At 38.3% G+C, this 69,256-nt stretch overlaps 7 protein-coding genes and 1 non-coding gene across 11 annotated transcripts in view; 3 read left to right on the plus strand and 5 right to left on the minus strand.

Moving 5' to 3' along the window:
• Positions 1-5,875: 5,875 nt before the first annotated feature.
• Positions 5,876-13,957, plus strand: pstpip1b (proline-serine-threonine phosphatase interacting protein 1b). 2 transcript variants are annotated; one of them, XM_017418819.3, is made up of 15 exons: positions 5,876-6,071; positions 6,532-6,632; positions 7,236-7,310; positions 7,978-8,012; positions 8,113-8,219; positions 8,524-8,586; positions 8,826-8,918; positions 9,363-9,408; positions 10,364-10,443; positions 10,739-10,837; positions 11,700-11,796; positions 11,890-12,061; positions 12,253-12,344; positions 12,754-12,869; positions 13,008-13,957. In XM_017418819.3, the coding sequence occupies exons 1-15, from the start codon at positions 6,039-6,041 to the stop codon at positions 13,137-13,139; spliced, it is 1,341 nt and encodes a 446-aa protein (XP_017274308.1). In that variant the 5' UTR covers positions 5,876-6,038; the 3' UTR covers positions 13,140-13,957. The 2 variants fall into 2 exon arrangements, with proteins under 2 accessions (XP_017274308.1, XP_017274309.1); XM_017418820.3 differs by having other exon boundaries at positions 11,950-12,061.
• Positions 13,958-14,254: 297 nt separating this feature from the next.
• On the minus strand, positions 14,255-20,721 carry LOC108237418 (tetraspanin-3). The gene is made up of 7 exons (XM_017418821.3): positions 20,554-20,721; positions 19,723-19,914; positions 17,383-17,457; positions 17,060-17,161; positions 16,781-16,933; positions 16,594-16,677; positions 14,255-15,728 (listed from the first exon to the last, which is right to left on the minus strand). The coding sequence occupies exons 1-7, from the start codon at positions 20,614-20,616 to the stop codon at positions 15,636-15,638; spliced, it is 762 nt and encodes a 253-aa protein (XP_017274310.1). The 5' UTR covers positions 20,617-20,721; the 3' UTR covers positions 14,255-15,635.
• A 4,834-nt stretch (positions 20,722-25,555) lies between these two features.
• On the minus strand, positions 25,556-26,754 carry nmbb (neuromedin Bb). The gene is made up of 3 exons (XM_017418686.3): positions 26,536-26,754; positions 26,170-26,357; positions 25,556-26,047 (listed from the first exon to the last, which is right to left on the minus strand). Exons 1-3 carry the CDS (start codon positions 26,699-26,701, stop codon positions 25,994-25,996), a joined length of 408 nt encoding a protein of 135 aa, XP_017274175.1. The 5' UTR covers positions 26,702-26,754; the 3' UTR covers positions 25,556-25,993.
• A 1,901-nt stretch (positions 26,755-28,655) lies between these two features.
• On the minus strand, positions 28,656-32,266 carry sec11a (SEC11 homolog A, signal peptidase complex subunit). Its single transcript, XM_017418666.3, has 6 exons — positions 32,086-32,266; positions 31,571-31,680; positions 30,791-30,940; positions 30,468-30,587; positions 29,423-29,480; positions 28,656-29,326 (listed from the first exon to the last, which is right to left on the minus strand). Exons 1-6 carry the CDS (start codon positions 32,134-32,136, stop codon positions 29,276-29,278), a joined length of 540 nt encoding a protein of 179 aa, XP_017274155.1. The 5' UTR covers positions 32,137-32,266; the 3' UTR covers positions 28,656-29,275.
• Positions 32,267-38,387: 6,121 nt separating this feature from the next.
• On the minus strand, positions 38,388-49,934 carry alpk3b (alpha-kinase 3b). Of its 2 annotated transcripts, none has more exons than XM_017418811.3 (14): positions 49,834-49,934; positions 49,389-49,611; positions 48,162-48,283; positions 47,917-48,034; positions 46,294-47,548; positions 42,444-44,415; positions 41,071-41,218; positions 40,837-40,964; positions 40,718-40,753; positions 40,363-40,637; positions 40,072-40,160; positions 39,737-39,954; positions 39,317-39,365; positions 38,388-39,204 (listed from the first exon to the last, which is right to left on the minus strand). In XM_017418811.3, the coding sequence occupies exons 2-14, from the start codon at positions 49,493-49,495 to the stop codon at positions 38,889-38,891; spliced, it is 4,833 nt and encodes a 1,610-aa protein (XP_017274300.1). In that variant the 5' UTR covers positions 49,496-49,611; positions 49,834-49,934; the 3' UTR covers positions 38,388-38,888. The 2 variants fall into 2 exon arrangements, with proteins under 2 accessions (XP_017274300.1, XP_017274299.1); XM_017418810.3 differs by having other exon boundaries at positions 49,389-49,497; positions 49,834-49,919.
• Positions 49,935-54,301: 4,367 nt separating this feature from the next.
• Positions 54,302-58,340, minus strand: cry5 (cryptochrome circadian regulator 5). 2 transcript variants are annotated; one of them, XM_017418624.3, is made up of 11 exons: positions 58,197-58,340; positions 57,317-57,538; positions 56,995-57,189; positions 56,788-56,906; positions 56,554-56,708; positions 56,230-56,370; positions 55,950-56,117; positions 55,718-55,858; positions 55,461-55,612; positions 55,167-55,381; positions 54,302-55,049 (listed from the first exon to the last, which is right to left on the minus strand). In XM_017418624.3, exons 2-11 carry the CDS (start codon positions 57,526-57,528, stop codon positions 54,988-54,990), a joined length of 1,560 nt encoding a protein of 519 aa, XP_017274113.1. In that variant the 5' UTR covers positions 57,529-57,538; positions 58,197-58,340; the 3' UTR covers positions 54,302-54,987. The 2 variants fall into 2 exon arrangements, with proteins under 2 accessions (XP_017274113.1, NP_001316276.1); NM_001329347.1 differs by lacking the exon at positions 58,197-58,340 and having other exon boundaries at positions 54,988-55,049; positions 57,317-57,528.
• Positions 58,341-58,609: 269 nt separating this feature from the next.
• trnah-gug lies at positions 58,610-58,681 on the plus strand. Its single transcript has one exon. It is a non-coding gene; the product is annotated as a tRNA-His (tRNA).
• Positions 58,682-59,641: 960 nt separating this feature from the next.
• Positions 59,642-69,256, plus strand: part of LOC108237407 (FERM domain-containing protein 5) — a 59,652-nt gene continuing 50,037 nt past the window's right edge. Inside the window, exon 1 of the mRNA XM_017418801.3 lies at positions 59,642-60,924. Within this exon, the coding sequence (XP_017274290.1) occupies positions 60,823-60,924 (102 nt within the window). The 5' untranslated portion in view covers positions 59,642-60,822. The remainder of the gene's footprint in view (positions 60,925-69,256) is intronic.

Here is a 69,256-nt window from a genome sequence, read left to right on the forward strand (position 1 = left end):
CACAGGGCCCAGACCTTGCACACATTTCACTTCTGTAAGTGTGTTAGATGGCATGAGAGGAAAGGGGGGAGGAGAGAAAATGGGCTAAACAAATATTCAAACAACGCAGATGAAGAAGAAAGCTTGAAGGCTGAAGTAATTTTAACATGTTTAAAACCAAAAGGACTTGCAAGTTTTCACTGTGTGAGTAAATATGGTGGTATAGAAGTAAATATTAGCAGAAGAATGATGAATAAATTTAATCTATATCCAAATTAGAAAAAGGAAGTCATGCTAGATTAAAGATAGAAAGCATGAAAACTAAATAAATAAATAAAAACTGAAAACATGGCAGAAGAAGACACACACACTCGTACAAACACACACAGATGATCTTCTTACACAGCCTTGGCTGTCTGTAGGCTAACCACAATCCTGCTCCCTGCAGTGTTGACCGCAAAGCAGTCAACAGAGGCACACTGGGCTTTATCCTGCATGACACGCTGGTCGATAATCATGCACACCACCGCATAGCACAACACCACTGTAACTGCGATACCTGGGCCTGCCCAGCCGCCTGCATAAACAAACACGCCTGGATGGAGCCACGCTCATGCTAACAGTTCTTCTATGTGAGGAGAAAAAATATTTATTGAAAATGTTGGGTTTTTTTTCTCTCTCTCACTGATTTCAGAATATGGACTGTATATGAAAAATTACACAGCACCTTTACAGTTTAATTTGTCAGAAAACAAACTTCAAGGCAGACGGAGAACCTCTAATTTACCACATACTGTACAACAGATTATTCTTTATTTAAAGTGCAAGTGTTTTCAACAGCACAAAATCTACAGTGTAGATCTCAGTTTATTTGGTAAATCTGGACATATTTGCTTCAGTCTTCTCCTTTTATTTTGACTTTCAAGGTACATTTTTTAAAATTAAATTTCTGTTTTATCATTTCCACAAGACCTGTAAAATGTCTATAATGGACAACCAAGAATGTTGGGCTAAAATATAACAAACATGAAGACCTAACAATTTACAACAACCTCTGCAGTGGCATTTACCAGTCAAAGATGTGAATTATGTCTGCAGTGTTTGCTGTAACAGGACCACTACAGGCATGCTGCAATTAATGCTCCCACTAAGTTTTATTCTATTCAGATTTGAAATAAATGTAAAAATATACAACATAATGATGATCACAATCACATGACATAGTCAATATTATTTTATAGTTTTATCCTGAAGCAGACTTTTTACATATTTGTACAAAATGCACAAAAAAATAGAGCAAATACAAATTTAGGTAAAAAAAAAAAGACAGTGTAAAATATTAATTTGCTGTTTAGTCATATATTTTGATTGTTTACCAAACTAGATAAAGACTAAACTTAAGACATAGACTGAGGTAAAGCAGAGTGAGACTGAACAAGTGAAGACCTTCCTCCCTCTCTTTCCTGCTGACATTCTGTAAAATCCAACCTGTTCTGTCCTCAGTTTTATCACCGTTATAAAAATGTCTGACATCTCACCAACAACCATCCTCTTACTGCAGAACAACTTTAAGGACAAACAAGCTGCTGACACAACACTACAGAAGACCTTCGTCTACGTACACATATGATTGGACATATTATTTAACTTTGTTCAGCATGATAACAAAAAAAAAACATGTATGCACTTAATAAATCAAACTGCTTTGCACTGATTTTACTAAGTTAGCTTCAGGACATCCAGTGATACACATGAAGAGGTGAAAAAGTATTTCTACTTCTGAGGTGAGCATTGAAAATGTTGACACTTTGAATGTGAAACATGATTCCTGCTAATGTTCATATTTTCTGTAAAAGTGAAGTTGACAGCAATGGAAAGAAACTGTGGTTCTGATAAGAAAAAGAGCTTTAACTGTTAAACTATTGCTCCTGATTTCTTAAAGACATGAATAAATAAATGAAGTATGTGCATCATTTTGTATGTGCATCTTTTTTTAAAAGACTTCTCTGTTAACTGAAGACTGTCATTCCTCCCTGTCTACGAGGCCTCAACGTTCGCTGGGAGACGTGTGAAGCTCCAAACTCCACCAGTAAAATTTGGAAATCAACAGCCCCACCTGCTGTGAGAAAGATTAACTGTACAAAAGAAAAAGTATCAAACGGAACAACAGAAACTGGTAAGCACAAAAAAATGACACATTTACTAATTACGGAATAATCTAAATTCATTTAGTGGGCAAAGTAAGTCCTGTTTAAGTAAAGTCTCTTAGGTGTTAACAGTAAAATTTAAATAAAATAGTAAAGCATAACTCTTTGACCATGAGTTGTGTTTCAAGAGACTGTTTAACTATTTAGTTGAAGGTTTATCTTACAGTTAACCTACAAATAAACCAAAGAAAATGTAATAAAGATTTGTAAAATGTGGCTGAGTGGAAGTGTAAAGTAGCATAAAATGAAAAACCCTAAAGTGCAAGAATGTGAAACATAAGCAAAATCTCAGTTAAAGTATTTTGTCTTTTCTGGTCTGTTATGATGTCATAAATGATGTTGGCGGTTTTGATGAACCTGCAACTTAATTTAGCCTCTTTTGAGAGATCCTAAATCATCTTGTGTAGCAAGTTAAACAGGTGAGCTAGTGGTCGACACTTTAAGGTGGAGCAAACACACACACAAAGGCAAAGACAACAAACATGATACCTTTTATCAGTTTGTCAAATAGCGGGCTACTTTTCTCTTTATAGCTCTTTAAACCCTCCGAACACAAACAAAGTAGAGTAGGGACAGACGGACACACAATCCATTATCTTCAGATGAGCAGACCCAGTCCTCCGTGCACTGCCACACACACAGCCACGTTTTTAAAAAAATCCATTTGTACTCTTTGAAGTCGCAGAATAGCTGAGCAGAAATGGGAGCCGGTCCGCACAGAGTGGCCGCATGCGCTGGACCCCATCTGGGCAGGCTCGGACTCCCCTTGTGGCCCGGATCAAAGGAGTGAAGCCCAGCAGAATCTTTACTCCCTGTCAAACGGAGAAAACCATTTAGCAAATCAGCAGTTTCCCCTTTCAGTGCGTGAGTGGCAAATGCAGACACACGCTGCAGAAGCACACATACAGGTGTTCCTAAATGCAGATATTTGCACACAAAAACCAAGCACTGTGCCGCGGTACAATGTGTGGAGACACCACCAGGAACAGAAACAGGATGAAGAAAGGGAAATGGGAAGTGAGAAGGGCAGAGAGAGAAGAGAGGAAGTAGGAAAATAAAGTAGGAGCAGAATATAAAGAGCGATAGAAAAGCATTTGATGGCCATCAGTTATATTAGTTTAATGTTATCCCTTAATAAGGGTCAGCACCAACACAGGTCACCCTAAATGTTTGGACACCTTGCTGCCTTCAGGGGCCTCACCCACTGTTTCCCCCCAACGTCAGCATACTTGGTCTCCATTCTTACAAATGCACATTTTGATGTCATCAATGAAACAGAAGTATGGTAACGATCACGTTATGTGACATCAGTGCTAATCAAATATTTATGCAAAAGAAAAAGAAAAAAAATCCATACAAACATGGATACTAGCCATGTGTGTGCACATATGTTTCTTTGCTGTCTTTATCCCAGAGTTCGGAGAAACACATCAGGGAATAACAGACACACGAGGATCAAATTGATTAAAGCTGGAGCTCTTAGACGTAGTACCGAGGATTAAGGTGGCTAATAAATGTTTCATTCAAAGCAAATCTTTGATCACACGTGAGAAAGCCGCCCCCCAGCTTACTGTGTGGGGTTGGAGTGATGCTCCTCCTTCTCCTTTACCTCCTTAAGCTGCTGGTTTTCAGCTGTATTATGACAAGTTGTACAGATTCACTCACTAACAACTACAGGCCCCGCTCTTGTGCCTACACGTCATTAGCTCTCCGTCTGTCAGCTTCCTAAAAGGTTTTCACTAATGTAGCCAAGGACTCACTTCTTTACATTCCTAACAAGAAGATTCCACCAAACTTTATGTTCTGTCCCGGTCAATTTAAGAACTTGTTTTTCTTGTATTTTCGCCCGTCAGTCTTTTTTATTTACCCAAATCCTTTTAGCCTTGCCGCCTTTTCCCATCTTTACCTCATCCCTTTCCTTTTGCATCATCGTTGCCCTCCCCATGCAATCTCTCTCTCTCTCTTCATTCCCCTTCCTTTTTTAACCTTTCCACTCCAGTCCTCTCACCCCCACCTCTTCATCTCCTCAGACTTGTTCCCTAAAGTATCTGGTGAGATTTGGGGCTGGTGCCTTTGGTCAACAGGGGATTAGCAGGAATGAAGGATGGGGAATGTGTGAAAACCAGTTAAGGCACACACTGAAGGCCGGACGGAGACTCACACGCACAAAGAGAAGTACAGATATGTCACACATGTGCAGAAACCCAAACAACCAGCAGCCCGCAAAATGGTCCCAGGGTTCACATGTCCACACTCGAACACTGGGCCAAATATGGACACAAAACTGGAATTCTGTACATGTTCCAGCTGAAGTGACGCTTCATCTTAAAATAAAAAAAAAATAAAAAAATCAAATGTAAAGATGTTTGCATCTCAATGCAAGGTAGGATGTAGCTGCAAACAGTAGCAACAGTGACACTGGTCTTAGCAAATGTGCTGGGTGGCTGTGTGGGTAACTCTATCTGTGGAGGGGGAATACAGCAGTGGTTGGGTAATGGAAAGGTCATTTAGCCAATCCCCCAGGTAGGGGGGCTGGTCTGACACGGCTCGTTTGTCACAGTTCAATAAGTGCCACTCCGGTGTGAGGGAGAGACAAAAAAAAAATGAGTGAGAGAAGGGTAGGAAGTGTGTGTGTGTGTGTGTGTGTGATCAGCCCCTGGAAGCACAGCTGATTCCCAGGGCTTGTTCTTCCATTTGAGACCTCAAACAGGGTCACAGCGAAGGCCAGGCACCCTGGACTCTAGATGTGAAAACTTGTAAGCTCTGGCCTGGAAGGATTATTTTTACTCTAAGTGGTAGATGTTCGGTTTTCCAAGAGGGAGTTGTTACTCTTTCTCTGAACCCAAAGATCACCACTCCAGGAGACAAGTCTAGGGAGACAGCAAAATGAAAAAGAATTATACCCAATTTAACTGAATACAGAAGACTACACATGGCCTCAAATAGATAGACTTAATGTGGGAGTTAGAACATTTTGTAGTTGTAAAGTTTGACAAAGGAAAACATTTTCAGAGAGACAAACGTCAAAGAGAAACACTCTTGGAGGAGTTAAGCTAACAGCTAATCAGACTGGCGCCCATCTCAGAGAGGAATTTAGGGACCCAAAATATTAATTTCATTCTCGGACCACGCTCTGACTAGCTATTAGCTCGATAAGAATTTCTATCTGATTCTTAAAACTAAAACCATTCTGAACACTGCAGGTAAGACACTAACTACTGTAATAACTCCTCAGAAAAACACTTAAAAAAAATTAGAACTATTTCTTTAATAAAATAAAATAACTGTGTGTGGTTTACCACACTAACAATTTATTTGAAAATACTGTATATGTAAAATGTTCTTTTTATATAATAGATATTCTTTATCAGTTCAATCAAAATCTAACAGAAAAAAAGTCATTTGAGCATATAGTGATAAAGATTTTAGACCATCAATCCCTGAAACCTCTCTGTACACCTAAGTTTCTTACTGTAAATGAGTACATCACTGCAACACTTAAAAGACTGATGAGGCCTGTTTACTCAGATATGTATGTAGACATTATTATATATAGAGAGACCTGACTAACGTAGAGCACAAAACTATGACAACCTTTTCCTTTCACAGAATGACAGAGACTGAGTCTGGGTTGGGGGCTGAACCACTGATCTGTGGTCAGTGACATCATGGGACAGAAGCTCTTCCTCATTCAGAGCACTGAGAATGATTCACTCATGTTCGAGCTGGTTTTGAACACAGTTTATCTGATCAAGTGCCACACAGCCTTCAAACACTTGCTTTAGTTTTCTGGTAAACATTTTATTCCAAAATCCTGTAAGTTAAGGCCAAACTGAGGAAGTACCAGCTGGGATGACGCCGTTGTTGTTCAAAGACGCCTTCTGGGTAAATTGATTCTGTTGTCTTGTGTCTTGTTGAAGCTGTCGGTGCTGAACACTGAGAAAGCCGTTTTAAATGTTATTTCTCTAAAGTTGTATGTGTTAAAATCATAATGTAAATAAACTATGCCTGAATTCAGTTATTGCACTGTCTAAGATATTCTGAGAACTAAAAAGTCATGAACTTTGACTTTTCTCTTATGCTGATGTTGAAGCTTGTAAAAGTAGAAAAAAAAAGTATAAAGCAGCAGATAACTGTGTGCTTGAAATGACCTTGAATGTCCAAAACTAAAGACAGCTCGAATGACTACTCTATCTTGTCAAAGCTCAGCTGTTAGTTCTGCATTTCTAACACGCAGCAACTTCGACATAGACTAAAGGACATTTTGTAATAACTGGTAAGCTTTGCAGTCCCTTGCAACATTTCTCCTTGTGTTTGTTATTTGTTTCATGTCTTCTCACTGCAGGGGTCTGATTTCACCTGCCATGCTGGATACGATGCTGTGATCCAGAGGTTACGTGACGGCAAGCAAATGTGCAAAGATGTGGAGGAGCTTTTAAAGATGAGGTTGTACTTGAGCGGCTAATTTTTACCATTAAATAATAATAAAACAGCTTGTACCTAAGCACATTGTCCAGTAACAGGCAATCTGCCACATACCGGCTTGCTTTTCAGACACTTTGGGGTCTTTCTTAACAGAGAAGATTTTCAAACTGCATCGTCCAACAAATGAAGCCTGTATTTTCCCATCAATTCAAATTACTTTCCAAACAATAAAGAATCTGTGGTGATTATTTTATTAAAAGCACATCAGCTGAAGTGAACCCTTTACTCTGTCTGTGTTTTACAAGTTTATAAAGCAATGTTTTGCATATGGTAGTTGAATTTTCAGATATTCTCTCTCTCTCTGAGGTATAAATACGCTTCATCCCTTGTCTCGCACAATTGAGTTTATGGAGTTCATGTCTAGATTTAATCAAACTTCAGAGCTGAACTTCTGCAGTCCCGATACAAACAAGGCAAAAGGTGATAAAGTTGCTAAAATACATGTATGACCTACAAAACAGTATTATCTCTCTGTTATCTCATTTGTAAAGATCATGCAGTTTGAGTATCAAAACGTAAATGATGTGATTCATAGTGATGTGACCATCTGTTATCCCTGCACAGGGCTCTGGCGGAGGAGAAGTATGGAAAGGAATTGGTGGCTATTGTTCGAAAAGCTGGAGGACACACAGAGATCAGGTAAAAAAGAAAAAAATATGCATATTCATCATACAACTATGAAGATGTAAAGATAACATTATGTGCTCTATGTGTATGGCAAACACATTTTATTTTGTGCTGTTTAATGTAGTTTTGGACACTATCAGAAATGATTAAAACAGACCAGTAAGCTAAAATTCACAACACGCCAGCCACTTTGTCTCACACTCTTTTTATAGAAGGAGGCATAAGAACGAAAGAAGAAAAAAATAAATAAAAGACCATGTTTGTACGTGCGGTGTGTGTATATGTACACACTGCAGTGCACAGCTTTCCTCACGGTCTGTAGGTCATTGGTTGTTGCCAGTTTCCTGTTCTTTGTGAACAGCAGCAGCAACAAAAGAAGCACGAAACTAAAAAAAGCAAGGAAAGTTTTTGGGTCAATCTATTTCAAACCATCAAAAAGTTTGCATCTTTTTTTTTCTTTTTACAAATCATACAACTGCAAAGTCAGCTTGCCAGAGTCAGAATCTCCGTGCTATATGTGTTTGACTTTAGTGCATCAAAACACACACGTTAATCTTTTTTTTTTTTTACCACACTGCTCAAATACAGCTGCACATGTAAGAGGACCGTTGAATGCAGTTTTCCCAACTTGAGAAAAAAATTCACATCCAATAATAGCAATTGTGGTTTGTTTTTCTAGCACTTTGAGAGCATCCTTTGAACAACTGAAAACTCGTGAGTCCATTTTCTCAGCACAAGTATCCCACTATATTATTTCATTTTTATGACATGTCAAATGATAAATGCTGCTTTTTGGAATTTTTTTGGATTGCAGAAATTGAGAACATTGGGAACTTTCACATCCAATTATCTGATATACTGAAAGAGGAGGTGAAAAAGATCGAGACATTCAGAGAGCGCCAGAAAGAGCAGAGGAAGAAGGTACTGGGTGATTTCTGTTGCTTAGCAGCTCGCAGCTTGGAGGAGTGCTTGAAATGTTTTTTATTAGTTTAGTAGTTATTCTAATTATTTGTTGTCAAGGTGTTGAATTTATTACTATTAAAATCACTTCTCACAGTAGGCTGCTTGAACTACAAATGATTCAGGTACAACTTCAGGTTGTGACAGTATTTCAGTGATTACAGGAGGTTTAGTTTGTCATTATGAAACCAAAATCAGAGTTTCAGAATTCATAATTTTTTAAGGTTACAGATGGTAATTCTTTATCATTTCACTGTGTTTGTAGTTTGAAAGCATCATGGAGAAGGTACAAAAGAAAAAAGTGACTTGTTTCAAGAAGACTATGGAGGTAAGACACTGGGAGGATCTGTTCAATCAAACAAAACTCGCTTTCTGGTAAAGAAATATACATTTGTGAGCTCATGTGGTGCTCAAGCCACAAATTAATGAAACATAAAGGATAAGGGCTTTTGCTGTTTGTGGATCAATCACAAACTAGATAACTAGTTTTGTGATTAGGCAAATTAGCTCTATCTTTGGTTTCCTCTGCAATGTGTGGCCTGAACTTTCTGTTTCCCTTTCCGCCAGTCGAAGAAGAACTACGAGATGAGATGCAAGGAGGCTGAGGAGGTAGAACAGGGGGCTGAGAAAACAAACGTCCCCCCAAAGTACTCTGAAAAGGTAGGATTCAGAATTATCCAGCTGCATTTCTCAGGTATTGTTTCAAACTTTAGTCAACAGGGAAGGTCCTCCGACGTGTTTCAGCTGTGTTTTACCAAAGATGCAAAACAAGATCACATACAAAATCACTTTTTAATGCAACTGCTTTCCTGCTTTAATAAATAAAAGTTTCAAAGTATGTCATTTATGTAACTGATGAATCAGCAAAGGCTTGGTTCTGTTGGGCCATTGTACAACATTGTTTTTGTGAGTTTTTTCTGCAGTCATGCAACAGCTAGCTAAGTGAGAAATATTTGCAGCTGTTGCATGACACGCTTATCTTGTATCCTTTAAAGTCCATTTAAGTAAAAGTTTCAGTTACCCGACGATTCTGTTTTTAGCTTGTGTTAACCTTTGTCACAAGGCAAACCTATAATGTTTCCTGTAACTGAATTTGGTTTACAGATTCGTCACAGGATCAAACAATGCAGACAAGCAGTCAATGAAGCGGGTATGCACCAAAAAACACATTTCAACATTTGTCATTTCTGGTTTCCAGCCACAAACGTTTGTACTATTTGTCATTCTTGAATGCAAACTGCACACAGAATGTTTTACTACTTTGCCTTCAAGAAGCCACAAACCTTGGAATTTTAATTTTTCTGAAGATTCTTCTAAAGTTTTGCTTTGATTCCAGTTTCAGTCCAGCATAACTGCCTATAAACCTTTGATACTTTGACAGTGTCTCTTTAGACAGGAAGAGAAGTAAATAAGTGGAAGGTGAAAGAAGTGGTAAACTTAAATGGCAGATAATCAGAATGTGACAACCAGCTCCTTTAAAACTAGGGCAAAAAGCATCAGAGAGCTGACACAGGACCTGAGAGATGCATTCACCCTTCAGTTTAACATCTATTACTCCTACAGTTTGGGGGTTTTGGGATGTTTTTTGGTACAAAGCTACAGTTTTATACCTGTCAAACCAAGTTCTTTTTAGCATTTTTGTTGATTTAATGAAAAACTGGCAATGCAAACTGCGTTTAAGTCAACAAAATATGACAAGGCATCATGCTGCTGGTAAAAATGCATCTAAAGATACCGACTAAAAGTGGTTTTTGTTAAGTTGACCCATGTATGCAGCCATACCAGTGGTAAATCTTTTGAGTAAGGTTCCTTTTTTATGCATCAATGATTCATTGGTGTTAAGTGTCTTACAAAAAAAAATTCCTTTTGAATAGTCAGACACAAGAGCTGACATAAAAAAACCTTCAAAACACTTAAAACTATTGAAATTGACCACTTTAAGTATTATAAGGAGGGTTCGCTCCAATCTTTCACAAAGTTCCACATTTCATTGAACCTCTGCACTTTATTTTTAGATAGTAAGCTTAAAAAGACATGACTTTTTTTTTTCATTACATTGTTTTACCTTTACCATTTGTTGACAACAGTATTCTGATTTCTCACAGAGATGCTGTACATGAACAACATTGATCAACTAGAAACGGTTCGCCAAGACTGGGAGGAGACCCACAAAAGCACATGTGAGGTACAGCAGACAATAAATTCCTGTCAGCAAGCAAGTCAAAATTTCATATAAGAGAATAAACCTCAAACCACAGGACCTAACGGAAGAACTGCTGACCAGTGAGGAAGTTGACTACATGCTGCATAGAGTACAAAAATGGGAAAACACAGAGAAGCATTACGCATTAGTTCTTTTAATAGTTTTTACACGGCGCTCTGATCATGCTGTCAGTGTGGGTGTTTGCAGACACTCAGGCTAAATTAGTTAACTCTATCTTTTCTGATTTTATCAAAGAAACTTTTTTCATGCTTTCCAGGTGCTCCAGCAGTTGGAGGGCGATCGCATCAGCATGCTTAGATGTGCTCTCTGGGACAACTGCAACCATTTCTCCAGTCAGTGTGTCAAAGATGATGAGGTGACGTCTTTTCTTCTTGATCAGAACACTTTACCAAAAACAATCTTGTTGCAATTTTATTTTTTTTTAAAAAGGCAAAATAATTTGGACACTATTAGGAGAATAAAAACAATCCTACTGTTCTGTATCATTATTACCAAATGACCTTTCCAAGGTTTTTATTTTGAGTATACACAACCTCAACAACCTGAACATGTAGCTTTGTACATTTTATAATTTAAGCGCATTTGCACACGCAGTGACTGAAAAACTAAGCAGACCCAGTTCAGAAAGTTTCTTCTGTTTTATTTTATCAATCTCTCACATCATTGTGGTGTTTTTTTTGGTTCCCTGGTTTTATGGCATACGTTCATTAAAGTTTGCTGACATTTGTTTCTAAAAGCTACATTTATTTTCACAAATATTCTGATAAATAGTTAATTAGGTGCATTTAATTAGCAGTATCTGTTTGCTAGTTATCCTGGTAATCACTATGGTAGCATGCAGAGGCTGAAAACCTTCACACACATTGCTTCTGCATTTTGATTTAATTGTAATTAAAGCAATCGTTGCATGGTAAATGTGTCATATGGTGTTCATCTGAGGTTGTATTTATCTCATTATTGGATTTAGTATGAAACATTATGTTCTCAGGTAAAAAGTTGAATACATTTTATATGTTTTAAGTGGAACTGAAAGTAAATGTACTTTCTTTTTGACATGACCACTATTTGACAACAGACAAGAGCACAAAACCACTGTTCACACTTTCTTTTCATTTGTTACGCATTTGAATTAAAAGACCTATCAAAAGAGTTTTCTATAGCTGAGACACTTAGGCCGAAAACTGCGCAACTCTGACTTCGTCCTCTTTCAAAATCAGCTTTACGAGGAGGTGAGGAAGGTCCTGGAGACGTGTGACATCACCACAGACAACAACTTTTTTATAGAGACCAAAGGCACAGGATCAAAACCGCCAGGTGAGCTTTTCAAAAGGACAGAAAAGCTGCACAAAGAAACACAAGGAGGTTTAGATTTGCTGCTGAGCTTCTGACCTGTTTTCTTTTTTTCAGCTCACACTAAGACAGAAAGTCCCACTTCTCAAACCAGCAGCTTCTCTTTTCTTCTCACAGATCCTATTGTGTTTGAAAACTGCTACCAGACCAGGACAGTGGGAAACGTCAACGGTCAGGCTCACTTTGCGCCACAGGAGGATGAATCGAGATGGGACAGTTCCATGAATGTGTAACCTATCATTGATGTGTAAACCTGCTAAACCTAAAACAAAGAAAAGACGGCCTCCTGGTCCACCTAAGAATCAAACCGATGTTTTAATGTTACAAAAAAAAGCATCACATGCAGTAATTGTTCGGAGCAGCTTGTTGAACCAGTGTAAGTATCCTAATCATGTATTTTTCTTTCTAATCTGAATCAAGCATTTGCTCGGAGCCGCTGCTCAGAGAATCTGTGGGCAGCAGCACTGATAGCCTTAAGATCTCACAGTCAGTACTGGCGTCTGCAGGAGCGAGTAAGTACTGCATTCTCTTACTGCTTTCTTTCTTAAAACTGAATTTAAATCAGAAAATTACACTAAAAGTTAGGAAAAAGAAAAGATCAGCTAGTTCTTAGTATTTAATTGCGATTTTGAATGTGTCTGTGTGTACAGTATGTACTTGAATATAGTAATTGTATATTTGAAGCTTTAGAAGTTGCAGTAAGAAACTTAAAAATGTAAAATAAAAGCATTCTGATGGAGATGACAGTGAATCGTTTTATGCTAATAAAATAAAATTTTAATTCCAATGTTTGCTGTGGCAAACATAAATCATAACTTATATTTAAAGTGGATGAAATATACATTATACGTGCTATAAATGTTGTCTGAAGTAAAGCTTGCATTTCTATTTGTAACTTCCTGTTTGGCCACTTGTCCCCAGATGACGCATCAGATGGAGGGTATGCAGCCATGTCAAGCGTCCATCAAGACCCTTTATTGGCTGCAGCTTCAGCTAATGAACAGTTCTATGTTGCGCATTATGATTACAATGCACAGGTGATTACTGCATTTTCTGGCCGAACTAATAACACATGATGAAGCTGGTTAAACAACGTAGATTAAAAGAAATATAATAGAGGCCTTTACATTAAATTTAATGACTAACATTTGTTTGTGTTTACAATAACTGAACAGGAACAAGATGAGCTGACTATCAAGAGAGGGGACATAGTTAAAGTGCTGGTACAAGGAGAAGACGGCTGGTGGACGGTGGAGAGGAATGGGTACAATGGACTGGTGCCAGGAAACTATCTAGGCAAAGTTTGAACCAAAGACTGTAAATAAAGATGGATAAAATGTCTCCACCTACGTCCACTGTGCAAACATGAAGCCACACATTCATTTTCTTTTACCTGCTTTTTCCTGGAAGGGAAGCTGGTGCCTAAGTCCAGTGGTCTCAAACTCGCCTCTCGCACACCATAGACAGGTCGCAAGTCCATCACAGGACCACATAGAGACAAATGAGACAAACAAGCATCCACACTCTTACCTTGGGACAATTTAGAGTTGCCATTTAACCTAACATGCATGCATTTCGTCAGAAGGAGGAAACCCGAGTACCCGAAGAAAACATTTACATAAACAGGAGTAAGTAAGTACGTCAAGCCTGTGTTTGAAAACACAGGAAAACTTATTGGTTATAACCGCAATATTAAACTAAGCATACTCAGAAAGTTTGAGTCATTTTACTTAGATTTGCTTTATATCTTATAAAAAAGTGTACAGCACGTGTGAAGTCATGCACAGCATAAAGACATAAGACATGTACTAAAAACTAGACAGAGGAATGTAACGAGGAAGTTGAAGTTAAAACAGCTCAAGCGCCCCCTATAGGCTGGCTGCAGTATAAGTTTAAGTTTACATAAATAAATGGGACACATCTCTGGTTACAAACTAAAAATGCACACCAGACAAATTTATTTTTATAGTTTACTTCTAACTCTTTATAGCTCTTACTCTGCTGATGTATGTTCAAATGTTCATCTTTAATATTGAGTGGTTTGATGCCTAAAAAAAAAAAAAAGAACATGATTGTGTGAACGTGATTTTCAAAAACTTAAAAAATTGCCGGCTTCGATTTTAAACAAAAGGAGGCAGAGACGCTTTGCCCATCATTTTTATGTCACACACAAAAGGGCAAGGTGAGCACAAACATATTGCTACTTACACTGCAGTCTGTAGGTTTAAAGCTACAGATACATTTTTGTAAAAATAAAAAAATGTTCTGAGCAATAGGCATTTTAAACAAACTGCAAAAATGTCTACATCACTTCTTATCAGCTGCAGGACCCCTGTGTGGATTACTGAAGCTCACTCACAATATATGAAAAGAAAAATGTTAAAGGAGTGAAGAATACTGAAGTTTTTACTTTTAACATTAGTTACATGATTAAAACAATAAGATCATTTATTTTTATTTACGCTATCTCTCTTGGTCTGCCTTCACTATTGCTGTTATTTGTTTTTTTGTATATGTGACTCAGATAACATTGCAGCTGAGTATTAATCCAGTAGTATTTGACATTATATAAGGCTATAGTTCACACAGCATTTTGTGCAAGCTCTGAGTATCAGTAACCATTGTAGCTAATGATAGAAATTCTTAAAATACAAAAAAAAAGTTAGTATTAAAATTCCAACCGTTTGTTTTAAACGCATTACTTATTTATTTTGCCTTTGAACATATTTTCATTGTTTCTGCAACGTGGATAAAATTACAATTAAAAACAGTTTGATGACATGTATGTGTTTATTTGTCTCCTATGCATTCTTCGGTCAAACAACTTTTTTTTCCAGCAGCACTAGGTATAATACATAACTATAGAGTCAACTAAACAGTTCAAAAGTAACGGTGCACAGTTTCACAGAGTTGTATAAAATAATGTGTTATAGTTCTTTGCATCAGGTTTCTAACTAACAAAACCACACTGAGGTTATTTAACAAACTGAATCTACACGTACAAGTCTTAAGGTAACACTGATCATACAAATAGCTCTGGATACTAAAAGGTTTGGTCGCATTTTATACTGTTCATGAGCAACACCTCGCTAGTGAAGCCTGATTCAGAGAACCTCCACACCAAAATAAAAAAAGGGACATTACCTACAACCTAAATATCTGTGAACATGAGGAATATTCTCTACTAAACAAAACAGGATACAGAGCTGCAACAAAAAATAAATAAAAACAAAGAAGACTTTGCTTTATTATTCTTTCTCACAGTCCACAAAGTCTATCATAAAGCCTAGCTGTACGGTTATAAAAGCTTAGATTTAACTTATGCAACTAAAAAAAACAACACTGAGTGTCTCAAGAACTGTAGTTATAGTGCAAACTTGCACAGAAAGCCAGTAATTCATTTTATACAACACTCCCAATCATATCCTCACACATAAGCTTCAAATTACTCTTCATCATCATCACTGTGGATGGACATAAATTTCATTAACCCACAATTTAAAGACAAGAAATCAGCGATTGAAATATCAATTTAGCCGTATACAGCTTTGGCTTTCACATGTAGGTCAGTAGTTCAAAGGAAACAAAACAAAAAATGATAACAGCAATGTAGAGAGCATGTCAATAAATAGGAGTTTTTCCCACTGAGCAGCCTGCTCACCCCAAACTCATCGTCTGTTTTCGCTACTTCTTTTTTTTTAATGAGTTGTGCAAGATGTGCTTTAGCTTTATTAACTACAGCTGAAATCTACTGTGAACATGTCCGGTGATGCTCCCGTTTGTTTTCTGAGTGGTGGCGTCCTTCAGGCGTAGCTGTTGGTTGTGACGAGCAGCTCGTAGGCCGGGTCGTGGCTCCTCCTGCACAGAACCACGCAGGCGCAGAGCATGCCCAGCATCTGCAGGCACACAGCCACACGAGTTAAAAGCTAAACTCCTTCAGACCTGTTCTCTCCTGAGCACATGAGCTAATTATATTTTTATTAATTAACTAAAACGAATAGACGTCATTGTTCTATCTGGTGTCAACTGGATACACCTCTGAGTGGCCAAACATTCAATATGGCTGCTACTGGTCATGGGATTCAAAGTATAAAAGTACATATCATTATAAATTAAAAGCTGTAGGGTCTCAACAAGAGCCCTTACTATAAACAAAAGAATAAGCAAACTGCGGACATTAAAATTTGACCAGAGATCAGGTTTTCTGATATTGTACAACAGCTTTTTTCCTTTTTGTCGCTCAAAGAGTCCTCAGTTATTATCAGGGGTCTGTTTGTCACCTATTAAGCATCAACTCCACTGCAAGACTTCCACAATGACATCACTTTCATAACTTCTTATATATAGCACAAGCAGTAATAATAACATATTGTAAATAAAAGATACTACTGTCACTAAGCACACTAATGTACTGGGATGGTTTTTTTGTCATTATGCTATCAGTCATAACAGAACGATTTAATAAGGATTGTCATGTTTTCAAATCAAACTCTTTGTTCAAGAAAGACAAACATTTTCTGTAGGTTAGAGCAGCTGCTACCACCATTTGTTCTGACTCAGATTAATGATGTACCCAACAAATAAAGTAGGAATAAAAAAGATTAAATATTGTATTTATATGTATTATATGGCTTTATTGCGGTTGGACAGCAAGGTGGTGGTGAAGTTGAACTTCAGTGAAACCTTTGAGTTTTTTCAAAGAACTGACCTAATTTTATAAATTCATTTTGTCACGTTTTATTTTAGCTCTCTTCAGCTTACCTGTATAGATGCAAAAGTCAACGCAGCCCATATAACGTACATCATGATCTCCTTTAATTTCTTCACAACAAGAGCTTCACAGCCCTTGAAAAGGAAAGAAATGGCATTTCAGCACAGTGGTACGTAAGGAATGTGTGAATGCATAAATTGTAAGAAAAAGCTACATGTTCGTTCTGTGTGTGTGTACCTCCTGGTAGAGATCAGCGGGTCGAGTCAGAGTGCCTGTGCAGTTGCTGATGTTGGGCTGACAGCAGCTGACAGGAACGCTGTTGTTCTTGGACTCTTTAAACCAGCGCGTGTTCCTCCAGTCCGAGTAGTTGTGAATACCACAGCAGTGCAGCTGAAGGCAGATTAATTAGGTCAATAAAATCCTCATTATCTATAATGTGTCCACAAATATGCTCAGAAAATGGTGGAGATACATAAAAAAGAGAAAAAGTCCACTGAGTTTCAGGTGTTTCCTCACCTGCCTCTGCACATAGTCAATAGCGCGGCTGGGAGCGTCCCTGTTGGCGCCACTGTATTCATTGTAAACCTTCTGGATGGAGTGATTCACCTCATCTTCTACCTGTGACAAACGAGCAGCTACAGTTTATTTGCTGTTCATGTAAAACTATTAGCACATTTCACTTTTAGTGATGAAGAATTTTCTTCTTTTTTTTTTTTCACAATTTTATCCTCATCTCCTAAACCCACATCATTCAACACATGAAGAACAAATTCAGTCTTTGACCCACATAAAACTAAACACACTTCAACACGTCTGCAGACCGGTGAGCAGGCGTTTACCTTTGCCCTGTAGATGTAGCCGAGAACCACCACCACACACTCCGTCACGAACACCAACAGGAGAATCGCCGCAAACTGAAATGACAAGAAGGAAATAACAGAAACACTTCAGTCTGCTGGTTTTTAATCTAGTTAAATACTAACTGAACGAGGCTAAAGGCCATTTATTAGGATTTTAAACTTCAAGGTTTAGATCCTAATCATGTACATCATGTTTGTACTTGTTTAATATGAAAACAAGAATATTTAAACGTAGAAGAAAAGCTAAGTTCTACTTTTTGTACTTAGTTGTTGCTCTGAAGGCAACAACAGACGTGACATGGCTGTTATATTTAACAGATTCTGTAAGCCCTCTTGTCTTATTCAAATATGTTAAATTACAACAGAAGTGGTTTTAGTTTATTTTGAGACTTCATCATACCTTACCTAACGAACTAGAATGAACAGGGGTTTCAACACATCCGACCAAAAATCATCTTTATTTTGACACTAAACTAATCACAGAGAGGGATGTTTTTCCACCCATTTATCCAGAAATAACATTAACTGGAACTGCGAGCAGTTACCAACGGTAAGCCTTTTGACGCATGTGTCTTTGATTTATTTTTTTATTCAGTAGGATTAAAATCCTGGCTGAAATTTGCTCTCATTGTAAGGAGCAGCCAATGTAGGTCAGTATAATAGAATGGCCACGTGGGCCTTAAAATTCAAAAATCCACCAAAAATAACAAGTTTCTTAAAATATTCACTAAGGAGTGGCTATAAGTTGTATATATGAACACTTATTTGATGCCCCTCAGGTTACCATTTGTCACAAGAAAACATGTTAAACATATAGAGCAAAAAAATGTTCATGTGGAAATGGGCGTGGCCTATACCATGTGATTCCGGCCTACGGCCTTGGACCCCTAAATATGAGCATGCATGTTTGTCAACAATTTTATTTTTAGCTGTTATCCCGCTGGTATACACCTGTGGCCCCCAGGGCCTCCTGCCTTACAGAACTCCAACAGAGAAGCATGAAGTTCAGATGGTTGTGAGTGGGCAAGTCAGTCATTTTAGTTTTTTTATTATTTTTGTACGTGTTTGCATCACCTACACTTAAACTGTCTTCAGTCCTGCAGTACTGAACCAGTCAGTGATGGACTCTGAGCTCAAAGTGTAATCATCAAAACATAATCAGATATTGCCCAGGTCAGCTCACAGAGCACAACAATCCAGGGGCTTCCTCACATCGCAGACATCGCCCTCTTGAACTCAATTCATAATTAGCATGACACTGCTAAGGCTGGGGAACTACTCCTGAACCAACCTGCCAGGATTCCCCCCAGACACATAAACCTGGCATCTGTGCTTGTTGTTGTCATTCTGCTGCCAATGCTTCACTGATGGTATTACATGATGGAAAATTAACCGTTTGTATTTCTCAGCATAAGAAATCCTAACTAAACCACCAACTTCATTTGCAGAAATTCAGCCTCAAACTAATGCTGTTTTGAAGGCAAATTGCAGTCACAATAATTAATTTAAAATTTTCTCCTGTTAACTCACTTTGCATTAGTAAGTTGATAAATGGTAAACAGATTTTTGCACTTAAATCTTTGCACTGTGTGTTACAGGCTAGATTTGTGTGGAAAAGTCACCTTTTTAAAGGAATGGTTAGTCATGGGTTAACGCATTCATTACAGACATCACACCCCTAATTACACATTCACACTCTGTTACCACCACAATCACATCAACACAAACAGCATAATTATTCTGTCAACATGTTTAACTGCACTTTGCAAGAAGCTTAATTGCCTGTCACTTCAAATTAACAACAAAAAAAAAAGACAACCTTCGTGCCTGGGGTGAAACAGGTAAATACATTTAGCATAAAAAAACAAACTGTGTTTGCCCTGTTTCCTTCGAGGCAAGGACTATCTCGTTTTTTTCTTTTTTATCAGACAAAAAGTTATCAAGATCCAAAACTCTAATGAAGTGTCTCTAACAATAAACAAGAAATGAGTGCTGCCTCTTATGTGCGAAAACTCAGAATTGGCACATGTTAGTTGCCGGTCCAGAGAATTAATTTGTTGGTGTCTGGGAAAAGTTTAGGAATATGCAGCAAGGGTGAGATACTGGCAGAGCCTTATTAGCATATTCATAAATCCTAGGTAAAGATAAAACTTTGGAAAAGCACACCAATTCCTTAGGAAGAATAAAAACTCGTTAAGTGGGACTTAAAGACAAACCCTTAAAAGCGCCATTTAAACTGATTTCGAGAATTCTTGTGCACAATAAAGTAAGATATATATTCTCAATCACTGCATTCCTCTCATTAAAGCCCACACTCACTGTTGCCAAGCCGCAGGAGCTCTCACGTATTGTTGCACAGCAGCCAATCAAGCCGATGATGAACAGAAGCGTCCCCACAGCTATGATCACAACAGCAGGAATCAAAGTGTAAACGTCTTCAAAGAAGTGGTCGTAGTCGTCATATGTGATGAACACGTAGGCTCCAATGTAGCACAGAATTCCAGCAGCAGCCTGCAAAAAAAAAGGCAAAAAAGACAAAAGTCAAAGGCAGACAGAGTCAGGGACACATCATAACAATAATAAATGCAATTTTAAAGGAGTGGTTCTGGTTTTAAAACAGAGAGATATCAGAAATAACAATAGATCTCTCAAGTAAAGATGTGAGGGTAACATATGTGTCTAAGATAATGTGAATAACAAAAAATTACATTCACGGATTGATTAAATATGCATGACATACAAGCTCAGTGTGGACTGGGCTGCATAATCCAGACACTGAATTGAAATGCTCCCTTTCGTGCTTTCTGTTTGCATACATTAATCCATCTTGCAAAGCCAGTGTTTTCATTTATAGCTGCGTTTTTGCTCAGACTGCTGAAGGTGAAGCCATCCAGCGCTACCTGTTCACCATTACATCATTTTTAGCAGCTCTCGGACAACAACAAGCAGCACAAATAGTCGCTTTCTTTATTTAGCCTCACGGACGCGATGAAAGCAGCACTGGGTCCGTGAACATGCCACCAAATGGAGCCGCTCTCCCGCAGACTGCAGCGCACCTCTCTGGCGCAGTCCGCAGCTTGCTAGCGCTCTCCATCCCCCCGGCCTTCGCTGGGATGCTGCACATTGTTCGAGCCGCCGCCGTTTTCTTACCCAAAATATGAGGTTGAGGAAAACCAAGACGGTTTTGGACGACGTAATCCCACACTGTCCCATCGTACCGTGCGCGCTGAGAGGCAGGCGGCTGTTATTTTATGATGTTTATCTGTGCACCTGCACTTCTGCTGCTAAAATAATAAAATGGCTTCGGTCCTGCGGATTCCTCTGGGCCCGACCAATCAGAGCGTCGGAAACGAAAAGATGGAGGTCACGTGTTCTGGTGACGTCACCCTCCAAAACAAACTGAGGATACTGACAAACAGCTCATAACAGGGGGTTTAAAATCTGCTTTATGAAATATAGGCAGATCTACAGGCTTTGGCCTCTTTCCTAAACCAGCTGAACTGAACTTAAAATGAAATGTCTTTTAAAATAAAACAACATATGAAACAGCGTACACAAATATTTATTATGTAGCTATGGTGATAGAATTAACTATATTCTTAAACGCAATTATTAGGGAGACAATTTTTTTGTCAAACTATAAAGGTTTAGCTCAGAATTTGGTCTACAAACTACTCTTTTCCTGCACAGCCACTATTTGCAATATAAAGATATTCTTTGTAGGCACAAAATTAGGTTAATTAAGGGGTGGATTGATAATAATAATTTGACTAGAGTCCAGCTTTTGAAGAAAAACAAGCAATAATTTTTTTGTGAATTCTAAAAAAAAGATTGAAAAACCTGTTTAACCAAAATAACATTCACTTGTATTTGACATAAATGCAAAAGATGCTTTTACTACCACACATTGGATAATGTGCTGGTAAATATTTGATCATTTGACTGGAGGAAAAAAAAGTTGTTTGTTTTGTGACATCAACATTTTTAGCCATAAAAAGAACAATAAACAAATTTAAAATGTCCTTAGAATAATCCTGTACATATATACTACTCTTAAGATAACCTAAACATGTGGGAAAATTATAGATAAATACTGTATTAACAAAAACATTAAAAAACATTTTAAATCCTACACAAAGCAGAATATTTCAATCTGTATACGTTTAACCTGCATATTAATAAGTTGTGATTGCTGTGGTTTAAGCAAAGAAACCTTTTTGCCATTATTATTATCACTATATGTATTCTGAAGTTGTTTTATCAAGGAAAAACCAAATTGTGATAAATATTTTGATTTATTTTAGGGAATATCTGACAGCTGTGTCAACTTTCTTATCTTACTGTTTTTAGTCTTTGGCTGGTCTCATATGAAAAAAACTGAAACTGAAAAAGACTAATTAAACTCTTTTGCAACTGCTTTTAAATGTTAAAATAATACTAAAACAGCAAAAATCAAACTATCAGTGAAAGAAAGTTTTTTCTTTTATTTTGTATATTTTCTCACCCACTCTCTTTTCATACTTGCAGATTGTACAATAAACAGACTATTTCTGTGTTTAAAACAGGCCTGAAAATAAATTTTGCTTTTATGATTTTTTTTTCATATACTGCATATTTAGGCATTTTGCTCTTAATCTATATAACAATACAGAAAATACAGAAATTTGAAGAATTATAGTTTTGTTAATTTCTATAACTGTAAAACAGAAAACAAGTTACTCCATGTGAACATTTGCCAAATTAAATGTATGGATATTGCATGCTTGTACATAAGTCAAATTATGTTTTCTGAAAGAATAGAGGAATAGAATCTTTTGTAATTATTTGGTCATAGACAAAATGTTATCAGTGTTTTAGTGTTTTGTCAGTGTTTTAGAGACTAGCATTCATTAAAGGAGCAAGTATAGACATACAGCTTGTGATTTCTTCAATCATTTGTTTCTGTATTTAGTTGTTTTTGAAGCATCTTTCTTTATAACCCCTTGGAAAATAACTGAGTACCAGGATGTGATTATAGTGGTGATTTTAGTGCCAGAAGGTGGCAGTGTATCATCACAAGTTTTACACTGGGGTTCTAGTTCTGAGTAAAAGGATTTTGGGGTAAATTGTTGATACAAACAAAGATCATCATTCTTCGTCCAACCATATTAATGTTTTAGATGAGTCAGCCTTGAATGAATGCAGAGCACCTCCACAACGCTTGTGTTCCTCCCGTTGTGACAATTGTGAGTTTTCTAGATAGATTGAGATAGATTAAACAGCTGGCAAAAAGTCGACGTGCTCAGTCGGTAATGACTTGAACCGGCGCCCAAAGCCTTGGTTTTATTGAGTGAAAGCTCGCCGCATTTGTTTCTGTCAGCTTTTGGTGATTAGACGGAACAAGAGAGGAACTTAGAAACAGCAGGAGAAGCTGCAGCTCTGTGCTGACAGAACATAAGTCCTCACTGTGAATTATGCATGACGTTTTCCTGTTGGCTATCATTTCAGTCATTATTAAATCTGGGCCATAAAAATTAGGGAGAGAAGCACATATCAAGACAAAACCAGGAAAACTGCAACTTTGAACCAACACTGATGGTTTGATGTGTGTGTGCAAATTTTTTAGGGAAAGCCAGAACAATATAATTCATACCACACAAAAAAAACCTCACATGCAAATTGAGTTTATCTGCCTAAAAGAGCAGCCTTACACCATCTGCTTGTTTTAATTAAAATAGAATTTTTTTTTAAATGACAGAGATACAAAACAGTTTGGGAAACACACAAAAAGCAAACGATTTTCATTAGGTGGCTTAATTAAAATGTGAAGGAAAGAAGGTCAAGTGTCACAACAAGTAAAAACATGAATCCACACGGGCACACGTATTACACAGGACATGAAATTATCACTTTAATGTCAGATTTGTGTGATAAATGGTATTTCTATTAATCATTTCTAAAATAGTTTTTTGGATAACAGCAAAAGAAAAAAAAGAAGGAAACGATTGGCATAAGACTCATCTTTTTTCCTTTTAGCCTTTAATTCATGCCTTGGATCCTAACAAAAGCTGATACAATTTGCTGAATATTTTATTTACTTTTATTGCATTTTACATTTGATTGTCATGTTATGTTTTATTTTATTATTGTCTGACTTAACTGCAATGCACGTTGGTCAACTTTAACTGTTTTTAAATGTTATGTAAAATTAAAATTGACACTGCTCACACCACATCAAATCCTGGATCTTTGCCCCCAATAACCCTGAGCTTTTAATTGCTGTCTAAAAGTCTGAATAAAAAATAGATTATTCATTAAGTGTGCATCAGAGGTCACATGAAAGTGTTTGTCTTTGGATTGACTTATTACAATCATAATATAGTTGTGAAAAAGTGACAAAATTAAAATGTTTTTTCTTAATTTTATGCACCTGTTTGGCTCAAACCTGTGCACATTTTACCTGACCCAAAGAACCTTTCCTTTCAGTTCCTTAATACTTGGTTATTTTGAGGAAATTTGTCACCTTGGAACCAAAGAAAAATTAATGTGCAGAAATAACATTTTCTTTCCATGGAATTTCAAATAGCTATCTTGTTGGCAATAAAGTATTCTCCTTTAAAAAGGGGCGTCAAGCTGTTTGTTTCTGTAGGGCAACAGAAAGAGGGACTCCAAGATAAATCTGGGATTATAAACAGATTTAAGAATTTATGGAAGCAATGGAGCAAATTCAAAGAAATCACAACCTTCACAGATTCTTCTTCGCTCATTAGGGAAGAGAACTCCTTAAGGAGGGAGGAAAAACAAGCTTAGATCGTGTAAAAATGTCACCTTCTTCGACAAATAATCCGCAAACCTGCTTGCAATTTTCAGTCATCAGACACATTATTACACATTCATTACAGCTCCCCACCACCCATCCTATGCAATCACGCACACAAGGAGCGAAAATGTAATTATTCTATCAACACGTTTAACTGCATTTTGCAACAAGCTTAATTACCTGTCATTTCAGATGAATGAAAAATGAGACAAGCTCGGATTGAAAATGAGGACATGCTCAACGCTGAATCACAGATGGACACATCGTGTGTCTGGGTGACAGTTTGAAAAAATAAGTCCTGTTTGCACTCACAAACAGAACATTTTATTCACACCCTCTATTTTTAATTCCCTCTTCCATCAAAGCTTTGAATGAACGTTTTAATGCTTTTTTCATGGAGTTCCCTTTGCCTTTGAACAGCCTTGGTTTTTAAATTGTACCTTATTTTCTGGTGTTCTAACCTACTTTCTTCAAAGTATTTACTCGTGAGAACACAGGATCTTAAAGCTGCATGTTTATTATTTTAGTTTTTTTTTTTTTAAGTTTGTCTTATTTAGTGTTTGTGTGCTGCATGTTCATAAGTCTAACCCTGACCCGAGTAGTTAAGAGTTAAATTAAGGTGATCTTGACCCCATTTCTGACAATAAACCTCAGCACCTGTCGGCGCCAGCACAACTACAGCCTCTAAAATGACTCCACAGATGAATAGAGTTTCCTCTGAAACCTTTTCGGCAGAAGCTCAACAAAGAACCCAGCTGTAAAACTTCATTATTTTTTTCACAAAGGTGTTAACTCGAAACTGAGCGTGCACAGGGTCCTGGTTTATTTTTTTTCTGTGCCACTTGGAAAACCAGATATCCAGACGACACAGTTCTCAGCTCTGTACGTTAAACAGTGCATAAAAGTCTGAGAGGTTTGAGCGCCTCCCGGACTCAGCCAACTTGTTCTCTGCTTTGGGCAGCGTGCGCATTTGTGCAAGACACTGAAATAGCCTTCCCATTTCAAACACTACAGACTAGCCCAAGGCAAAAGAAGATTCATATCTCACTTCTGTTCTATTGATCGAGAGAACAGATCATCCTTTCATGCAAAGGACAGAAAAGTATATAAAATTATTGATTTCACGTTGAAATACACAACACATGATTTATGCAAGCTGCCTACATTTATATTTATATAAGAGTTACTTTGAATGCTATTGCAACATAACAGTGATAGGTTTATATATTGGAGAAAAGGTCATCTCAAACCCTTATGGAAAAAAACAGGCAACTTCTGCCAATTGTTGTAAACCTTACTTAGCCTGCAGGCTATATTTACTCAAAGTGCCCCTGTTATCATCATAGTTTAGAAAGAAAAGAATGAGTCAAACTCATTTTAGAATGAGGGGTTTAGAACAGCTTTCTTTATAATGCTAAGATTTGTTCTAACTTACATTAGGAACAATCATAAGACCCAGTTTAGTTGTAGCAAAATAGAGGAAAGAGAAATAAACATCCCTCATGAAAACAAAAGAAAACAGAAGTTGGTGTATAATTTATCTACTGCACATCAGTCAACACATTGCAAATATTTATTTTATTTATAAATAACTTAACAAAATAAATGACAACACCAAGTCTAGTTCCAATAAACTGGGAAATAAGAAGATGGAGCATATTGTCAACAGAAAATAAAATGATAACAGTTACTGCAAATTGGAATCATGACGAGCGGTAAAGATTGTTTCTGAAGGGTGAAAAATAATGTTTTAAATCTGTGTTCATGCGTTCCAGATGTTCAGCATCAGCATCACTTTCTGTTTTGGATGTAGTTTTCTAAAATCTTCGTCAACAAATCCGCTTCCTGGAACAAAGAGTGGGACAAACATTAAATCAAACTATAAAGATGGGTTTTTCTTTCGATTTGTGTCATAAAAAAAATAAAATAAAATAAAATACAAAGCTTGGAGAAAGTGAGGTTCTCACCTGGTGTTTGGAGCGGCTCTCGTGCATGTCTACCTGCGCCTGCATGGCCACGCGCAGAAAGTGTTGGAAAAGCTTCCAGAGGGAGTTTTGCTCTGCGGGGAGGCTGACTTCCACCGATTCCCGCCCCTGGTCCTCAGCTGAAGGCAGCAGGGGGGCGTCCATCACACTCTTCTTCCCCATGAAGTGTCCTGCCAACCCAAAAACCAGCGCGCGCTCATTCATTTTGACATGATTTACTGTGCGTAAAAACTGGAGATCCTCTAAAAACCATGACGCAGTTTATACATGTTTACAGAACCTATATTTTTTTGAGAAAAAAAAAAGTGAAGCAGCAAATGACAGAAAACTATGTGAACGGTGCCTTACCTGTTGCCCAAAGGTTGCCTCTTGGGTTGACTTTGATTTTTGCAACTTTGTTCCTAAGCTCAGTCAGGTCGAAACTAACTGCAGCGGTCAAAGACATGAAGGAAAACAGGACAAGGGATGTAAATAAGCCGCAGTGGCAAACATGTCTGAGTGGGAGTCCCCTCATGTCTGCGCGGACGGTCGAGCTGTCCTGCACGAGAGCGCAAATTTGCCAAAAAGAGAGCTGGATTGTTCGGACTCATCCCGCTTTTATAGGCTCTCCTTGTCGGGGTGGGCTCTCGTTTATGAGGCGTGGAGCTACTTTTCATTCAGCCCACTGCGTAATCCTTCATCAAATCAGTTTATTCATAAGGATCCCAAGTAACCAGCTATGCGTAATTTAAACGCCAAAAAGACATTTTTTTTTTCGGCAAAAGCGTCCCAGATCATTAAAGTATTTAAAAAATATTTTAACAAGGTTCACCAGTGTTTGCTGTGAATTATTGATGGGAGATTTTATATTTTTATGAACACAAGATGAAAATATTTGAAGTTTTTGGATGAATTTCATCATTTCTTTGTGTAAAATTCGCCTCAAACACTTCATCTTACACCTTAATTGATATTACACCAAATTCTACAATTTACAACTTGCAAAGCTTTATAAACTGTCAAACAATAGAATATTTATTTGAAACTAGTGTAAATTATGTGGTGATAGAGGAACAGGATGCCAGCATGACTTTTTGTGAGTGAATGAAGTGAGATTTTGTTTTGTTTTGTTTTTTCAGTGAAAGATGACGTTGGTTTTGGATGAGGATCACCTATTCTTTGTGTAAAAATTGCCCCAAACCTTTCATCCTCACCCTGCATCTTATACTTGGCTTATAACACCCCAATCACAACTTGCAAAGCTTCATAAACTGCCAAACAATGGAGTAAATCCTTGAAAGCTGCTCTCTAGATGCAGATTCTGTGGTTATAGAGGAGCAGGACCAGCTCTCTTCTGAGATGTTGTCTGTAATTCGCTGCTCAGGTCTCCCCACCCCACCACCCCTCCTTTCCAGGACCAGTTCCGGCTCCTTACAACCAGCAACCTGACATTTGGCCAGTTGAGGCATGCTACTGTGATGATCATCGGTCCTCTGAGGACAGGAGGACCTGCTGATTCTCTCTGCTAATTTAGAGCCGATAAGACAGATGGCCTCTTCTTCACTTCAGGGTGCTAAAGATGGGACGCATCGTGGAAGAGCTGCAGCTTCTGCCTTGCTCTTTTAATAACCTTCGACATTAACACGCATATTGAAATTTTGCAAATTCTGCCCGGCTTAATGTCAGTCTCATTAGAAGACTGTCTGAACCCCACAGCATCACACACACACACGCACGCTCATAGGTTCAATGGATCGAGATGCAACAGTTTCCTGAATTATATTTCCATTGCAGGCCAAGAGTTGATTTAACATTTATCAATGAGGCAAGATTAGGATTATTTAGTTTCTTTTTTTGTTTTTACAACCACCATTAATGAATTTAAACACTAGCTTGGACTTACAAAGTGACATTTTTTGTTTAGTTAATCGTTTAAATAAAAATTTAATGCTAAACTGTTCCACTGTACAAAGTTAGATAGCTGGCAGCATACAGTATTTGTAATGTTTGATCAAAATTAGAAAAATAAAACATCTCAACAGCATTATAGCTGGGGTCTGTCAGGTCTAACAAGACCTCCAATCAAAGCGCCTCAACGTATTCATTTCATCCTCACTTGTGGATCCAAATGACAATCGACAGCAATTTTCTTGACTGCATGACACATTTCTTTAATTTCTTGCAATATAGAAATCGTTTAATGTTTAAAGCATATCTGCACTTATGGAAAAACGCCCGACCTTTGCCTTTTGACCTTTTAAATTAAAATTGACCAAATGAGGTCATTTTTGTCACAAACCCAGTGGATGACAAATTGTCTCTGACACAGCTCACTCAGATCTAACAGCTGTTGGTGATGGGCTCACAATAACTGAATTGTGACAATAACATGAATCAAGTAGCACATAATCTTTACCAAAGAGAGCTTCTTCAAAATTGTTTTTTAACAAATGCGAGGAACAGATGACCAGACATAAGATTACAAAAAATATATTTAAAATGTTGCTTTTAATGCAATTATCTTCTCAACAGCAACAAATACAAATGTTATTTTCCCACATAGGGCTTTAGGATTTGCAGAAATATATATATATATTTTAACAAACTAACAATGAACAGAAATAATACTTGTTTTTTTATGAGAACTCTTTATATTAGGAAAAAGCAGAACTGTTGAATAAAAGGTCAATGTGAAGTGAGGCAAAGAGTTAAAATAATCCATAGTGGATGGTAACCAAGTTCATATTTAATTTTGATAATTTGTTGTCGTAAAATACTTTAAAGGTGTATTTTAAAAAAAAGGAGAAAACAAGACTCAAGAAAACTAGAGAAGAGTTTACTTTCATGTTCTGAAAATTACAAATAAAGATTGGCTTTTAACTTTAATCCAATTCAGTCCCCCTCCCCCTCCCCCCCAAAGGAATCTTTTTAAAGCTTGAAATTTCCAAATGTAAACACGAGCCACATTTCTACAAAATGTTCAAACAAATGGTGTGAAGAAAAAAAAAAGAAGCCAGGTGGGTTTGACTCATTCTGACGTTTTTCTATTTTGAAAGGCATGACTGAGGTTTTCTGGACGTAGATTCTTCCTGCTGGCTGCTGAAGCACCTCACTCCCGATGGACCAACACGAAAAGACCCAGCAAGAAGAGCACGGCGTACTGCAGGACACAAACACACGGAGACGTCACACGTCATGATCTACACGTTGAAGCTCAAAGTAAGACAGGACTAATTAACAAGAACATTAGACTTACTTTGAACTTGGGGTAGTCGTTCATGAGAATGGTGACAATTCCAATATATGGCACAAACCTGGAAAAGATGAAAAACACTTGCCATGAGATCACTAAGCCAAGCTGATCCTGGATTTCAGAGCAGATTAGACCAAGGCCCCTTCTGTCTACATGTGTAAAATATATATCATCATCAATGACATATTTTATAGAAATTAGCAAATGAAACATGCAGAATAGTTGCACGTGAGGACCAGGATTGCCCACCCCAGTTCTAGAGCTTTTTTTGGATGCAGAGAAACCTGGATTTTAGCAGCTGAAAGACTTTCAGGCAACAGAAAACCTCACTTCTGTTATAGCTGCTCCTCAGCCAAATTAAAGCCCAGATAAAGCAATCAGCTGAGGAGACATTACAAGTTATTTGTAGACCTTTGTGGAGACTTTCTTGTATGTACATTACTGAGGCGGGACTGGAGTCTTATGCTGGAGGGAATAAAGACGACACTTTTGTCTGACTCTTGAAAACATTACCCGAAAAGAGAGCTCAGTTGAATGTGAAACCCTACTGAAACAATAGGTATTTGTAGTTGAGATGCGTCAAAGTGCATTGTTGGATTCTTCAAATAACAGCTAATCAAACTGTGAGAGGAGCTAGGACTCAGACCTCTAGTGTCGACCCAAGACACAAACAACCCTGATCTCAGTCCAATCAACAGCTGGATATGACAGGACAAACCAAAACCACAGAGGACCATACCCCTTCTGAAACCAAAAGCTCTGCTATAAATGACTAAGAATAATCTCAACCCATTCAGACCTGACAACGTGTGCTCAAACCTTCAAACTCTGACGTGATACGAGCATCATGACATCATTTCAAAGATAAATCAAGTTTTTAGTTTCTTCATAAGAACAACTTTGAATAATGAGATTTACTGGACTGCAAGGACACTCAGATTTGAAAAGTTACTGGGTTAAATATACTGAACAAACTCATCTAAATACCATGTTTTGTTTTTAACAATACTGATACTATTAGTTGTTTGTTTCCGACCGGGATACTTACCCTCTTGCTCGTCCCACCACATCTTTTTTCTCCAGCCAGTGTTGGCCCTGCTTGTACAGACCTCTGTCATCCACAGCGTTGTTGTCTCCTTTGGTCAAGAACTTAATGTCGCCGTTTTCCCTGCGAACAAAGCATCAGCGTGATTTTCAGACCACAAACGCAGACACGTCTATTTTTTTTTTATTCCTCATACAGATAAAACTTCATGTTAGGGGTAAAATGTTAGAGCCTTTTCTGAATGCCATTTTAGAGGCAACAATTGATTGAGATTCAGTGGATAGAAACAAGGCTCAAGAAGCAGAAAATAAAACATGAATTCATACTTTTCATGGATCTTTAGTACTCTGTGTACTATTGGGATCTCTCTGCCTTCTATCCTGAAGACGACAATCTCCCCAACTCTGATGGGATCTTCTACCCGGTTGGTCAAAAACAAGAGGTCTCCTCTGTGGAAAGCTGGTTCCATACTCCCACTAAAATTCAGAACATGATTAACAAATGTTAGCAAGTATAATTTGAATAAATTAAACGGGACATTTCACATAATTAAAAGGCACAGCGTTCCTTGAAGGAATGCACTTCATGTCAGAGTTCTAAAAAGATCACCTCATGATGAGAAATTACAAAATTGTAGCCATTTTTGGTCAAACCGTGTAAATTACATTATGCAAGAGCTTACGTGATCTGACAAGATGTGTTCCTGCTCAGAGTATGTGTTGAAGATGAGTCTCAGCTACTTTAGCTCATCATCTCTAAACATGAGTAAATTACAGACACTTTTGTGTCTGCAAAGGTCTATTAGCTAGGGCAGACATCTTGAATTGAGCTGACTCCAAAATTCAATCAGTCTGCAATGAAAAAGCCAACGTTTTCAAGCATTCAAAGTACATGCATGTGATCACCCTCAGCCACTACTACATCAAATTTTAGCTCCATAATCTGTACAAGTCAGAGAGCTAGAACCATTTCTGCACAGGATAATGTCAGTTAGCTGTGGCGACCATCTTTAACTGGGTTGACTCTAAAAGCAATCAGTTGTTGATCTCCATCCAATGATTAAGCACTGCACAATTCATTAATTCTAACACATGTGATGAACTTACCTGAGAACAACAACAATAGGACTTTCACTGCCAGTGACAACCATCAGTCCCTTCCAGATCATCAGTGCGGAGGAAACTATCATGCCAAAGTTCAGCACCTGGTAATACAGCTGGAAGCAAAAGATTTCATTCAGCTTGCATACAGTCCTTTCTCCATTGCGTCTAAAATAAGCTAGCAAAAGACCAACTTAAATATACACATGAATAGAAATGTACAAATCATTTATTTGAGCACATCTGTAGTGTAGCATGTTAAAGTAGGAAAACAGCTAGCTGCAGTGCAGACAATATTGTTTACAAAAGGTTTGCACATTTTCTTTACGCAGCAGAATACAAGTGATAACTGAAATAAACATGAGAATAAAACAGTTCGCCTTGCAGCTCCTTAACTACAAACAGACAGGCAGGCTGCAACGTTACAAAGCGGAGAGAAGCTAGGTGTGGTTAGCTCGGAGGCGTGCTTCCGTACAAAGAGACAGGAGTCTTTGTACGGAAACTAAAGCTGCCGCACTCACCTGCCGCTTGTTCATGCGACGGACATCGTCAAGAAAGTCTAAAGATAACATAGCTGCAAATACTACAGTGTAAAAAACCCCGGGGAAATCACATTAACGCGTTAAAAGTAACTAGCATATGGAAGAACAGTGTAACTTGCATCTGAATCTTCCGGGTCTGCTCCACCGGAAGTCCCGCCCCCCTGTGGGCGCCGAGTCGAGGTGTCGCTTCTGGATACGAGAGCTCAGAGCGGAGGGGCTTTCCCAAAAGCAACTCAAAAAATGGTGCTGTTTCAACCAAAAATAACAAACTGCACTACAGATATCTTAATATATGCGTAACCTATTTGCAAAACAACTGGCAAAAATCTAATTTTTGCCAATTGTTGGCTGTTTTCAGTGTACTTACACAAAAAATGAGAGCATGAAACCTGCAACACTGTGATGTCATACAGTAAGTGCTTGTATTTTCTGCTGTTACAAAGAGATTTTTTTTCTTCATTTATTTAATGTGACCAGTGCAGTAGAGTGAAAAATAAATATGTCATTTTTGATACTGGGGGATATAGGACAGAGATTGGATAGATATGACTGACTCTGGTCTACCAAGCCTCATTGCTAAATATTAGGTGCTTCTGCCCCAGCACCTAACTATGGTTTTTGTCAATCAGTTTAACCCTTCAAAAAAGTAAAGAAATGAATTAAATGAGTAAGATGAAAGCACAAACATGTTTAGCAGTCATGATAAGAACTATACAATCAAAAATTAAGCCAAAAATATGGTAAATTTAAAAATTAATAACTCAACTTTATTGTGTCTTTCTGATCAGCCATTTTGTGTCTTACTCTTGTCTAAAATGTCTTACTTTGCTGACATTTAAAAAAAAAAAACAACAACTGTGTGATCCTTAAAAAAAGATTAAAATGTAAATAACAGCTTTTCAAAACCAGATGTCTTGTCTTTTGGCATCTTTAGTTCAGTGGTAAAAAGGTTGTCTTCCAAATGTAGGGGTGGTGGATCAGTCCACAGGCCGTACAATCAGCTGAAAAATATTTGGACATGTCGTTGACCCCCCACTGCCCTCAATATGCTTGTTGCTAGATGAATGAGAATATGAAAGTGCTGTATAGAGAATATATAGAAAGCAGTAGATGAGATGTTTTGAAACGCTTTAGTGATGGTTTCTCCTATGTGGATAATTGGTCACTTTCATTACAGCTCTAAGTGCACACAATAACACTCACAATACAAACAAAGCCGTCTTCCTGTAGCCACACGTGAGTCAAATGAAGCAACGCTTATGAGTATTATATTGTAACTGAGTGTGTCATAAACTAGACAATCACCAATAAAGGCCATGAATTAATAATTCATGACATACAGTCAGGAAGGTAAACTTTACTCCGCAAATAAAGATATGTTGTTTCCACTACAACCTTTATCAACACTTCTCCTAAACAACACTAATAATCTCACCAAAACACCGGGATACCTCTTATTAACAGGTTTCTTTATGATTGATCTAATTTCCTACAGGAAGTGTGTATGACTGAGTGAGTGATAGCATGATGAATGACCACACCTCTATAACCCACCAGACCTCTTTGGTTGTTGACTCAGGTCTGTGATGCTCACAAGGAACACCTGTTTGGAACATCATTAAACTGTCAGGTTTTATGTTGTTATTCTTATGACTTGTTTATTTAAGGTTGTTTTAATTTGACACAATACTCTTGTTTTCCTGACTTCTGGGTTGGTGTCCTTTGATAAGTGTCAGCGATGCTGTTTTGTTTGGTTACACCTGTGGCCCGTTTTTTATTATTAATATGTAAATAAAAGCTATGAACATATAATCTTGCAACTCAACCGTTCATTCATTACAAGATTAGACACTAATACAATACACGTGTAACACGTGAACATTCATGTGGAGGAAAAACTAGCAGCTGTTTGGTTCACTCACATTGCAACGTTGAGTTAGTCATTAACTTGACTTTGGTTGTGCTTTTTTTTTTTTTTCATTTTTGTGTGACTCAACCAATGTTCCAAGGGCAGAACAACTGACATGATTAGATTTGGGGTTTAAAAAAACCTCACAAATATTTTCGTAAAAACTTACTACCAGATATCTTCTAAAGTGTTAAGCACTATTGATAGCATATTGTATATCATAGTATAGCCCGAAAATAAAATTTTCTAAGTATTCTTATAGGTTAAACAGTTGAGGTAAAAAGAAAAGTAAGATCCTAAAATGTTCATTTCCTCCTAGCCGTAGAAACAAACTATATTTGCACCAACAAGGTATTTAACAAGGAGCTGTTCGCTGCAATTCGAGCTCTGTTGACAGTGTGCAGTGTGTCCTTAAAGCTTCTGAGAAAACTAAAAATATTAACAAAACAAAGTAAGAGGCATGTCTAAAAAAAAACCTGGTACCAGTTTGAAAATGAATATTTACTTTGTCAACTGATCCCTGGGCTGTTCACCAAAGCCTCATCAGATATAGTCTCAAGGTTTAAAGAACGGCTGTCAAAAAGTCAAGAAGACTGAAGATTTTCAAGTTACACAAAACCTGGAATGATGGATGTTAAAAAGGTCTCCAGAAAGATGGATTTAAACATCAGAAGGATTTATAAAGAAAATACTAAGTAATATTACACAAGTATTGTGCAAATAAAGCAGTCTCTATCAGATTGTTCTGGTTTGATCTTTAACTGTTTTAATGGTGCGATAGTGAGACAGATGTAACTGTTTCTTGCTTGATTTCAATGTTACATCAGCATTTTATTCTCTGAGCTGGTATGCAGTGTTTTCCTGTTTTAAAGACTTGTTCCCCAATGAACCATTTGCTGAAGTCATTTAGAAGCTGTGCATGCCTTTTCTAATCGTGGAATTTAGGTTGATGTAAATAAAGCAGAAACTACAAGGTTCTGTTATCACAGACTAGACTGCGTCTTTCTTTGTACAGATGTTTTATTGCGTCGCAGCTTAATATTTATAGCTAAAAAACAATCTGGTATCATCGCCTCCTTTTCCTCAGCAGCATGTAGACAGCACTGATTGCATTCGGATTTAGCCTTTTTGCTTTCCTGTGAGAGAAAACCATGTGAGATATGAATCAGAATGGTGTTATTTCATAGTCAGCAAAAGCTTTCAGTGATATGGTCGATTAATATAGCGCTGACGGTCAACCAGCGATGACACCTAGACCAGTGGCAGCACGCGTCTTTTGGCGGAGTGGAGATAAAACTTTTTTTTCAAATGCCAGCTAGTCTGTGGCATTTAGAAACATTTAATCCTTTTCATATAATCAGCCTAAATGGTCACAAGCACACTGGCCCGCTGATGGTAATTAAGGTCAGTTAGGAACAACAATGTGAGGTCAGAATCACAGGTAATATTCTACATATCATATCACCCAGCTTGTGTTTCCTATTTTTCCTTTTGTTTCTGTTTGGTTTTATTACAACTGTACATTTTATAGTGCTTAACAACACATCCTGATATAAGAATGCAATGATAAAAAAAAGCCTTTTTTATTAAAGCTTTTCCTAACAAGTATCATCTGTCAAAACTGTCCAAATGAAATTCGTTGAGCAGATTTTCACACATTGACTCATAAGGAGCCAGAATTTGAATTCCATTCCTGTAAATGTGTTTAATGTGCAGAAGACTTGCACGCTGAGTGTAAAATAATCCCATAAACTCAACATTTATAAAATGTAATAAGAATTAATTTGGCTTGAATGTACATGTGAGATTTCTACTGTTGGGGACTAACAATTCCTTCATTTGCTCAGTCTTATTACGGGTATTAATGCTGAGATCACACTGTTTGATCTCTTCAGCATGTTTCGTCAGAGCTGCTCACGAAGAGCTGTGCCAATCCATCTTTTTCCAGTAATTTCTTCACTTCGCTCCTAATTTTTCTCTTTGATGTCTTGTAGGAAACATCTGGATTAAGGTATGTCGCATTTCTGACGCTGCTCCTCTCATTCTATGACTGAACACTGGATTGTTAATGTCTGCTGTCAAGAAAGGCAGGTGGTCATGCATTTACCTGCATCTGTGTGAGGGTACAAGTGTGTGCTTGTGTTCATTTGTCTGTCTGTTAGCAAATAGTCTGATGAACCGGCGGACAAATTTTAATGAAGCACTCAGAAAATAATATTTGGACAAACATCTACAACCGATAAACTCCTGGAGTCAATCTGACCACCACAGCTAATCAACCATATAGTGAACACATAAATGGCTATAACTTAGATCATTTTACAGATATTGAGATAAAATTTGGTGTGGTAGTAGCTAAGGGTCATCCCTAACATATACTTGGAGTGCTAACTCATCACTTAAGAGCTTTGTTTAAAACTTCAACATAAATAGCTGTGGGCGACATGCATTCTTTTAAGGAATGCTAGTATAATTGTACATGATTTTCCTGTATTTTCAAAAGATTATTTATTAACTCTGTGTTACTTTGAACTAGTAATGAATGCCTTTTTGAAAACCGCTAACACCCAACACTTGTGTTAAATTAAATCGGCAGTTTTAAGTTGTCATAAATATGAAAGATACTGAAAAATACCACTAATCTCAGTATCTTTTCAAGATAAATTGTTCACTTGGGTGTGATAATGCGGTCACAGATTAAATTTAGCTCTATAGAGTTAAAGATGCATGTGTTACTTTTCATCAGTGTCCTGGTGGTTTCACTAACAGTAGGTGGCAGGAGTGTTTTGTCATATCACAGGTCCGATCTTCTCCACATTGTTGCCTCCGAATCAATGAATAAAATAATAAACAGAGTTTCAGCACCCTGTGGAATCGTGCTGGAAACATGTTATTGTATAAATATCTTAAGAATAATGTGTTGTTCCTCTTTTTATTTTTGTCAGACAGTTTTGTTTTCTTATTGATACAGAGAGTGTTACCTTTTCCACTTAACTGGAAACATGATGAAAAGTGTCAGTTTGTCACAATTTTTGGAGAGATATTTTCTATACATATTGTTGGATTTATAAATCTTCACAGCATTACCATGCAATAATAATTTGAAAGATAAACAGCAACAAACATGCTGGTTATTTATCGAGACAATCTGCACGATGGACAAACATGCCAGATATAAGTGCTTTTGTTGTAGCGCCACTTAACTTGTAGCTATCATATCAAGTAAACAACAGCGTATTTTTCCATTTTTCCTAGCAGAGTTACTATTACTATATCATGAAAAATTTATATGACAAATTTAAAGGCATCAGCCACTTTACACCACTGCTGTTTTCAGTCGATGACCACTAAATTTTTCCCTGCTACTGTACATCAGCAGACAGAGCATTTCTTTGCGTAAATGAAGCTTTCCGGCGCTGTTCTGACACGTGTGAGGCCACAGCTTACATAAGCCATGACTCACTAATCACTAAGAATCACGTATGATTATCAAGATGAAGTTAAACGTTCACATCTTGCATGCAAGACACCTAATTCTCTGAGCTTCGTGAAGGAATCTGATTTGTCAATCTTCTGAAAGATAGACATCTTTCAGCTATTTTTATTTGACTAAGATGTGACAGGACAGACTGTGCAACATAATACACGCACAAAATTGTCTGAAAAAACTGTCAGAAAAAGTTATATGAAAAAAAATGAAATGGCTGCCATGTTGTTTTATAACAGCTGTATGATGACAGAATGTGACAAGTTCTCTCAGGTCAGAAGCATCGCAGATGGAGAAGATGTTTTCATATGATGGGCTGTTTGTGATAATAAAAGAAAGCTGATGTCAGAAATATATGTGAGCTTCTCAAGACAAAATATGTACCCTTCTCAAAACTAGCCCCCAGCTGATCCAGATGTTGCTGTGTAAGTTCTGATGAGAATTAACAGAATGGATCATATTTCTCCAATTTTAAAACCTGATGAGAAGTAAAGATCTTTTCTTGATATTTAAAGCTCTTATCAACCAAGTTTCATCTCATCATAAAGATGTTATAGTTCATATTTATTGACATCATTAACTTTTTTTTTCTTTTCATTGTTTTAGCAAGAACTTCTGCCTGGTGCTTTGTGATAACATCCCTTTCCTGTCCTCCTGCTCCACTGCTCCTGATATGGTTAATGGTGTGTGACTAAAAACAATAAAATTGTTGCTGCATATAGGGAGTGTAAAATACATAACAGAAAGCTCTGGACGTGTTTCTGTGTAATTGAGTGCATGAGAAACATTATAAAGTGCTTTGCAGAACCTGGAGAGGTTAAAAAGGTGAAATATAAGTGTGCACCATTTACCATCCAAATTCTAAAAAAAAAGAAACATCTCACATAACAGTGTAGTTGTATCTTTAATTATACAGCCAGTTGACTTTAAAGGTGCAAAGAAAGAAAGACACCAATAGTCACTGTACAACAGTACTATGTGAAGCTACATTTGGCTTGATACTGTCCTGAAATATAAAAGGTTGATTATTTCCAGTTTTAAGAGTCGAAACTTTCTATATGTCCATTTTTTTTTTCTGTTAGTTGGCAAGAGTCAACCAAAAGAACAGTGGACATATAATACAATTTTAGTCCAAAATGTCTGAGTTGTAAAGACACTGACCTGAGACAAGTACTCCATGCTTGTTTAACTGACAGAACAAAACCCAGACTGGGCTCTTCTTGTAATTGCACAGCAGCATTAGCCCCATGGTTTACATGTTAATGCAGCAAATAAAACCAAAGTGAGTAAAATAAAGATAAGGATTGGTGTCTGTTCAAATCAAACATTAAATCCATAATCAAAATTCTTTCCTCTTTCTTGCAGGGAACCTCTGAGGTGCTTCTTCTAGACCATATTACCAATTTTGGAAGCATCCTCAGTTTTTTCTGCTGTGTGGGTGTTGTCGCCCTCCTGTTCAGCCTTTCTGGGCAGCCTGGGGCTTACAGCCGTTTTCCTGCCAGGTTGAGGGCTGGAAGGGCTGGTCATCTTCTTGCGTTGAAGTAAGGGGCTTCTGGAGCTTTTTGGCTTTGTTGGCGTCATTAAAGAGTCCATGACTTTAAGAGGCTTTAGACCAAGAAGGCCGCAGAAGTAGTTGCACTTGTGTTGCGAAACAAAGAGCTCAAAAACTTTGGGATTCCCTTCAACAGACAAACCTTGATGACTGCAGAAACACACAGCAGAAATAAATAGTTGAGGTTTGCCTGAACGTTAATTACCTGTAAAATAAGGTTTTCACAGTATAATTTACAAACACACAACACAGATATAGTTACCCTGTTGATTTGACTGAAATTTCAACATTGGTGAGTTTAGTGTCAACACCTGCAAAAAAGAAAAAAATGTAATTACTTTGATTTTCTGTTGTTTGAGTAATATGTTCAGACATTATAGGTTTACCAAGATAATTGTTCCAATATAGCCTTATGACAGAAAAGTGTCAATAATTTTAAGTTACTCAACTAAAACATTTTCACTGACACTTTAAGAAGCATTTAAGCTCAATATTTATGTCTGTTTTTAGCGTTATGTCCTCAGTTGTTTCTTCAAGCTGCTGTTTTAATCCAAGCTTGGCTGTTACTCTGTGGGATGAACCTCCGGTAAGCTGGTTGTTTCAAACCATCAGTGTATTTATTTTTTTCTTATGCTGACTCTGTAAATAAAATCCTTTTGTGTGTGCAAAAGTGTCAGCTCACCTTCAAGGCGAGTCAGTAGCAGATTGCCATTAGTCCACTGAAAGATCCAGTGCTGCAAGGTGGAGCACTTCTGCTCTGCCTCAGACCCAGGACTGGAGATTATTTTCCCTGTATGATCCAGGACAGAGTATTTCTTATACACTCCTCCCAGATCAGTCTCCACTGTCGCGTAGGGGACAGTGTTTGCTGGTCTATACATCAAGTAGACTGGAATCACTCTGTATAGTAAACATGGGTATAAATGACATTTAGAGATGTTCAGTGACATCGGCTGTAGACACAATACTGAAAATAAAACTAACATTTTAAATTAAGACTGAAGTAGTTATACTCACTCAAGAGAGGACCCAAAGTTTTCTATGACTCTTGCCTCTGCAGAGAAGACCTTGCAGTATTCACGAGCCAAGTTCTGAATTTTACACTCCTGTAAAGAAAACATTGGGAAAACAGCCAGTAAAAAAATCAGCTTAACTGCCAGCATCATATTTATTTAATCTAAATTTAATTAATTCCACAGTAATCTTGTGTGGGTGGCAGAAACGATACTTGACTTACTTCAAATTTGAAATTCCTGACAGTAAATCTGACAGTATGGATAATCTATGAAATTAAGCCTTTTGAAGTACCTTCTTCATGATGTCAAGGTTCCTTTCTATGAGACAGCTTTCCTCCTTGCCTCCATAGGTGATGGGGTTGCGTACTTTAATGATGCACGTGTCACTGGACTCGAACACGGGCTCCAGACCGTAGATGACCTTTGCTCTCCAGACTTTATGTGAACAGCCATCTCCGATGTGAGATTCCGTCATCATTATACGTCCAAAGAATTTGTTGCGCCATGTGCCAGAATCGGCCAAACCCTTGCTGAATATCAGGGGTGTCATTTCAATTTCCTCTCCAACTGCATAGACAGTAGAATGCAGAGGGCACATAGAAAAACACAGGAAAAACAGAAACCAAAGTGTGTAAACCTTATCTTACCACCAAGATCCTCACGCAGGGACATTCCAGCCAAGACTGCAAAACAGAGAGAGGGAGTAAGGTTAAAAACATGTTGTGGGAATACATAAATCATGTAATAATATATAGATGGCACATACTTTCTGCACTTAGTAGAAAGTCTGTGGAGTCTGTTCCATATTCATTTGTTATAGAGCATCCATAAACACCCGAGTCTTTGGATGATGCCTGAACAACGGTGAGATTGACTGGAGTTTCATCCCCTGCACTGGAAGACAAACAAATAACTGATCATATCAAACCTAATCTAATGCTCATCTTAAAGACCTTTTTTTTAATAACAGGCAAACATTTGAGTTAATCTGAGAACTTACTTTCTTTTAACCTGAACAATCTCCTCTTCATTTCTGTACCATTTTATAATTGAGTCACTAAGGATGTTGAAGAACTGGCACCACAATTTCAATTGTCCTGAAGCGTCTGCAAAGGTCTCAGCCCTGATTTTACGGATAACTTGAGGAGCTGCAGAGAAGACCCCCACCCCCCAGCACAGACCACATGGTGAGGACATGTTCTGCAAAGTATCTCTGACGTATTCAGTCAGACATGTCTGCTGTGTCCAAGCTAGCATGAATTAAATAGCAAATATTTCACAGGATGTAACCTGTATATAGCAAGTGTCAATAACTGTCCTCTAACTTAAAAAATATGTCTCAGTCTTGAACTAAAACTGCACTGATGAGAGCATGTTCTCCTGTTAGTTTTCAAGCACTTCACAGTTTTTAATGTCTGAGAATTAAAAAAAAAAAAAAAGAATAGACACTGGGACTCGGTGTCTAAATTCTTCCATCTATGATCAAAAACGAAAGTGGTATAACAACAAAAGCTGGGAAACTCTGTCTGTTTTCCGTCATCCATGTCAGAGAAATGAAAACTGAGATGTGGAAACACTGTGAAAGGGTCTACTTGAAATCAAACCACAATCTTCTCAAACATCCTGAAATGAGTCTGAAAATAATGTGAAACTAAAGGTTTTAAAATAATGGTAAAATAACGGTACCAGACAAAGATTAAAGGCAGCTAAATCTGAATCCAGGATCTGAGCTCCTGGATGGCAGTACTGTGACTCCAACCTTCTAGAGATGTTAAGACATAGTAACACAACAGTCTCTTGAACATACTGAAAGCTAATATAAATCTAGACAGAAAAAACATGATCATTTTACTGTTTTACTATTGTTTTGTTGGCTGGATCATTGTAATTACAGCTGGCTGTAGTCCATTGGGATCAAAGTGTTAATTACTGTGATTTTAGAATAACTGCTTTCATTTTGTGAAGTCATTTTTCAGTGTTGGTGGTTTGATTGTAATCTGGTGCACAGTTATTATTATTATTATTATTGTTTTTACAGTAATGCAGATGTGTGGGGAAAATGAACAGTTTCACTTGCATGCATAAACTGAATTTACCAAATTTTATTTAACGGGAGTTTAGAGTAAAATGAACAGATCTGCACTCCATTTGTTCAACACAGCTGTTCAGACTGTTTATGTGCATCACATCACCATGTTTTTGGCAGCGATTTCAGACTGAAAAATTGAATAAAAGACAAACAGTATGTGCAGATTATTAATCCTTGATCCCCCAGTGCCTGTTACATGACACCTATCCACTATGTAGTGCTATTCTATTAAGCAATTCTTTAAAAAAAACTAAAAAAAGACATTCTTTTTGCTCCTTCTTTACCTTTGAATGGGTTATGTCTGTCCTTCTCTGCAGATTTCCCCTCAGTCTGGATCTGTTCAGTGAGCACCTGGTTTAGTGTTTGAGCTTCAGACACCGTCTTCCTCCTGCTTACGAGTGGAGACCGCCTTTCTGTCACTGGGCTTTGTTCTCCGACAGACTGCAGGTGAGAGGAACGTCGAGACAGGCTGGGGGACGCAGTGCTTGTGGAGATCTTGGTGCTTTTCGCAGATTTGTCGTTTGTCTGAGTTTGGTTATCTTCGACCTCCTCAGGTTTGGCTAAGGGTGTTGAGAGTTTGCTTCGTGCTCCAGAGGCTAGCTCTTGTGAAGTAGCAGAAGAGATGGGAGAAATACCATTTTTTCTCCTTATCAGTGGACTAGGCTCTGGAGTTGGATCAGACCTCAGACTTTCTTTAATCTCTGAGCTCTCCTGCTGGACAAGCTGAGTATCATTTTCTTTCTTGGCAGGCCTAGAGTTCCTTTCAGAGCAATTTGTTTGCAACCTGGCTGTAAAGGTAGTTTTTGTGTCGTGTTCTTCTACTTTGAGTTGATCAGAAAGTGTCACATTTTCTTCTTTAAGGCCTCTTTCAACTTTGCTGTTGAGATTTTTTGGGGGAATTTGTGTTTGTAGTAATTCTACGTTGGGGCCTTGAACGGTTTCATCTTTGGTGTGCTCCAAAATTGTAGAGTTTGTCTCTTGAATACTGGCCTTGATGTGTGTTTCTCTAACTGGAGGCCCAGATTTCTGAATAAAAGTTTCAGGTTGTTTTAAAACTGACTGAAGCGTTTCAGGAAATCCATCCTTAAAAGTTAAAGAAAGAGGAGTGTCGTTTGAATCTTTACTGCTGGAATCAGAAACCAAGGATATATCTTTTACAGCGTCATCAGAATTTCTTCCATGAAGTTCTGTTATGGATGTGCCAGTACTGCTGAAAGAGACAGGAAGTTCATTCAAAGGCTGAGCTGGGGTCGAAGTTACATCTGAAGCTGCAACTTGTTCTTCCTTTCCATTTAGTTGTTGATAAATTTCCATAAGTGTTGCCTTTAGGTTTGTGGGAGGTTTACTGCTGGTGCTTTTTTCAGTTTCATTATCAGGCTTGAAAATATTTGCTTCTCCGTTGCATTTTATGTTGTCGTCTCTTACTTCCTGAGAGCCTCCTGTAGCAGCTATTGTCAGACCTTGAGCTAAATTGGCATGAGCTGGCAGGCTGAAGTCTGAATTAGCTTGAACCAAGTCAAGAGCTTTAATTTGAGACCGCAGAAGTTCAGCAATAGAGATTACTTTTGGTTCTGCTTTTGGATGGTTTTGTGAGTCTGTGATGGATTCAAGAGAGTTTACGTTTTCTGAGGTTTGTGTTTGGTCTGGAAGAGGTGTCTCAAACACATCTGACTCCAGTTTCTGTGATTCTGAGCTAGTTTTCTCCACCAATGATGATATGGGTTGTTTCTCATTATTACCTAAATAAGAAGGATTTTTAGTTACCACACTGGAGCCTTTGTTTCCTGCATCATTTGTCTTTGCTGTTTTAATTTGTTCAGTCTTCTGCAGACCAGGAGCTTCAGTCTCCATTTCAAGTATCTTCTCACTTGGGGCCAACTTATCTACCTTATTACCATCTACCTTCTTAACATCTTGTATTTCTGTCCTTTCAACAGCTTTTATAGCTTTATCAGCTTGGCTTTGCTGGGTGGCAGGTGAAACATTACACCCTGGGATGTTCTCAGTAGCTCCATGGGTGTCAAACAAAAACTTTTTTTGATGAGTGAAAACAACTGAGCAGCTTTCATTTGATTTCCTTGATTTATCCAACGTGTCCTGTGCTGTTTTCTCAGTCTTTGCTTGAAGCCCACTGCACAAAGGAAAGGTCTGGGTGTCATCGGCATTTTGTGGTGGTTGTGAGCTGATCGTACCCTGGTCAGGTGGTGGCTCAAATCTGACAGGTGCATCATTCCTGGTCATGTCTGCATGGGTAACCTTGGGATATAATACAAGCTGTAAATACTTATCCCATCATCCCCGGCTTTGCTTGACATGGATATACACATGCAATTTTAAAAACAGCAACAGAGTAGGCAGCAACAAAGACAAAAAGGAATTAGAAGGGAAAAGAGGTGCAGTAGTTAAAACATTAAAACCTTAACTTTAGATTATTAGAAAATTTCAGCACATTTGTATTGCTTTCTATGGAGAAGGTTTATGTGGTATATATGTGGTATATTAAATTTAAATTCTCGTTAGCAGATTCAATTTAAATCTACCTTTTTCAAACTTATTCAGTCAGTTCAATTAGTGCTTTCTCATTATGACTGAAAAAAAAACTACACATAAAAACGCAATATTGTTTGTCAAATTTTGAGATTCTTTTAGGTTGAATTTGTTTTTAAGACAGTCTGTTTCAGTACATCATGGATTAGTCATAAAATAAATATACAGTATTCAAACTCAGAGCTAGCTTATATATAAAAAATACATTGGATTAAAAACCTGGCACATTTCTGCTTCTCTTTTTCCTCTCATAAAGACTGACATGAAGTGGCCTACTCAATAAGGAGGTTGCTATTTTTATCTGTAAGGGTGGCCAGGAAGGAATTCAAATTGTTTTAAGGAGAGCTCTAACCAAGCAGTGTTTTGTCTGAGAGCTACTCGGCTGAAGTTCTGGTGATTGTATAAGAAGCATAGAAAGGAAGACAGGCAGTCCTGTAGCAACACATATTTATTTGTTATCAAATCACGTTCGCCTTTACTTCAAAACAAGCAAGATTTTATTTAATGTTTCATGCATTAACTCCAAATGTGAACAAACTGGAATTTATACTTTCTGGTTTCTGAAGGTGCAGATGAAAAACCTGTTTTTAAAGGATTTATTTGAAGTGGAGTTGGCTGAATTTTCATCAGCAGTCAGAACATCTTTTTAGAGAATCAGAGAGAAATTCTCAATTATGAACTAATCAGATACTCAGAGTGGGGTCACTTTAAGAACACGTTTCAGACAACTGAAAGTAGTTTGAGCAAATGCTATTAGTTGTTGCACAGCATTACTTCTGCATAATGCAGACTGAGCTGGCATGCTTGGTTCTACAACTTGTGTTTCACACAGGACGTTTTGCAGCATACCACAGACTGGTCCGACATGCCAGTCTATATAAATAACCATCTGAAAGTGGTATACTGCAAAAGTTGAAAAATAAAAAACCTTGTTTTCACTTGAACTGCTTTAAAATGTTTGAGGTTTGAGTTGTTTTAAAATGGCTGAAATCTGCTCTGGAATAGGCTCTCAGACCAAGTTGTTAGCTTGACAGACCCATAAGAACTTAATTCCTTTATATAGAGATGGCTATATATGCATATAGCAACCCCTCAGGATGCTATTTTCAAACAAATATATCTCATAAATGTCAAAAAGACCACAGCCAGTTAGCTAACACGATGTAAGGGAAAACAATGGCCTATGACAAAAGTTAAAATCCACCTAATATGACCTATAGCTCACTGTAACATGTTATGTTTCTCAGCAGTTTATTCAATGCAAAAATAATGCATTAAAAATATTGTAAGCTAAGCCGACTTATTGCTGTTTGTTGCAGAAAATTAGAGTCAGTATCTTAACATGAAGGCATTCTGTGTAATCTGTTTATTTATATTTCAATCCAAAGTTCAGTCTGACAAAAAGCACTATAGGGACCCTTTAAGATGATTAACCTTATATAAATGTGTTGCATCATTACAACTGTTCCAACTATCAACAGGGCATGCTTGTAAAAGCTAAAATTAGCTCCAGGATGCTTGTGTGGCTTATGGGGCCTGTGCTGGCATACAAAGCACTTATGAGCTCATGCAAAAATGTTGACTCACCTCACATGGCACGTCTGGTTGAGACACAGACTCTGATTCTTGACGGGAGCTTGTTTCCTTCTCAGACAGCAGACTTTCAGCCACTTCACATGGACACTGAGGCAAAGCAGTCCTGCTGTCACGTGATTTGTCTGTTGACTCCCGGAGCTCAAGACATTTATCTGATGCTGGTTTTGACTTCCTGTTAGTGTCAGTGGTCGTAGCACGTTCTGTTGCATGAACGACCTTCTTTAACATGTTTAGATCTGTTGATTTTAAACTTAACTGCTTTTGCGTCGAGGTGACACGAGAAATTAGCTTCTTTGTTTCCAAATGTTTCTCAGGATCTCTGTGACCACCTTTGTTCTCTTGCTTTTCTTTTTTCTTGCGTTCATTTTCAGACAGAGTATGATTTGAAGATGCAGCAACAGGGGACACCGTTTTAGTGAGATGTAGTCTTTTTGAAAATGCAGTTGCCTGATCGCGAGGGTTTTCATTTTTTGAAGAGCTCTTATTAAGTGCTGCTTTCTCTGTTGCTGATTTCTTGTCATTTTCTTTTTTGAACTTTGAGTCTAAATGTAAAAATGGCAAATGAATATTGTTTTCTACTTCCATAACTTCTGAAATCCCATTGGCATGGACAGCCTCTGTGCTGGCATGAGTTAAAGAGGAAGAAGTCTCATCTTTTGTCCTCTCTCTGGACATTCTCTCCACCACAATATCTGCTTTTGGAGCTTTGGCACTGTTGGAAATCTTAATCTTCTTCTTGACAAAGGGACTTTTTGGCTGATGTGAGGTAAAAATATTTTGAGCAGGATCGTACATCGTCCTACTCCTATTGTCCTTGTCGTTGTTTCCATGTCCACTTGTCGTAGCGCACACTGCTCCATCAGTGACCGGAGCTGTGTTTTTATCAGGTTTCTCAACAGTGGCCTCCTGTAACCTAAACTCAGCCTCTGGATTCTCAGCCTGAACACTCTCCTTATTTTCCTCATCCTCCATGGGGCTTGACTCGCCGAGAAAGCCTCTCGCCTCTGTTGTTGAGCGGCGTTTCCTCTGAGTTCGGTCTGGGCTGATGGTTCTGAGGTACTCCTGGTTTTCCTTATCTGGTGCTTCCCTGCACTTGTTTTCGACCTTCTGTTTCAGCTTGGCAAAGTAGCGCTCGTGGATTTTGAACTCGTTCATTTCACCCACTTCCAGAACTCCAGAACAGGACACGATACCTTTGGTGTTGATGGCTGAAGCCTGGTATATAGCAGCATCTTCCACAGTGCAACTGTGAAATGATTAAAGCCACAACAAGCAGTTGATTATTACTCAGATCAAAGGTAAATTCAACAAAATCGTGTAGCTTGGGAAGGTTGTGTTAGGGGAGGGTGTTTGAACAAAGCATGGTCTGCACTTGTACCACTAAACAAAAGAAAGCTTAAACAAGAATCATTATACTTTGGAGGGGTTACCCTCTGCTCTCTGTGTTATAGCTTTAACTTTGACTTGTAAAGTAAACAAATATTATCAATATTTTTCAATAATGATAATTAATCAACGTTTATTTATAGAGAATCATTCATTATAGAGCTTTCTATTTCTGTAGATATAGCTGCAATGTAAACGTTAAAAAGAAGTGTTTTCAAACATGAATACTTGTATATGTGCAGGGAATGACTTTGTCCATTGCGAAATATTTCATATTTAGGCAGCCCACAGTATCTGTCCAGCTGTTTATCATCCTTGTACCACGTAATTTGAGGAGTGGGGTGACCTGAAAACAAACAAGATAAAAAAAAAATAGGACATCAGCACAAAATGTGCCATAGCTTGTACAAACATCTGGAGATAGGGCTCACAGAGTCTTTTCTCTCTTTTCTAAGCCGTGAAACAGTATTTACCTGTAATCACACAGGAAAACTTTACAGTGCTATTTTCTGAGACAGCTTTTGACTTCAGGGTCGTCTCGAAGAAAGGCTGTGTTTCTTCTGTTAACTGTGCCATCACGCTGCAGAGCGTGCTCCTGAGCAGGAAAAGGAGTTGATCAGTAATTCAGTTTCTCATTTTTTAGGTTCAAGTCTGAGAAGTCAGAATAATGGCTGGACTGTTATTAAATGTTCAGAGTAAAACCGCAGAGGATTGTTGTAGACTTTTCAACAATTCTGCAAAAATATTATAAAAGCACCAGTGTCTTTGTCGTAGCATCACTATAATTTTTTTTATGTTTTGAACTAAGATTGTGATTCTTTCTGAAGGCAAACAAAAAAAATGTTTTTTGTACAAAGCACATATAAAAAATGTTTATTCTGATGTGTCAGTAACGCAGCTGGGCAAAAATATCTATTTTGAGACGATTAACCATAAAGTTACTACTATTATTATCATTATTTAACAGTATTAGAGCTGCACTGTGGAGCTGCTGATCCACAGCAGAAATGTCTCAGGGTGTGTTTTTGTATGGGTATTTCAGTTTCTACTCAATGTAAAAACCTGCATGTCAGGTTAATTGGTCATTCTAAATTGACCCTAGTTGTGAGTTTGTGTGTCTATGTGTTATCCTGTGGTGGACTAGCAAACCCTTGAAGTCAAATGTTTAGCTGGGTTGCCATGATTTAACAAGCAATTTCTGCAAAAGTCTGTATCTCTTATCATTTGTTAGCTGGTGAAAGGGGCTTTTAATAGAGCTCAGAACTATGTCAGCCTTCATTACTACCAAAATTAGATCCAGGATGATAATTTGCGTTTCGAATTTGACAGCAAAGTGTATGAGCAGCTGCACAGTGACGCAAGGCTGGCTAGAATAAGAAGTTCATTGAATACTCATACTTCCCTGTGCTTTTAAACTGGCTCAAAGGCATCCTCCAGTCATTTTCAAAACTCACTTTGTCATTAAAAGTACAATCATAAATGGAATCATTATCCAAACATTAAATAGTCTTTCCCATAAAAAAATCATAGATTTGCTTAAATTTAGATCCTGTTTGTTATCTGCAGCTTATTTAAACTCTGTGCGGTCAGGGCAGCAAACAATAAATAACAAGCGGCACATCTTGATCACAAATAACGATGTTTTAAGGCAATAAGCTGGTTCGAGGTGATTCAACAAGCAGAGACGACTGAATTTGTACCTGTTCTCCGGCCTGACATTGGACAGGTAGCTGCAGTTACTGGATCGGCCGCTCCCCCCAATATCATTCCCGTTGTTGGAACGTACCGTTGTCCTCTGTGAACCCATTTCTTGTTTGAAGAAAAAAAAGAAGAGAAAAAAAAGCTTGTGTTGTCAAGAAAAGAAGTTCTCCAAGAAAGTTTTCAGTCGCTTAAATTTGAGCTTTCCAAAGAGATTGATTCAACCTACAGTGAGCAAAAAATGAAAACAAATATGAAAAAGTTATAAACAAAAGAAAATAAAAGTTTTGAAATAATAAATAAACTCGGAATGAAATCACAAACACAAATCATCCAAACAAGATGCTCTGATGAATTATACTGTACTTTCTACTTTCTCCACCCTGATCTGTTTAGGATTTACACAGATTATATTGTTTTTCAGTTTATCTAGTAGAGTTAACTCACCATTCAGAAGTGTCATTCCCTCCTTTGACAGATACTCCACAGCACTGACTCAAGGCGCTGTGATTTCCAATCAAACATGAGCATGCGTAGGCTTCGGCACTATTTTTAGTTGGCCTGCAAATAGGCACAAGTGCAGATCACTCTTTCCAAAACTTCCTTTTGGTCCGTTTTAGAAATAAATAATATACCATGACAAGGAGAATAAATTGTGTGTGAGATCTGTACTAAAACAAGAACAATTCTTTTAAAAGACAAACATTCTACACTTACAAAAAGTTCAGTAAACAATACTATGAGGTTGTCAATCAAGAAGATGACACCTTTAACTTTAATTGAATTAGACTGAGTGGTGTGACATTAACTCAGCTTTTCAGCTCAAGTTTGAGTCATGAGTGTGCAAACACACATTGAACACAGCAGAATATAACACATTTATTCCACAATCTTCTGCGTTTCCTTTACAAGGTTAGAAGTACATGTAAATATATTAAAATGACACAGTATAGAGAAGCCTAGTCAGTTCTGTGGCATGCATTGTCCCGTGGCTGACAATTGCATTGGGTCCCCAGAGGAAAGCAGTAGGAATAGAACAGCCTTATATAGACTGATGCCACTGACCACTAAACAGCTATGTGCTTTTATCTTTATACAGGCATGCACACACCCCAACACACACTCTTGAACTCTCGCACAACCGATTAGCAGTTTTTTTCCTGTTGGTAGACCTGTGTGCTGTAATGCTCAAATAATGTTTTGTTTTTGGTGAAACACGAGTTACGCAATATTTATCAGCTGCTCTGATTTTTATTTGTAGAAATGACATAAAAATAGTTTAGGAAAACCTTTTGTTATGATTAGGGGAAAAAAAGGCTTTATTTATTTACTTTTCTTTCTGTCTCACATAATAAACAAACTTCATGATGGTCTGTCTCTGATCAGCTGGGGACATCCTGAGTTATGGTTTCCTGAAGGAGCTCTGCCTATCAAGTTTAAAGACATCGGTCTGATCACACTCATTATATTACACATGCTTGTCTGCCCTCCATTCAGCTATTTAAATTTATTTGTTCCATCCACACGTCATCCTTTTCTGTAACTCCCACACTTTCCATGTTTCATTCCAGGGGTGAAGCTCCTATTTTTAAAATTTAATAGCGGTTTGTGTGAAGGTTATTTCATAAAGTTACACTGCTGTCAGTTTTGAATTACATGTTTTTTTCCAAAGTGCCCCAAGCTGCACTGGAAGTGCTACAGCTAGCTGCTTCTTCTACCACTATTTGTGCTTGCAAATAGCCACACGCCATAAAAACTTGTGATTGGAGTTTCTTTAAGTTGGCATCAATCTGCTTTAGGTTAGGCTTTGCTCTGACATTTTTGGTATATTTCTCTAAACTGAAGCTATTTAAAAAAAAAAAAAAGTATCTACGTCAGGTTATTAATTTTTCATATTATTCCCACTAAACTCTGCCTCAAAAGATCTGAACTATCACTTTAAAACAACTGATGAAGATTTAAACTTTAAAATTAAAACATCCATTTTCAGGATGCTATCCATAAATGTTCTTCCAAACTACAGGAGACATCAAATGATAAAATGGACGTAAGCATCAAAGAATGTATTCTCTCATACAGCCCCCCTCCCACACACACATACACACACACAGACTGTGGTGATAGACGTGTATGAGCTGCAGAGCCTTGACCCAGGAGAGGGGGTTGGAAAACACAGTTGCCACAGCATGGTCTGCACAGAGACTACAGCCCAACTGGGTGTGGAGACGCTGCAGGAGCTGAGACAACTGTCAAACTACTGCAACTGGACATCCATGGTAGAGTTTTACATGTATGCTCTTTTATATTATATACGAAGAAAAATAAGGTGCAACATAATAAATAAAAATATAGATAAATATTTTAAAACAGTACATGCTGTTTTAAAATATGCTAAAAGGATCCAAGAGAAGTCAAAACCAGCACAAACATCCATCCAAGGTTTCCTTTACTTTTTTGCCAGCCATGACTCATTTGGGCTTCTTTTATTTCCAAGAAATTGCGATGCCAGTGTTTTGACAATAATTCTTCAAAAGTGAACTCATCCAATCTTAGTGCTGATTTCAGCCTTACCTAGTGTTTTGTTATACTTATATTTACACAGCCCTTCACAAAATTTGGATGCAGCTGAGTTTAAAGTGGCTACTAAGGATGCTCTCAAAATCACTTTTTTTTTGGCTCTACATAATTGTTCACAATCAGAAATAAAAAGCAAGTCCTGAGGGCCCGGATGTCATTTGTTGGAATTGCTCTTTAGATCCTGAGTGATAATGGACAGGTACCAGTTTTATAGATCTGTCATTCAAGACATGAGCAGAGAGAAATTGTGAGCATGTGTGTGTGTGTGTGTGTGTGTCTGTGTGTGTGTGTGTGTGTGTGTGTGTGTGTGTGTGTGTGTGTGTGTGTTTGAATGCTTAGTGGAGATAAAAATGGACCAAAATGTATGAAGCAAGCTGGGTTTTCATAGTTCTTTGGTTTTAGTGCAATATTTATTTGCCAGGTGGCTGAAAGTCCAACAAACATTGACCTTTCAGGTCGTAAAACGTTTATTCCTGACTTCCTCTTGTCTCGGTCTGCATCTCCTGCTACAATGTCATTAGTACAATTTAGAGAATGATTTTTCTCAAAAAAAAAAACACTATTTCTCAAACTTTCTAACTTTTGGATAAATATGGGAGAACACCTAGTGGCAGACACTTTGCACAAAGCCAGCTAAATCTAATGTTACTTTGATTTATCTTTTTTTTGCGCATTTCAAAAATCTTGATATGATTATTATGAATAGAACAAATGTGAAACTTCTCAACAGTATTTTTGCAATGCATTCGTTGGGGCTTGGAAATCTTGCAAGGTCAAGTCTTGCCTTGAGCGCGTGTTTACTGACTAATATTGAGTGGAATTAATTTTTAATGTCAGCTGATGAGTAACAGGTTTTTGTCAAATAAACTTTTAGGAGTCTTCATTGTGTTAAAAAGGCAACATAAAAGATTTTTTACTCTATAACACACAGGCTGAATCTTGAGCAGCACTTTACGTGTGCATCATAGTAACCAGCAATGCAATTGTTTGACGTCGAATCTTGCAGTAAATACACTTGAGAGATAAATGTAGACTATTAAAGCTACATGAAACCCCTGCTGCAAGGGAACACAGCGTCCTAATTCAGCTGCGATCTTACAGTTCCAAGATCCAAGATGGTTTGAGTTGTGGGGTGTTGACACAGACTCACAGGAAAAGGGCCACACCAGCGGACAAACAGGGGACAAAGTTTGATCACAGGCTAAAAAATCTGCCTGAATCTGGCTCCAACTGAACACATCTAATGGTCAAGAATTGTGAACTCAACTCAGAAAGTTCAGTGCTCATCATGGCAATAAATATGGGTAATATTAAAAATAAACAGCCTAAAGTTTAACCTGCCGAGCGCTGCTGTTTAAGGTTTATTGGCCAAGTGACCTGAGGACACACTTTCCTGCATGCATCGAACGGCAGCTTGTTTTGATGTTTGACAGATCTCTGTGGAAACTGAGCTTGGCTTTGTACAGCCGTCTGCCCCGGCAGTGACGTTGTGACATCATCGCCTTGATATTCACACCAGTGTCAGCTCCAAGGAAGCAGAAACAGGAGAACACTTGACCACCGTGAACAGCTGTGTGCCCCACATGCCCATAGACACACACACACACACAGATCTTGTCTTTATGCTGAACTGCACTGCGTACACACTGCCTTCTGACAATCATAGCAACAATCTGTATCAGATAAATTAAAAAATTAAATAAAAGCAAACAAATTCAATTTGTGATGAGAAATTTTAACACAGTGAACAATAAGAAGTTTGGTTTTTACATTAGCTGTTGAGGGGTAAGGTCCTGAATTTAAAAATTTCAATTTAAGACTTTTTTTATACAAGTATTTTTAAAATTTGATCCCCAAACTCAACAACGTTTTTAATATTCTTGAAAGTTTGATTCACTTCATGCACACTGAGCTGTTCAGGTGAGCAGCAACGTGACTCCAGTGACCTCTAGTGGAACCAGCGAAAATGTTGCCACGGATCAACAGTTGGAATGATGTGAACCTTAAAATTGCACTTCTTGTTAACAACGGTGATGGGCAGGTTGACAGATGGGGTCAGGTAGGAGTGATGTTTGAAGGAACGCTCTGCAGTGAGAGTAGGGAGCAGGTGGAAGAGAGCCTGGAGAGGTGGAGGTTTGCTCTGGAGAGAAGAGGAATGAAAGCCAGGAGAAAAAAGAGGAAGAACACATAGGTGGTTTGTGGATGTAGTAAAGGAGGATATGAATGGTTGGTGTGACAGAAGAGGATGCTAGGAGGTAGGGTGAGGGGGAGGCAGATAGTCCACAAGGGATCATATGAAAGAAGAATAAAATAAAATAAAATGAAGGATCATCTTAAACTGATCATAATTTGCCGTTTTTATTTGAACTGGATACAAATACGTAAGACAGAATACTCAAAATAAAACTGTGAGGCTTTAAGCATTTAAGATAATGAAAGACAGACACGACAGGAGGTAAAGACACCAGCAGTGTCAGTGAAATAAGTATCTGATTAAACTGTAACTTTTGAGTTTTTTGAACATGTATTACTTTATTAACGTCTTTGTCCAGATTTTTTAGTGAGCGACTCAAAATTACTAAAGCTTGCACTGGACAAGAACAATGCACATTAATGTCTCATTTCAACGTATTGCACTGAATCAGCAGTAGATACTAATTACAGTCAGTTATTGTGAATATGGCTTCAAAGTTTTTTAACAAAATAAATCATGACCTTTTCAGAAAATGTGACCTAATCTTTATGCAGACGTTTTCTTCTCTTCTAGCCCACACAACCCAACACCAACCTTTAAACTTTGAATTACAGCAGAAAGAGTAAAAAAGGTAACAGAGCTCAATAAATATAAAAGTTTTTCTTTACATATGTGCTAAACAAAACTATTGTAGAATTCTTGCATGAAAATAATTCCAGTATAAAAAGGACACCAAAACCTGAATATTTAGGTAATACAAAAAGAAGATAGTTTCAGAATGGAGTTATCATTTCAGCAAAGATTTCCTGTTTGCTTTTAGTTGTGTGCCCTTACTCTTTTTTCATTTTCTTCTGAAACATGTCGATAATAGATGGAGCGCTGCGCTTCACACCTAGAATAAAACCAAAGAGAGAGATTTATTTACAAAGCAAAACTTTCTGCAGCCATGATTCATATTATAGAAAAAAAAACATTTATAAGATTTTATAAGATTATCTTCTGACAATACCTTGCTTTTTGACTGGTGACTGAGCCGGTGACCTCCTAGCATAAGCTTCCTTCATCCTCTGAATGTTTTTCTTGTGGACCTGTTCATGCTTTACAATTGGATGTGGGTAGTCTTTACCCACAATGCATCCTGCTGCCTGTTGGACACTCCGTGGAGCTTTCCAAGGCTCATAAATGTACTCCGCTGGGAACTTCTTCAGGCAAGGAAGGTACTTTCTGCATGAACAGCAGAGTCTGGATTATTTCACGTATTCAGAATTTTCAGGTTTTGAGTTTAACGAGGCTATGATCTTACTTAATGTAGTCTCCATATTTGTCTGTCTTCTTGCCGAACGCGACAGGAGAGTAAACCCTGAAGAACTGGTGGAAAAAGGTGCTTGCTGACAGCCACTGCCAGTTTCCAGCGTTCAGAGCCCAGTCGCCGTCCAATAAGAGCTCCTCAAAGACCTTTTAGGGGGACGGAACAACCATTCTTATAAAAAGTCTCTGTTGCAAAGAATCAGCCAAGTGAGCAACGTGAGGCAGGACAGATTCTGCAGATATTTAACGCACCTTCTGCCCTTCTTCCCAGCTGATCCACAGGTCTCCTCTGGTGAGGAAACAAGCAACAGCGTGTCTGGCCAAGTGGTGCATCCAGCCCTCCTGTCTTAGCTGAGTCATGATGGCATCAATGAAGGGATATCCGGTCCGAGCCTTAAGGAAAAATCGATGGGATGATTATTCACAGCAATATTATTCAACATTAAAAAGTTGCTACATAAATCCATGATTTTAATCTCTGTACCTCTCTCCATGCAGCTAAATATTCTGGGTTGGTGTCCCAGTCCACCTGCGTGCACGCAGAGTTGCCCTCCATCTTGTTAAAATTCGGGATCCCCACACTGGCCGTGTAGAAGAACTCTCTCCAGAGTAACTGGCCATGAAGAGAAACTGGAGGATCTGAGTGCTTTTTCTGCACATGCCACAGAGTTCAGATGAGATGAAATCAGTTATGTTATATCATCAGTCGTGCAGTTTTATTTGCACTGATATTATCTATACGTGCACAGTGATGCAACACTCACCCCCTGATAGACCTCTGCAAGTCTCCACCAGAAGGTTCTTGCTGACAGGCACCCGAAGGTGACGTACGGGCTGAGAACAGTGGTGCTGGGGCTCAGAGAGTTGGGGGAGGTCTGTGGCTTCTCAAAACTGCACACCCAGCCCTGATTTAAGGAAACAGACGAAGCATCTATCAGAGCAAGATGATTTAATTCAAACCTCTTACGTGGTCAGTACAACTTGTAAACTTCTCCACTTCTCTTCTAAAGTGACTTCTTCAGTTCCAGACTGAAATAATCTGAGTCTTGCAGGTGAAGAGAAGAGGCGAACGTGTGGGTGCTGAGTACCGCTCTTTTCATGTGCTCGTCCAGTCTCCTGAGAGCCTCCTGTTCTCCTCCTGGAAACAGTTCCTCTCCGAGAGATGTGGTATCCAGGTCGAGCTCCTCTAATGTAGGAATCCTGTATTTCTTCTCATGTTTCTCTGGGCACGGTGTCTTAATGTCTAGAAAAAGAAAAATAATTTATTTAACCCCTAATAAAATGTCACAATTCCAGTCGATCGTTTAGTGCTGGTTATGTACCTTTCATGTCTTCAAAAGTTGGAGCAGGGATTGGTTTTTTAGGTGGGCCAAGCTTTTTAGCTAGTTCTCGCAAACGGTTGTAGGTAAGGGGAGGTTTCCCATCGTTTTCCTCTATAAGCCTACGAGCACAGGCCACCAAAGTAAAATACAGGAGACAGAGAAAAACTACAGATAAAACAATACAGACATGCTCAGCGTGACACGCACCTGTCTATGTCATAAAGGGTATGGGAGATTTTGTAGATGACGCTGATTCCCTGTTCTTTGGCCAGCGTGGTCACTGTTTTGTCTCGGCTCAGACTGTAGGGCTCTGTGTCGTACTCATAAGTCAGCCGTGTCACTTTCCACTTGTTGAACAGTTTTGGGAACACATCTTCAGGCTTCCCCCTCAGGACGAACAGCCTGAAGGAGCCAAACACACCGGTGACAGAGTTCAATTCAGCCTTACTTTTGTCTTTAAATTATAATCACATGGTTTTAAGTAGCAACAACAGTTTTTCTATTCAGAATGCCGTCTCTGCGTTCCTACCTAGAGTTGAGTTTCCTCAGGCTGCAGTCCAAGTCTTTCAGTGCTCCAATGAGAAACCTCCAGCGGTTCAGTCCCACTTGGGTGTTATAGAGGTGAGGGTCCAGGATAAATACAGGGTACAGCTCTTTACAGTCTCTCAGAGCAGCCATCAGCGCTGGGTTATCATGAAGCCTGAGTCCCTTTCGGAACCAGTGAATGCATGTGTGAGCCATGCCTGACAATCTGTGGATACATGCATGAAACAAACTATTTTAGCATTGTGTAAGAGAAAAGGTGAAAACGAGTTTATGTCAATATCCTCCTGGCTAACAGTAGTTTAAATTTGCCCTCTGTAGAGATCATTTGTAAACCTAAATACCCCCCTTCTACTGCACAATACTGAATTAACTCATTTTACTATCTACAGAGGACATTTAGGGCTTTTCAATGATACCAAAAGTAAAGGGGTGGGGCTAATTACCTAACAAAGATTGGGGATTTTTTTTTTTTAAATTGTGATTGGACAATATTTTCTTTCCTAGTAGTCAGGAGGACAAGTTCATGTAAAATCATTATGAACATTCAAAATCTGCTCATTACATTGTTTTAGTTAGGCACTAAAACACTCAATCAAAAAAGCTGGGAAGCTCATCCAACAGCTGCATTTACAATAAAATAACCTTCACATCATTAAATTGTGCAGATTATAATTTGCAGCATCTTGCAAATAAAACTTCGGAGTAAATCAATCGTACTCGACAGAAGTTCTGGGTATCAGTTAGAAATCGTAACACTGACCTGCAGGAACAGAGCTGCAGACTGAACCAGCTCGCTATGTGTCACAGACATTACAAACAAATGAGTTATAGGTAAAATTAAAACTATTACAGTGAAACCTTACCCTTATAGAGCCTTTAAACACCTCAAACTTCGCTCCGATGATGTGTCGTAAACAGAAACACGCTCAGTTTTGTAACAGACACGTTTGTTGTTACAAAACGAGGAAACTGCTACGTAAGCGGTAGAATCAGCCAATCAGAGGGGAGCTGGGCGGTGAGCTGCACTTCGCCATCTTGGCCACTAGATGTCCATGTGGCCTAAAAATGGATATCAAATCAAATCTTTACATTTTACCAGCGTGTTACCGACAGCTGTTATTTAAGCTGTTTGAATTATCTTTATATTGTGATAAAAAGAAGAGTTAAATATATAACTATAAACTAACTCAGGAAAGGATTACACATAAAAACGTGAAATAGTCCACTAAAGACACCAGAATTCTGCTGCTCAGTTCCCGTCCGTTCATCGTAGCTCGCCGTGATCGTATAGTGGTTAGTACTCTGCGTTGTGGCCGCAGCAACCCCGGTTCGAATCCGGGTCACGGCATTGTGAAACAATGTCACGGCAGATGGGCGTTATTTTTCACTTTAATTAAAAACAAATCAAAAACGTTTTTGTTATTGTCTGTAATTTTCAAAAACCGTCCGGGGCAATTAATTAATGTCCAGCTGTAATATATCTATCCGGACACCCGGCAGGCTTTCACGGCAACATAAACTACACCACCAGGAGCTACAAATGTTATAGTAACTGAATTCAAAATTTTCGTAACTATTATTTTTTGCAAAGAACACATTTCTTCTTCTATATTCTATAGGCGGAAGTCTTCACTCCCCACCGCCATTTCATTTTTATTTATCATGTATACATAACCCCACCAGAGGGAGACATTGTTTTAAAAAAAAATTGGAAAACTTATTTTTACTGGTTTAGGACATGACTTACTGCACAGAAGTGCAGTTAGTGGCAAAAACAAACAAACAAAAAAAAAAAACTTTTGGTAGCAAGACACTAATACTCCTTTTTTAAGGTCAGTAAGTCAAAGTAAAATTACTTCATCTCATTTTGTTTTATCGCAGTAAGAAAAGCCAATAAAACTTTTAGACCCAAGTCGTGAATAATTTCCTGACTACTTTGCAAACCATATAATATATATATAATAATATAATATAAGCAAGATGTTATAGCTTACTTCATGTCCTGTCAGAAATGTCATAAAAAATAAAGTAGTTGTTACGGTTTGGTTGTTTTCCTGATATTTGTTGGTCTAGTTTGAGTTCCCCTGTATTAGACATCTTGGTTTCTTTTTTCTCATTATGTTTCAGTTGTGTTTTCTGTTTTCCTGTTCACAGTTTCCCTTAGCTCCCCTCTCTCTAGCTTGCCTTGTCTCACACACCTGTCAGCTATTTGTAATCAGCTCACCTGCTTCCACTTGCCAATCATCCCTCCCAGTAGATATAAGCTTCCTGTTTTCCCTTAACACAATACAACCATTTATTTTTTTCTCCTTGTGCGTAAGTCTGTTCAAACCTGGTGTTATTTAACCCATTTATTTTATTTTGTTTTCAGTCATTAAACAATATTTTTGGAATTTAACCTGCCTGCTTGCTCACTCAGGTCCCCACCAACAACCATCATCCATTACATCAATAGAAAAATCTGAATTAAACAGCTCATTGCAATGTCATGAAGACTAGTAAAAAAAGTATCAATAGCTAAGGTGTTCTTAAATTGTAAAATTGTGAGCAAAATTTGCCAACTACTACAGTGTCTGTTTGGAAACAGCAGAGGGGGCAGACAATAAAATAAGTCCAGATTAAGTGCAGATTTACTCTATTTCCACCTAAATGTCTTCTCTGTGACTCTTGTCGCTATGTTTGTGTCCCTACACAGATTAAGGCCAGCCTAATGTAGGTCAGTCACGTGACTCCAGCTTCCACACTGGGTTTTGGTGGATTCAGCCTGGTGTTTTGTTTACATTGAGTGAGTACCTGCATTTCAGAACTGCACATCAGTATACCTGGAAAACTATTGGAGTAAACTCAGTCTGCACAGGTTGATACAGCTCAGGGTAACCTTTTAATGTTTGAAGCGCAGACTCAAAAACACAACTAGTGTTTCCCTATGAACAGAGAAATGTCCCACGTTTTTAATAAGCGCGGTGGCTTATTTATCAATAAACCCTAAAAGCACCTGTCTGCTCATTGATTTGCTAAAGCCGAGCTGTGTTTCATTATGCGTGACCGTATGTGGAAACCGTCACGACGCGCAGCAGCCTATCGGCATTTCTCCTCCTTGTCGTTAAGTCCGTGAAGGCAGCATCTCGGTGACAGGCTCGTCCTTCAGCTCCCGTCTGGACCAGCACAAACTGAGGTCGGCATGGCAAAGGCTTTGGGGTGGGGTGGGGAGGGGGAGAGGAACGTAGTGAGAGGGTGTGGTGAGGGGGTGACAGTCTAGCCGGAGCGCAGAGAGCAGCGGCAGCGTCCTCGTCCCCGTCCTCCTCCCTGTCCTCCCCGCCGCCCGCCGCCCGGCGCTCGCCCCGCTGAATAAACGATGTGCCACCGCCGCCTCTCCGCACCGTCGCAGCCGCGGACCAGGTGTCGGCGCGCAGAGCAGGCACGCCGTTAGCGGGTCCGCGAGCTGCGTGTGCGCCTCTCCTCTGGTCCCGTTCGCAGACGACCGAGAAGATGCTGAGCCGACTGATGAGCAGCAGCATCCGGAGTCTGGACAGGGAGTACAACTGCACCGTGAGGCTGCTGGACGACTCGGAGTACACCTGCACCATCCAGGTCAGTGCACGGGGGGGTGAAGGGCAGCCGTGGGTGCGTGCTCGCGCTGCTCGAACGGATGCGTGTTTTCTGAGGCTGCGGGCGTCAGATTTTTTGTTTGTTTGTTTGTTTACCTGTGAGGACAGTCATCACGACCGCAGGTGGTGCGTGCACTGCGTAGCAAATTTCAAGGATGATCAAGGCGGCCACATGCCAGCAGAGAGAATCCTCTGAAAATGCATGCGTAAGCTGTTTTCATTTTTTTACAGCTTTACACCCTGCCTTGGATGCAGAGATCTAGATAATCAGGTTCAGTGGCTTAGTGGGGATTTCTGGATCTCCTGGCAGCGCGAGGCAGGCGCAGGTTTCTGGAGAGCAGCCACAGATGGTTAAACGTTGTTTATTACAGGATCTCCCAGCTGAGGTTCACAAAGCAGGTGTTTCTGACACTTCGCCATTCAGACTGGTGGCACGTTGGAGAGATGAGTGAACTTCACCTTCTGTTTAGTTTGTCACAGATTTTTAAACATGAATCTCTTCTCATCTGATGCAGAGTTAGAGGAAGCTTGCTGCCAACTGAACCTTTAAACAATCATTGTGACATGAACTATGCTAATTGAAAAAACAACTGTTCATACATTTTCATGGACTTTTATTTTTAGGACAGGCAATAAGAGCTATTAGGTTTTTTTGTCTGGTCAGATTTATTTCATTTTCTTTTGGCATACAATAAAAATCTTCAGGATGTTGGTATTGTTGGCTACTATTAGGTTAAAAAAATGATGTTAGTTCCAACTGGTGTCATGAACTGTTGCATGTGTTCATGGGGAAAACAGACAAGGTGTACAGTTTTTCTACAGATACTTGAGAAAATAGTGGAATAATTTAACAACAGTATTCTTGAAAGATAGATTGAACCAGATTTACACTTTCTTTTCTTTGTTGGGTGAATTTTATGATTAGACAAGTCCAGGAACCTGGATAATTTGTTTACAAAAAGCTGGACATGTGTGGTCTCCGATAGTTCATAAAGTTAGGAACTTTTATTAATTATTAGCTGATATTTTAAAAAAAACATGAGCAAAGGATAACTTTAAGAAACCTTTATCATGTTCTCCAACACAGAATTGTACTCACAATTGCAATTTTTAATAAACAAATAAACACATCAGCCTTGTCTAGATGGGGGCTTAGAGTTCTGTGAGCTTGGAGGCGTCTGATAGACCAAAACACCCAAACACAAGGAAGATGTGAACAGACTGATAATTCTAATTGTTTTTTATAAGAAATGCACCACGTGCTTTAAACTTATAAAACAAACAAACAAAAATCATCCGGACTGTTCCCAGCAACAGGTTTAACAGGGTTATTCACCATTAAATTAAAAATAAATACCTTTGGCCAGTGAAAACGGTTATGTAGATTCATGTGATGGAGGTATTATTACAGAAAAGTGTATCAAAAATTTAAAGCACATGTGCCACTTTTAAGATGCCCCCTTCTCTTGGGAGCTCCATGCTTTTTTAATAATAAGACAATGCAAGAAGATCTGAAGGAGCCCAGTGAAAATTTCCATCATTGTTTCATTTTCATGTGTTTGAGACCAGCCTTTTTTTTTTACTGCAGTGGTTTCTGGCTGTGAATAGATTTTGCGGAAAAGGAAAACGTGCCTCGTGTGTACTAGAAGGCTTTGCTGTTGGTGTTGCCGTGCACAGCAGCTGATGTTTATTGTGAAAGGGAAATGAACCGTGTCGTTCAAAATGTTTTCTCAAAACCAGTAGTAATTCAGAGTTCCAAAGTGCAGCGTTTTAAACCTTGATACAGCATAATACTGGACAGAATGTGCAGCTGCTCTTCCTCGGTGGTCCTTGTGTTTTTGTGCCGGCACTCTGTGCAAGGACATGCATTCGAGACTTTAGCTTTCCCTCCTTTTTTGATTAAGACTCCCAGAAAATGAGGAGTTAAACTCTGAACTGGGCAGTTTTACCTGACAAATGTTAACATGCTGTTTGAAAGGCTTCTCCTGAAGTTTGACTTGTTTTGTTGTTTTTGGCTGTGTTTTAGTCTTGAGTTGCTGCTGCTCACTACATTGCTTGAATCCTTGGCTCCTTTTCAGCTAAATTAGTCCTTCATGTTTTTATTTATTGTTGCGACAACAGCGGTAATTAATTAATTCAAATTTAGGGACTGTTTGGTTGTGTAGATGGTATAATTTGATGCGGGCCTGTTTCAAGTCTTGCAGACTGTAAGTCCTTCACTACTTTGCAGTGATCCACAGCTTTGAATCATTTCTCTTTCTTGTATTTGGAATTGTCTCAGTTGTCATATTGACATGAATGAAGACGAGAGATGACTGGAATCGGTTAACAAGCCATTTGTTTGAGTACAAAAGCATTGAAGTGAGTAGCTGTGATTAATGCTTATTAGCCCCTTTATAAAAAACAAGTGGATGAGCATCTTATGTGAGACTGCATCACTGTGGGAGCTGCGTTTGATGCTTACTACCTGAAGGGATTCCAATGCTGCTGAATCAGAGATGACAGCACTTAAAGGCCATCAACACCTGCAGATTTCGAGGAAATGACGGCAGAGGCAAAGCGAGCTTTTCTCACATTTGACAGCTTCAAGTGCTGCTCTTTGGAAGAATAAAAAAATGTTGACTCTGTGACTGTCTTAGATCTTTCGCTTCTTGTCCTCTTTGTGTTTGTGATGAATAAGGAAAAAAATCCCATGTTCTGCCAACAAGTAGTGAGCGAAATGATGTTCTTCCCTGAACTTTCACTTCTTTAATCATGTTTTCATTTTAAACTGAGGGATTACACGGTCTGACGGTGACACCTTTCAGCTCCTTCTTACTTTGGATTTTAAGAGAAAAAAGGTTTGACTTTTGATCAGATTGACGACTTCATTTTCATTTTTTATGTTCCCATTTCACAAAGAAATCACCCTGTTTTTTGTTTTTTTTTATGATTAGCTGCCTTTAATAATGCAGACCCTGCACTTGTTCCCTTTTAACATATTTGTCAACAGATGCTGATCCTACTATTTTGTGAAGCTGAAAGCACTCAGCAGGGACAGAATACTTAATTTCTTTGTGTTGCTTCCAGTGAGAAGGATTAGCTCTCTGTTGTTCATTATTCCCATCACAAGAAATAATGAAATAGGCTGTTATTTTACACCATTGGCCTCTTTTATGAGGAACAATGGTAGAAATGGAAACATAAATAGAATCACAGGCCTACTTGATTGTCTGCAACATTGTCATTTGTTTGCCGCGATCAGAATTTTTCAACGCATCCTTTAGGAAGCTGTGATAATTAAGTTTTACACAAAGAGTCTGTAAAACTAAATCAGCACTACAGATTACATAATTTCTCCCCCCCATCAAGGAGATCACTGTGCAGGATGACAATGCTGGCATGTTGAAAATGAAAACGGACGCTTCTTGTCTTTTCCTGGACACCTCGGGGATGTGGCCTAGAAAAAAGGTCCCCGCAGGGCTCAGGGGAGGGCACACATCCCATTTAGCTCAATTAGCCTACGCCTCGAATCACAGCTATTACACATAAATCACATCATACGGGAATTATGAGACTTCTGACCTCCTTAGATGGAAAAGCATCTCCATGTGAGGACAGTGTAGAGCTGGATAGCAAAGCAATCACCCAAACACTAAAATCTGCATCTTTTTAACAGGAAGTAGGACCCCAGACTATGTTCTTTGCTGACGACTTTGTTAGAGCCTAATCGAATTGAGAGTCACTCCACAAGCCCAAAACAAGGCCCATCTTACTGATGCACAAAACTGTTTTTGCAGGAAGAAAATTAGCAAAGCATTACGTTCTGTGGAAGTAAACAGAAAGCTGCAGCTGTGCTGTAAAGATGAAATAATGAAAGGAAATGTAGCCTGGTTTTAGGTTCTCTGCACTGATTTTAATAGGATTCATTTAAAATCTTAGGGGTTTGTAGGCTTTTAATGGCTTCTCTTGCAGCTGAATCTGACCTTCTAGCTTTCGACAAGCCTGTGCACTCTGAGACCCTCTGTCAAAGGAATATTTGTGACCGAAATACGGCTAAAAAATCTGAGGTGACAGAGCTGTTGCTGTGAAAGCACCAAAGTTGCAAAACAGGCTGCCTGGAAAGATTAGGTCAGCAGGTTCAGTGATTTATTTAAGAATCACTCCTTGAATTTTAAACACTTGAGGTAAAGGCTTAGCTCATTTCTGACGTTTATGTGCAAGAATGTTGATAATAGAAGCGACAATAAAGTAAGATTATGTCAGTTGTCAAGATCAGGGAACAAAGTGGAGATCTTCCCACTGATTATGTTTCATTTAGAACCTATTTTACTCAAAACCACCAAGCTGAATCTATCACAGGTGCTCTGCGTGGACTTTATAAGCAAAGGTTTTTGTCCACTTACCCTACTACTCTCGGCTAACCACTGGGAGCCTTTTGAGTGTTTGACAATTGTGGAAAAATGAAGCACAAATCAAGGATAGACTGAATCAGCAATCACACAGCACTGATTCACAGCCATGCAATCAATAATGGCATAAACAGTTACTCAATGCTGCATTTAAATTATTTAAAGTCCAGTTTTATCTACATCACTCACCTACATGCTCAGGATCATCAGACAATAAAGCCGACATTTACTATTCATAGTGATTAAAAACAGAGCTCTGTTTTTTATCGTGGGTTCTAAAGTTTCAAGAATCCTTGATGAATGCTTCTACCTTTAGAGTTTAGGTGACTTTTGTAAGCACTGGGGTACCTTCAGGCTTTACCCGAATGTGTGTAATTTAAATATTTTTTATTCCATTTGAGTTCAGTCACTGAATAGAAATATGATTTGACTCTATATTGAAAATCTCTCCAGAACAAAAATGTAATTACAAGCACACAGTTGCAGGGATTATTTCGATATATTTTCTCTGGGAGCTGCACACTGGATGTGGTTCATTTGTTTTTTTTTTCATTATTAACCTTTATTTAGCCAGGTTAGTCGATTGAAAACTCGTTCTCATTTACAACAACGACCTGGCCAAGAGGCAACAGCAGGGGGCTAGATAAAAAAAACAATCACATAGAATATGATATGCTAATATGCCTTTTCAGCGACTGAAACAAATGCAGTTTGATCATGTTAATCAGCTCATCAAAGTCATGTTGATATGACACACAGTCATATTTCTTGAGGTTGCCACAAACATTTTGCAGTTTAAATCCATATCTTTTTGTGTGGCATACACTCAGAATTTCTGTTTTCTGTTGCTTATAAAGTGAATTATATCACAGCTTTACCTCAGTCAACATCACCCAGGAGTCGGAGAGATCATCGTTAGAGCTTTTTATAATTTATTTTTCTGTCATGGACCAAAAGATGCACATCAAAGATTAAAAGCAAAATGCCTGATAGAATAGCAGTGATGCAGGGAGGCACGCTTCATCATTGTGAGTAAGTGGTTTAGTCACCTGGCACCAACTCAGGTTCTTTATTGCTCACTAATGAAATTAGGGCTGTTCTTCTGAAGCCAAATACAAAACTTGGAAGGTGCTGGAATCATTTGCAATGTGAATGCATTATTGAAATAGGTTGCTCTTGTCTCCAAAGTAGTCTCTCTGCTCTCATAATGTTTTTCCCTTGGTGCACAGGCTAAAATTGGAACGGAGGATGGAACATATTTTGTTTTCATACATGCAAAGGCCTGTTCTCATGCTCATCTTCACCTCAGAGACTCTATATCAAAACACTGAAATCAGTTTATCTTGCAGAGTGTAATTTGAATTTTATTTTTTGTTTGTTTTTTACAGAGCAATGTCTTTCATTGGTTTGCTTTTTGTTAGAGAAGATTTGGACTCTTTTGGAAACCATGGTCAATATTTTTCATGCCATTTATATCTCTCTAGATGTATTTTTGTAGTAAAAAAATTTATTCTAGTTATCAACAAAAAATTTGAATGCTTTTCTAAATCAAAATAGTCTTCAGTCACATTGATGGCTATGTGTAGTTGTACTAAAGGACAGTGACAGCTCAACTAAGTGCTAAGGTTGTATAATGGTTTAAACACTTCATAACTAGCACATAATACATCTGAGGCTGATGGGATAAAAAGTGAGATGGCTACCAGCTTGTTACCAAGTCAGAGGATTACTAAGGACAAAGACGTATTAGACCAGAGCTACCTTTTTGCAGCAGTGCATTGCAAAACACAAACGCTCAAACCATGGAAAGGTGGGTATCAGGCATTTTGCTTTTAATCTTTGATGTGCAAACTAGAGGAAAGGTGGCTCATTAAAGGATTTGTGTTCTAGGGACACTTAAAGGGATGTTGCAGTGGAATTCTGTGGAAGTTATGAACAAATAGTATATTATAACTGTTGTGTAATTCTTTGAACAGCCTCAGTTTTGTGTACATGGAATTCTGTGATCATTTGTTAGCACCACTAGTAATAGCAGCTAGCTGTAGCACTTCCAGTGCAGCCTGTGCAGGAATTTTGTACTATTTCTGTTGAAATAGCCATGAAATTTTAAACCGACAGTGATGTAATGGTCTAAAACATATTTGCATGAAGTGGCATGAAATTTTGAAGACTGGAGTTGTTTTAGGATGGCTGTGATCCACTTTGGAAGTGGGTCACCTCAGAACGGATTGACAAGCTAATAATGGATTGTTTGTTCAAACCCATTTTCATCTCTGCCTTCAACAGTTCAGACAAACGTTGTTGTTTAAACATTTATACTGTTTTCAGTTTTGCATTACATGGTGATTTGGGCAGAAATATCATGAAATTCCTGCTGGAATTGATCCCAGGCTGCACCAGAAATGCCTACAACTAGCTGCTGCTATCTTTATTTGTGTTTGCAATTAACCTGTGTAAATAATACTGTAATGCAAAACTGACAGCATTGTCTAGGTTAATTAAAGTAGCATTTATATGAACTGCTATGATTTTTTTTTTTAAATTGGAGTTGTTTTAAGTGGCAGCAGTTTTGTTCTTCAAAATTTTGGCCATTCAACTCAAAAGATGATGTTTTTTGTATAGAACCCTATTTCAAAATGTCCCTAATATACCTTTAATATACATTTAAATTTGCTGTTTAATAGGTGCTGAAAAAATTTGACCATGACCAAAGTGGTGAACTGAAATAATCATCTAAATCGCTCTTAAACTAGCATGTTCTTTTGTTTGTTTTACTAATCTTTAATACAAGATTTTCTCTAGACTATTGTTGTTATTTTGTTTGAATCTAAAGTGATTAAATGTTGAGCTATGATAAATACAGGCAAGCATTTGCCAGTATCTATTTCCTTTTAGTGAGTGTCTAAAATGTTAGGCGAATTAAGGAAATGATCAATACCTAATGAGTCTCTGATACAATGAACCAATGGAACCAGCTCACTTGTGATTTGGATGGTTTATTTGTCATCTCGTGGGACATGCTCTGTCTCAGCTCAAGATGTGGTGAGCTGCAGAGAAGGGACTTCTTCTTAGTTTGGGAAGCTCCTATGTGTAGGCTTAAAGAGCCTAATGATGCTCAGTCTTAACAGACATTTTAACAGAGAAAATGTTAATAGCTTTACTCTGACATCGCAGTTTATGGTGCGAAACGTAACACCCTGAGTGGTGCTAACAGTCTGCATAAACGCTCAATCAGCCTTCCTTAATAAAAGGTTTAGCATACAGTATCTCACCTGATTTCCCACACAGCTTTATCATGAGCATATAGCTTTAACATGAAAATAATCCACACTGATGGCTTTCAGTAGATTTATTTCTAACTGGTAAAGGTTTTAAAATAGAATAAAAGTGCAGTAGGATGTGCTTTAAATAGAGCCCTTGCTAATCTCCTTGGCTGACAGCTATGAGCTGCTCTGCTGAAACCAACGAGTTACGTGTTTTAAATGAGACAACGTCCCGTTAATTAACACGTAAAAGCCCAAGAATGTGTAGAAATGGTGAGAAATGTGTCAGGCGGTTGTGGACGATTAATGCAGGCAGTCTTGGTGAAGGTGCAAACCTAAAATCTTTAAAGTCAAAACAACAGGAAACTGGCAGTAATATAGGACAGACGATCTGACACTAAAACCAGGAGTATAGATACTGGTGAGAGTGACGCTGCAAGAAAGACAGGTGAGCAATAAGATCTCTAGGGATTACTTTTATTTTATGACATTTGACCTTTGGCCCTGGTAGTAAGATCCTACTTTAGTGAAGTCAGTCAGAGTAACTCCTCTTTTCCTGCTCCGTGTCTTAGTCAGCACAAATTTTCATCATCAGATTCTTAGGGAGGCAAAATCAACTCATTTAAATGCTTCTCTGCATCACTGCTTAAGTCATTCTGCA

Source organism: Kryptolebias marmoratus, linkage group LG15 (assembly GCF_001649575.2).
Source record: "Kryptolebias marmoratus isolate JLee-2015 linkage group LG15, ASM164957v2, whole genome shotgun sequence".
Lineage (NCBI taxonomy): Eukaryota > Metazoa > Chordata > Actinopteri > Cyprinodontiformes > Rivulidae > Kryptolebias > Kryptolebias marmoratus.

Coding starts and splice junctions, on each gene's coding strand:
- pstpip1b (XM_017418819.3), top strand. CDS start 6,039: ATGACGCCGTTGTTGTTCAAAGACGCCTTCTGG. Junction 8,919..9,362: donor CCCCAAAGTACTCTGAAAAG/GTAGGATTCAGA, acceptor TTTGGTTTACAG/ATTCGTCACAGGATCAAACA. Junction 12,062..12,252: donor TGGGACAGTTCCATGAATGT/GTAACCTATCAT, acceptor ATCTGAATCAAG/CATTTGCTCGGAGCCGCTGC.
- LOC108237418 (XM_017418821.3), bottom strand. CDS start 20,616: ATGGGACAGTGTGGGATTACGTCGTCCAAAACCGTCTTGGTTTTCCTC. Junction 17,162..17,382: donor GCTACATCTACAGGGCAAAG/GTAAACGCCTGC, acceptor CGTTTGTCACAG/GTAGAAGATGAGGTGAATCA. Junction 16,678..16,780: donor CCGCTGATCTCTACCAGGAG/GTACACACACAC, acceptor TTCCTTTTCAAG/GGCTGTGAAGCTCTTGTTGT.
- nmbb (XM_017418686.3), bottom strand. CDS start 26,701: ATGAGGGGACTCCCACTCAGACATGTTTGCCACTGCGGCTTATTTACA. Junction 26,358..26,535: donor AGGCAACCTTTGGGCAACAG/GTAAGGCACCGT, acceptor TTGGGTTGGCAG/GACACTTCATGGGGAAGAAG. Junction 26,048..26,169: donor AGAGCCGCTCCAAACACCAG/GTGAGAACCTCA, acceptor TCTTTGTTCCAG/GAAGCGGATTTGTTGACGAA.
- sec11a (XM_017418666.3), bottom strand. CDS start 32,136: ATGTTATCTTTAGACTTTCTTGACGATGTCCGTCGCATGAACAAGCGG. Junction 29,481..30,467: donor GTGGTGGGACGAGCAAGAGG/GTAAGTATCCCG, acceptor CATCTTTTCCAG/GTTTGTGCCATATATTGGAA. Junction 29,327..29,422: donor ACGACTACCCCAAGTTCAAA/GTAAGTCTAATG, acceptor TGTGTCCTGCAG/TACGCCGTGCTCTTCTTGCT.
- alpk3b (XM_017418810.3), bottom strand. Junction 47,549..47,916: donor CATTCCCTGCACATATACAA/GTATTCATGTTT, acceptor ATCATTTCACAG/TTGCACTGTGGAAGATGCTG. Junction 40,638..40,717: donor CCTGCGTGAGGATCTTGGTG/GTAAGATAAGGT, acceptor CTGTCTATGCAG/TTGGAGAGGAAATTGAAATG.
- cry5 (XM_017418624.3), bottom strand. CDS start 57,528: ATGGCTCACACATGCATTCACTGGTTCCGAAAGGGACTCAGGCTTCAT. Junction 56,371..56,553: donor ACGAGCACATGAAAAGAGCG/GTACTCAGCACC, acceptor TCCTTAAATCAG/GGCTGGGTGTGCAGTTTTGA. Junction 55,382..55,460: donor AAATATGGAGACTACATTAA/GTAAGATCATAG, acceptor CTGTTCATGCAG/AAAGTACCTTCCTTGCCTGA.